At 41.7% G+C, this 70,919-nt stretch overlaps 2 protein-coding genes and 1 pseudogene across 14 annotated transcripts; 2 read left to right on the top strand and 1 right to left on the bottom strand.

Annotated features, from left to right (window-relative positions):
- The first annotated feature begins 17,232 nt into the window (after positions 1–17,232).
- SRSF10 (serine and arginine rich splicing factor 10) lies at positions 17,233–32,427 on the top strand. Of its 11 annotated transcripts, none has more exons than XR_004348532.1 (7): positions 17,295–17,506; positions 18,951–19,122; positions 19,496–19,858; positions 22,586–22,692; positions 24,682–24,844; positions 25,057–25,110; positions 28,640–32,427. XR_004348532.1 is itself a non-coding variant. In XM_032623283.1 (7 exons), the coding sequence occupies exons 1-7, from the start codon at positions 17,442–17,444 to the stop codon at positions 28,698–28,700; spliced, it is 654 nt and encodes a 217-aa protein (XP_032479174.1). In that variant the 5' UTR covers positions 17,321–17,441; the 3' UTR covers positions 28,701–32,427. The 11 variants fall into 11 exon arrangements, 6 of the variants coding, with proteins under 6 accessions (XP_032479192.1, XP_032479166.1, XP_032479201.1 ...); XM_032623283.1 differs by lacking the exon at positions 19,496–19,858 and adding an exon at positions 25,243–25,344 and having other exon boundaries at positions 17,321–17,506; positions 18,951–19,055; positions 22,589–22,692; XR_004348531.1 differs by having other exon boundaries at positions 17,233–17,506; positions 19,496–22,692.
- Positions 32,278–36,596, bottom strand: PNRC2 (proline rich nuclear receptor coactivator 2). 3 transcript variants are annotated; one of them, XM_032623342.1, is made up of 4 exons: positions 36,432–36,596; positions 35,758–35,918; positions 34,658–34,863; positions 32,282–34,359 (listed from the first exon to the last, which is right to left on the bottom strand). In XM_032623342.1, exon 4 carries the CDS (start codon positions 34,339–34,341, stop codon positions 33,922–33,924), a length of 420 nt encoding a protein of 139 aa, XP_032479233.1. In that variant the 5' UTR covers positions 34,342–34,359; positions 34,658–34,863; positions 35,758–35,918; positions 36,432–36,596; the 3' UTR covers positions 32,282–33,921. The 3 variants fall into 3 exon arrangements, 2 of the variants coding, with proteins under 2 accessions (XP_032479233.1, XP_032479241.1); XR_004348540.1 differs by lacking the exon at positions 36,432–36,596 and having other exon boundaries at positions 32,278–34,359; positions 35,758–35,935; XM_032623350.1 differs by lacking the exon at positions 35,758–35,918.
- Positions 36,597–45,502: 8,906 nt separating this feature from the next.
- LOC116764296 lies at positions 45,503–45,989 on the top strand (annotated as a pseudogene).
- Positions 45,990–70,919: the final 24,930 nt, after the last annotated feature.

Below are 70,919 nucleotides of genomic sequence, written 5' to 3'. Positions count from 1 at the left end.
TCCAAAAAATTTTCAGTGACTGAGAGGAGATGAAGGAAGTGGGGAGAGAGCAGGGCAGAGATGGGTATACTGCCCTGCTCTCAGGTTATACAGTAGTTGTAGGACCAAGGACCTTCATACTAGAAATAGTTCAGAAGTAGCCCTGGAAAGGAAGGAGGGCTGCTAACCTACCTTCTGACCCCAGGTGTTCGAGATGTGGGCAATGCATAGTATCCTTTTGAGAGAGCTGCAGAGAAATCTCTCGGAGGAGCTCTGGGTTTCTATTAGCCAAGAGGTAGAGGGAAATTTCCATGAAGAGCTCACAGTCCTTGGTAGGGTTTGCTTAGCATAGGATGAGGCTCCAGGGGGTGCAGTGGGAGGCTTTAGGGGAGCAAAGCAGTAGGAAGACGCAACGCAGAGCAGAATGCCGACGAGGGTGTGAAAGAAGATATATAATGGGGAGGCTTATATTTCGAGCATTAAACCAAGGATCAGAGGGCTGTGGGGAAGGTCAGGTTCAGCTGGCCACATATTTGCAAAGAATCATCCTTACCAGTCTTCTGATGGGCAGGAGAAATTCAGAGCATTCTGGAAGAAGTCAGTCTTGTCCTAAGTTGGTTGGGTTTTGAAGACAGTCTCATCTCACTCTCATCTCACTGACCCATGAGAGTTCTATTTAGTCCCCAGGACTCTATCAGCAGTTGAACGCAGCAGAGGGAGTGGACATGATTCAGGTCTCCAGGAATGTGTCAGGGGTGGCCTGTACTGATTTGCTTCAAACAGAATCAGACAGCACGACAGGGTAAGCCTGCAAGTTCCTGGGCAAAAACCGTTTACTCAGCTCTGTAACTCCAGAATGTAACAGATGCCCGCCTCACATACCAGAAAGAGGCTCGCTAAATGCTTGTTGATTGAATGATTGTGGGTTTATACGCTTTGTGATGGAATTCAGCACAGCCATCTAGTAATATGGAGTATTATAGAGACATTTAAGTTCAAGATTAGATTTGAGTAAAGATTGAATCAGTAGGGCTCCCCCACAAAATCCTTGAAATATAGCAAAATGGAGACTATTTTTTTGTGTGTAGTGAAAAAGCCTAACATAAGATTTTCCATCTTAACCATTTTAAAGTGTACAGTTCAGTCGTATTAAGTATATTCACATTGTTGTGAAACAGATCTCCAGAACTTTTTCAGCTTGTAAATCTGAAGCTCTATACTCATTAAACAACCCCCCTTTTCCCCCCGCTCACCAGCCCCTGGTACCCACCATTCCACTTTCTGTCTCTATGAATTGGACTACTTTACATACCTCATATAAGTGGAATCATACAGTATTTACCTTTTCGTGATTGGCTTATTTTGTTCAGCATAACATTCTCAAGTTTCATCCATGTTGTAGCGTGTGACAGGATTTCTTTTCTTTTTAAGGCTAAATAATATTCCATTGTATGCATATACTATATTTTGTTTATTCATTTGTTGATAGACATTTGGGTTGCTCCTACCTCTTGGCAGTTGTGAATAATGCTACTCTATATGTGGTTGAACAAATAACTCTTTGAGACCCTCCTTTCAATTCTCTAGGGTATATATTCAGAAATAGAATTGCTGGATCACATGGTAGTAATATTTTTTGTTCTTTGAGGATCTTCCATACTGTTTTCCATAGTGGTCGCACCATTGCACAATCTTGAAAACAGTACACAAGGGTTCCAATTTTACCACATCCTCACCAACCCTTCTTATTTTTTTTTATAGCCTTTCTAATGGGTGTGAGGTGATATGTCATTGTGGTTTTGGTTTACGTTTCTCTGATGATTAGTGATGTTGAGCATCTTCTCACATGCTTGTTGGCCACTTGTATTCATCTTTGGAGAAATGTTTATTCAAGTCTTTTGTCTATTTTTCGGTTGGGGTATTTGGGGTTTTTTTTATTTGTTTGTTTTAGGAATTCTTTATTTATTCTAGATATTAACCCCTTATCAGACATATGATTTGCAAATAATTTCTCCCATTCCATAGGTTGCCTTTTCTCTCTGTTGATTGTGTCCTTTCATGCACAAAAGTTTTTAAGTTTGATGTGGTCAAAATGTAGAAGATTTTTTAACCACGATGAAGTAGCTAAGAGATAATGGACTAATACTTCTAATGTTGGCAAGAAAATCTTACTTACATGATTAGGAAGATATTCAAGGTAAACTGACATTTGCACTAAAACATCTCTTTATTTGAAGTGTTGGCTTTGGAACTGAGCCTGGAATTACTCTAGGCTGTATTCCTCAAGGGGCTCAGTGTAACACTGGACCTGCTTAATACAATAAAACTGATGTTATAAAACTTGGTGCAATAAGACGACAACAACAAAAACCAAAAAAACTAAAAAATAAAATGAAACATGGCGCAGAAATTATCACTAAGGAAAGGTATTAAGAAAAACCAGTAATATTAGTGGTTTAAAAGTTGCCACCTGGATTATGCAGCCATTACTTTTTTTTTTTTGGCTGCACCACGCAGCATGCAGGATCTTAGCTCCCCCACTGGGGATCAAACCATTGCCACCTGCGGCGGAAGCGTGGCGTCTTAACCACTGGACCGCCAGGGAAGTCCCACAAATGTTAATAAAACCCTTAAAGGACACGATAGAATGCTTTGAAAGTAATATTAAGAAAAAAAAGTTAGATATAAAATTGTAGAATTCATTTTCATAATTTTAACAAAACACATGCAAGACCATAAAGCTGAAAATTCTGACGGAACATTGCCAAGACAAATTAAAGAAGGCCTAATTAAACACAGAGGTGTACACACCATGTTTATAAATTGTAACATTCAATGTTGCTGAGATACTTTAGTTATCTTAAAACCACTAATGCCCATCAGCAGTAATTCATTATTTTAAATGGTGGTTTACGTTTTATATTGCTAACATCTGAAAAGTATAAGCATTTTACTGGGATGCTCTATATTGTCGGATTTGATGGATTTCAGGGTGGGCTCAACAAAAAAGTAGTTTCTGAACCTGCCAAGGAGATGACCAGTGCTGGGATTGTGGGTTTTTTACCGGGGACAATCCTATTTTTTACTGAGTGACTGTCCTACAAGTGAGCAAATCCTTTTTGACTCCTCTTCAGCTATAATAATCTGGGATTAGCCTCAGCTTCAGAGGTAGAAGCAACATGTGGCATCACCTCTCAAGATGGTATGAATAAAATAGTCCTTAGGGCAAGAAATCTTAAATTTCCCCATCAATAAAAAGAAAGTATTCCCGGCTCCTGGGTGATGGAGCTGTATTCAGATAAGGTTAAGGCTTTAGATCACTGGAAAATTAACTCTTCACCTGAAAGTCATTAGCCATTCTCGTGCCCTAGGGCACTCCAATATGAAGAGTCAAGTTGAAGAGAGAGAATCAGCCAGCAAGGGAGATTGAAAAAGAGTGTCTACTAGGATGGGGCGGGGAACCCTGTGTGGTGCCGTAGAAAGCAAGTGAAGAAAGTATACTAGGTACTGTATGAATCAGGATCCAATCAAAGGAAAGCAAACCAGTTCTAGGTATTTCAGACAGGAGAATTTAATAAAGGAACTGGCTACAAGAGTATTAGAAAAGATGGAGGAGCAGAAGAGGAGAGGGGCGATTACTCGAAGATTCTTAACTTCAGGAAACCATCACCACTCTGGGCTAGAAGTGCAAAAATGTTACCTGAAGCCCGGGGCACAGTATCCCTAAGGTTCCTGTTGGTTGTTGGAGCCCAGTTATCTGAGCAGGAGCCCGGGAGCCTGCACTTACAGGTTGTTGCTCCTGTATCCACAGGCACCACCCAGATCCACTGCTGCCATTGTCACTAGAGCCAATGCTGTCACCACCGCCAACGCCGTACTGCTCAGTGGTACTGCTGTCACTGATGCCACAGACACCACAAGAAACCAGAGGCAGAAAGGGAGGCAATTCTCTCTTCCTTTCATCTTCCAGTGCCTTTCGTTGACAAAACCTAAACAGAAACCGGCTAGCTCGGGAGTCTGGAAAGTAGCATTTGTCTCTCTCTGATACATAGCAGAGCACAGAAAGGCAGGTAAGGGCCAAGAGCAACAGGCAAATGACCAGCATAATCTACCCTTTTGGTCATTCAGCATCCCTTCTTATTCTTCTACCTGTATTTAGGTCAAAGACTCAAAGACTAAATTGAAGTTACTTACCAATGCTGCCTACATCTTAGAAACCTTTCATAGCTCTCCACTACCTTCAGAGTAAAGTCAAAACCCCATAGCTTGGAGGTTAAAACCTACCAAGCTAGACCAAGCTTCCTTTCGTAACTTCTCACTATTCCAACTAGATTGATCCATATTTCATTTCCCAAACACATCTGGTATATTTCTCCCTCTAAGCCTTGGAGCTTGTCATTTCTCCCACCTAAAATGCATTCCCCTTCTCATCTTTTCTACCTCCTCTGCTCCAAACCTACCCAATGGTCACAGCATGGCTCAGGTTCAATTCCTCCACACAGTCCCCTCCCAAATGCATCAGCCCTCAGCACTCTTCCACTCTCTGAATTCCTCAAGTCTATGCCACTGATAGAGACCAACTAGCCTTCCTGGCAACCCCATGGCACCTAGTGGCATATTGCCTCCAACCTATCCATTTACTGGCTGATTTCTGGCGGTGGAGGATAGGGAAAATGAATTGGCAATACATAGCCGACTATTAATTGGAAGCCCAAGGCACTTACTGCCCGATATCAGCTTCCTGCTGTCTCCCATAGGCCCCACTAAGGCTCTGCCTGTTTAATTCTGAATTATAATTTGGAGCAGTTCATCAATTCTCCATAGCAACCTTCAGAGGAGCTCAGCGGGCCTCCAGAGACATTGTTCTCAGATTACTACCAAGCTAGCAACCTGGTTGAGGGTATTACTAAACCACACAGCTTGCCAGCTAATATCAAGTCAAAGCAGAAGCAAACAAAATGTTTTCAAGGGTGTTGCTCAACAGGAATCATGTGACCTGAGAAAACTTGCAAAGACTCAGAGCTAAACAAATTTCTGCTTAGCTATCCTGAGTCTGCTCCTGACAAAGATTAAAAGAAGCAAAGCAGCTATAAATCCTCCTTCTCTATGGAAGTTTAAGATGTGGTTCAGGGCTTCTCTGGTGGCGCAGGGGTTAAGAATCCACCTGCCAATGCAGGAGGCACGGGTTCAAGCCCCGGTCTGGGAAGATCCCACATGCTGTGGAGCAACTAAGCCCATGCGCCACATCTACTGAGCCTGTGCTCTAGAGCCCGCGAGCCACAACTACTGAGCCCGTGAGCCACAACTACCAAAGCCCGCGCACCTAGAGCCCGTGCTCCGCAACAAGAGAAGCCACCGCAATGAGAAGCCCGTGCACCTCAATGAACAGTAGCCCCCGCTCGCCGCAACTAGAGAAAGCCTGTGCGCAGCAACGAAGACCCAACACAGCCAAAAATAAATAATTTTTTTTAAAAGATGTAGTTCAGAATACTAACTCCTACCAACAAAGAAAGTTGTTCATCAACGCGAACGGCAATCAGCAAAGAACCAAAGACGTGGTTCTTGTCCCGGTTCTGCCCTGCATGAGGCATGTCCCTTTCCCTCTCTGGAGCTCAGTTTCCTCATCTGAAAAATTAGGAATTTGAGGTAGATAATCCCCAAGGGCCCTTGCAACCAACAAATCCAAAGACATCTTTAATTGCTTTCTGGTCTCCTTTTACAAAACATCCAATTATTCATTGAAGACTATTAATCATCTATTATCTTGAAAGCCACCACATATGACTGTTCAGATTGTACACTGAACAAATCCAGAGGGCACCATCTACATTGGGTTTGTGTGAACTGTACCCCTGTGTTGAGTGGTAAACAACCTGAACATCCAAACATAGCAGCCTTGATTATGCTCTTCAATTTGGACAATATTTAAATTTTCACCTTTTATTTTCTTAATACCCGTTGTTTCCTGACCTTGGGTCCCTACCAGCAGAGATGAAACTACATTAATATCTGGTACTGAGTTAAGTACTCTCTTATTGATTAACTTTTAATCATGGACAAGAAATGAGAATAATAACATTAATACACTATTGACCCCATATGTGCAAGATACTTTACATATATTAACATTTAATCCTTATGAAATCCTATCAGGGATAAATATTTCATCCTTATCTTTGGATGGGAAAGTCGAGGCTCAGGGGGACTAAGTAAACTACCCCAGGGTTCCTAGCCAGAGCTAGAAAGTGGCTGAGAAGAGGATTCAAAGTCACGTCTGACTCCAAAGCTCATCCTCTTTCCACTCCACCACCCATGACACCTTCTGTACGCTCCATACTCTGCCAACAAGCTTGACATTTTTCTGATATCAGTGAACACGTACAAGTAATTGGAACATTCAGTTAACCAGAAACAGCAGTAACGTTGCATAATCACACTAGAGAGAAGTCAACACTCACCCATTTCCATCCTGACGTTGCTGCTAACTAGAGATGTGCTTACCTCTCTGTGGGCCTGTGCTCTCATTTCAAATAGGAGTGATGTCTTGGGACCTTTTTAGGTAAGTTAAGTACCAGCAATTCCTATAGCAATGAGCATTTAATTATTTGCATTCTCTGAGTTTTTGTTAGTCTTTTTGGCTCCAGCTAAACAGTTGGGCCACTCTTGTGACCACTTTAGCCACCAAGGAGAGTTCTTTGTGGTCCTTGCTTCTTTATGCCTCCCTCGGGGCACTCCTGTACTTCTTCCCCCTCAGCCTCAAGATCCCAGGTCTGAGAACTTATTCCATGTAGACTTGTAGGCTTTGAGACACTAGCCTATTATCAACAGCCCTTGTTTCCTTCCCTCTCGTGTCTCCAGCTCTTTCAGGATTTCCCAGTGAATCGAGCATTGCATTCCTAAAGAGGGCTGATGTCAGAGTTGTGGTCAAATAGGAGGTGAAATGGAAGGACAGATGCTGGCTGCTCCTTCACAGACCCTGTCTTTCAACTCAGCATCAATCAGCAGAACTAGAGGATGTCCTAATGAGCAGCCATAACGTTTTCAGATCCAGACCAGGTTTTCCTTCTCAATATGAATAGTCAATCATCACGCCTATGATTATGAGGGTAGGGGGAAAAGGAGAGCTAAATAAAATTAAAACGTGAATTATTTCCCAAGTGCAGCTGTTTTCTGCTCCATAACACCTGGATACAAGATAGAATATTTTCTTTATTTGTCTACGTCACACTATATCTGGCTCTGAACGCTTATCTATGTGTATGGGAAAAAAATATAATCTTCATTATATGTAGAGGCCCACAACCTTCCCCTTCTCCCAGAATTGTACTTGGGTATCAGGGCACTTAGGCAATGCCGAAATTTGTGGGAAAGTTCTCTGATCCTCGGTGTGTCGAGGTTGACACTAAGAGGCTCATTACCCAAAACTATATGGCCCATTAAAAGATGACAGTTCAGGGCTTCCTTGGTGGCGCAGTGGTTGAGGGTCCGCCTGCCGATGCAGGGGACACGGGTTCGTGCCCCGGTCTGGGAAGATCCCACATGCCGCGGAGCGGCTGGGCCCGTGAGCCATGGCCGCTGGGCCTGCGCGTCTGGAGCCTGTGCTCCGCAACAGGAGAGGCCACAACAGTGAGAGGCCCGCGTACCACAAAAAAAAAAAAAAAAAAAAAGATGACAGTTCATAGCCCAGTTCATAGTGAGTGGGGACTTCACTCACTCCCAAGATTCCCATGATGCTGAGGGTTTAAACCCCAGGTTCCACGCATCACTTCCAACAGAGGAGCAGCCCCTCTTGGAATGCTGCATGGTGGCTGGGCCCTGGTCTCTGCCACTCTTGTGACCACCACTGCCACCAGGGAGAGTTCTCTGTGGTCCCTGCTCCTGTGTGACTCCAGCCTGCTGTCTAACTCTGGAAAAGGGGCGTGTGATTGGTGAAGCTTAGATCACAGGTCCATACCTTTGCTACAAGGGAGGCTGGGAAAACAAGCATCTATACTGTGAGGCAGGCTCTGCCTCTTACCAAGACATGGAAAGCAAGGGATTCCCCAAACAAGTCATGGGCAGGAACAAAGAAGGACAATGTCTGTACTGCTTTAACCTGTGGATCTTGGCAAAACCCCTTGTCTTCTCTTGGGCTCAGCTTCCTCAACTGAAAATAGAGATAATGACACTGACTTCACAGCATAAAAGCCCAGGAGACAAAGGCGTGCCTGGGCGACCCAGCCTCCCTGTCTTCGGGGTGTGGCAGGATGGGGCAAAGGGAGACGAAATCCCAGGAGAGGGATGAGATGTAGGGAGCATGCCTGGAGGTGATATGTTCTGACCATCAAGGCAAGGACCTGAGCTGAAATGCCCTCTAAAAGTGGGAATCATCTAGAAGTCATTCCTCTCCAACAGGTAACACTGAGCCAAGAGCATTCTAGAAGGAGTCAGACTTCAGGAAAGGAAAAGGAGAAAGAAGAAGGTGCTTTAAAATGGGACACTGTGTGCACATGGAGCCAGGAGAGGGAGGAAAGTCAAAACGTAGGGCAGTGCTAGAACAGAGGTCATCTTGCCCTAAATCAGGATTGGGTAACTGAGGCAGCTTCTCACAGAGGGCTCCAAGTCTTCTGATCTTCCCACATGCCTGCGGGCTGCCTGTTAACCAAGTCACATAGTTTCCAGTACAGCAGCAGTGAGGCTAAACAATTAAATCTCTGCCTCTTTGCTTTTCATGCGGAAGGTCTCTCCATGTGAAAAAATCTAATGTGATTTTTTTCCCCCATAGCTGTGTGCCTCCTCTGATGTTCCAGACAGGAAAACAAATAACAACTGATTATGAAATATGGTTCCAAAAAGAATGTTGAAGACTTGTTTACTGGTGTTTTTAATCTCTACAGTAGTTTGAGCTCAAAAATAATAATAAAAACACTATGACTATATACAGTGAAAGATATATACATATTTTTAGAACACCCTGCACAATTCTATAGTTACTCTATATTTATACACCATATATATGTGTGTGCATACATATAGAGAGAATTTGTCTATATATGTATACACATATAATCACTGAATTGTACACTTTAAATTTTACTAAAAGTTTTACTAAAAATGATTGAATTGTACACTTACAGTGGGCATGTTTTATGGTATGTAAATTATACCTCAATAAAGCTGTCTTTAAAAACCACCCTACACAAGATTTGAAAACAAACTACAAACTAGCAGAATATATTTGCCATGAAAATAACTGTAACAGAGGTATCCTTACTATGTAAAGAACTCTTCAACATCCTGAGAAAAATGTTTACATCTGAATTGAAAAATGGGCTAAGGGAGAAACAGACATGAAAAAAAAAATCTTTATTTCACCAACAATCAAATAAACGTACTTTTAAGAAGTAAAAGTTTTAATCTATAAAATTCTAAAAAATTGCAACTTCCTTTTTAAGATGATGTCCAGAATTGGTGAGAGTAGCTGACCCAGGCTGGGAAAACTCCTAGATCTCCTAGATATCATCTCCCTTCCTAACCCAGAGGGAATTAAGTCCTCCTTCTTTGTTTCAGTGTCACCCTAAACTTCCATCTCTTATCCCTTATTGTTACTGGCTACTTACAGGACTGTATCACCCAGTTAAATTTCAACCCCCTGAGAACTGCGGCTTATTCTTCAGTGTACTCCCAGTTCTAGCAGAGAATATAAACTCTACATGTTTATTCTATGTTTATTGAATGAATAAGAAGAGTGAAATTGGTACAGATTTCCAAAGGGCATATTGATCATGTCTATCAAGTCCTTAATTTCTTTAATATTCTTTGACTCAGTGATTCAAAACTGAGAAGTCTGTCCTAACCAAAATGTACAAAGATATTTATCTCAGGGTTAGTTTTAAATGTGGGAACAATGCAAATGTCAAACATTCAGTGATAGATTAAAATTTTTTTCATTTTTATGTCCTTTTTCACTGTGGTGAAATGCACATAACATACTATTTACTATTTTAACCATTTTAAAATGTGAAATTCAGTGATATTTAATACATTCACAGTGTTGTGCAACCATCACTGCTACCTTGTTCCAGCACATTTTCTTCACCCCAAAAGGGAGCTTCATACCCATTGAGCAGGCTCTCCCCATTCCCCCTTCCCCCAGAAGGGGGAACCACAATCTGCTTTCTGTCTCTATAGATTTACCTATTCTGGATATCTCTTATAAATGACAGTACTCTATGTGGTCTTTTGTGTCTGGCTTGTTTCATTTAGCATAATGTTTTCAAGATTCAACCATATGGTAGTAATTCATTCCTTTTTATGGATGAATAATATACCATTGTATGAATATACCATATTTTATTTATCCATTAATCAGCTAATGAACATTTGGGTTGTTTCCACCTTTGGCTGTTGTGAATAGTACTGCTATAAACATTCATGTCCAAATTTTTGTTCAAACACTGTTTTCAGTTCTTTAGAGTATATACACCAGGAGTGGAATTGCTGGGTATTTCTATGTTTATGTTCTATAGTAATTCTATGTTAAATTTATTGAGGAAGGGCCAAACTGTTTTCCACAGTGGCTGCACCATTTTACATTCCCACCAACAATGCACAAGGGTTCCATAGATTCACATTTTATTATGTGCTTTTGCGATGTGAGACGGTTCTGGCATGAATAAAACAGACAAGTCCCTGCTTTTAAGAAGCTGACATTCAGGGACTTCCCTGGTGGTCCAGTGGTTAAGACTCCATGCTCCCAATGCAGGGGACGTGGGTTCAATCCCTGGTGGGGGAACTAGATCCCACATGCATGCCGCAACTAAAGATCCTGCATGCCGCAACTAAGACACGGTGCAGCCAAAATAAATAAATAATAAAAGAAATAGGTAAATATAAATAAAAAGAAACATTCAGCAGAGGGAGTCAGGTAATAAACAAGTAAATAAACATAAACCTTCTTTTGATTTTTTTTCAACTATTTGAAAACGTTAAGACCCATTCTTAGTACGTGGGCCGTGCAAAAACAAGCTGCAAGCCAGACTTGGCCCGAGGGCTGTAGTTTTCTGACGCCTGATGTACATTCCCACTTACCAAGACTGACCTACCTAGCTGCTGCCAACCTGCCACCAACCTGCCACCAACCTGCCAGGTACAAAGATCAATGCTGAGCCCGGGATACGATGCCTCACGACTGCCAACCAACCCCTTCAGCAGGAAGAGATAGGGTTACTGTGATACCACAGGGGTTGAGAGGAATGCGTGTAGAACCCAGGTGATCCTGGGACTTCCCTGGTGGTCCAGTGGTTAAGACTCCGAGCTCCCAATGCAGGGGGCATGGGTTCAATCCCTGGTTGGGCAACTAAGATCCTGTATGCCGCGTGGCACAGCCAAGAAAAAAGAACCCAGGTGATCTAGTCAGGTCTCTCTTCATATCACTTACTTGACAATTGTACTGCAAATGGACAAGTGCTGCAACCCTGACCTGAGAAGGACATGGTGACAAGGGGCTTAGACCACTACGGGTGAGCCATCAAGATTTGCAGAAGTGACATGAGCGTGAGGATAGCGGAGGCGGGACAAGATGGGTGTCAGCTGTGGTCCAAGAGCAGCTGCAGCTACGGAGCTGTAGTTCATCCCACGAGCCTCCCTCTTGCAATTTTTCCCCTTAGTAGGAAAGACCCATGGGACCCATGAAGGAGATGCTCCCCAGTAATGTCAGAATAAGGGGATCTGCATGAAGCAAGGCATGGACTTTAGCCATCATGTAAGTGTAACTGAGCAGGACCCTATGCGGCCTTCCTGGGACAGACCCCTCCCCCATATCCTCTGCTGTAGCTCCTCTCTGAAGTACCCAGGTAATAGTATCTCATGCATATTTCCTGAGTTTTTCATATGCTAAAAACCACCACCAAATGCAAGAAATTAACTACCTGATGATCATGTGCATGTAGGCCTATCTAAGGATCAATCACCATCAACCAATCAGAGAACAGTGCATGAGCTGATGACGTACCCTGTGACCACCCCCTCCCTCACCTGGCCTTTAAAAATGATTTGCTGAAGCCCTTCGGGGAGTTCAGGTTTTGAGGGACACAAGCCACACATTCTCCTTTCATGGCTCAGCAATAAACCTTTCTCTACTCCAAAGTCCAACGTTTTGGTTTGTTTGGCCTCACTGTGTGTCAGGCACATGAACTCGGAACGTGAGTTCAGTAACAGAAGTGTGCCCGCTTAGGTCTCCCTTTCAAAAGTGACCTTCCCCCACCACGTGTGTTGTTAGCTAATAGCCTCAGCCACAGCGCCTTCAGGATCCAGTCCGAGAGCAGAAGACCAACGTCCCAGCTTAATCAGTTAGGCAGGTGAAGTTCCCTCTTACACAGCCTCTTTCAGACGTCTTATTCAGGTCTTGCATTGATTGGATGAAGGCTGCCCACGTTAGGGAGGACAACCTGCTTTACTCAGTCTACCTGTTCAAACGTTAATCTCATCCCAAAACATCTCCACAGACACACACAGAATGATGTTTGACCGAATGTCTGGCACCCCAAAGCTTAGTCAAGTTAACTATGTTTGTCTATTTGTGTGTTCTGCTTCAAACAGTCTCTGACTATAGGCTCAGTGACACTCATAAAAGATATAGATACCTGTAAGCAAGTTTTTTTACTCGGCCTATTGTTATTCTCTGGGACTGGATAGTAATTGATGGGCATCTTGGATGATATAAAACTAATCTGATTAAAATTAAGATAAGTCAATTATGAACCATGTAAAAGTGACCTAAAACTCAATTTTACAAATACTGTGTACCTCACTAGCTTAAGAGCTCCTTGAAAACACAGGAACTGTCTTAAATTACCTTTTATTCCCTCAACCTTATATACTGTCAGAAAGCCTTATAATGTCTCAAAGGTTCAGTCTCTTCATCTGTAGAATGGGGATTAAATGATTAAATGAGATAGTGCAGATAAAATGATAAATACAGTATCTGGCATGTAGTTAGTTCTTATTCAGTGTTAGCTTTTATCATCATCATCATCACTGTTTCTACATAAATCAATTATGCTACAACCATGTAATGAAATGTACCCTTTTAATGTATCCACAACATCTTTCCTTTCCCTCTTCTTCCTTACAAACAGAATTCTAATTTTGTTGAGAATAAGAGTGGTTAGCCTCCCTTGATGATAGGGTTGGCTACAAGACTCTGTTCTGGCTAATTAAAGTATAAGTGGGTATTGTTGTCTCCAACTTAATAAGTTCCTTGAGTGTGGGGGGTGGGTGGTGATTCAGCTAGCATATGCCTTTTGAACTTTGTCCTACTCTTTCTTTTTTTCTTTTTTGGACTGTAGACATAGTGCCTGCAGCTCCAGCAGCCATCTTGTGACCATGAGGCAATTTGAGTCTAGAAGCCAGCACTAGGGATAACAGAGAAGAAAGAATGAAGGAGGAGCCTGGATATCCTGAAGCTGCCATACCAGTCCTGGACTCCCTATTCCTGACTTCTCATTATACAAAAAATAAATAAATAAGTAAGTAAATAAAATAAATAAATAAATAAAATAAATAAGAAACTCTAATTTGTTTTGACCACTCTGTATGCCTGTTTCCTCATCTATAAAATGGAAAGAATAATAGTAACCTAGCTCATAGGTTTGGAGTGAGAATTAAATGGGTTAATATATGTGACTGAAAATAACTGAAAACTATGAGCAGAATGACCTCTGAAAGTTGTAACATTCTGCTACTTCTTGAGCCATTTCCCTTGCTCTTTTGTGAGAAAAATGCCTGGCATTTAAGTGCTCAGTAATAAGTGTAAGCTAACATGATCAACATTATTATTTCAAGTTTTTGTTACAGGCAATTGAACCCAATTCATAACTGATACAGCAGTGATTAAAAACTATACCTATTGGGCTTCCCTGGTGACGCAGTGGTTGAGAGTCCGCCTGCCAATGCAGGGGACACGGGTTCGTGCCCTGGTCCGCGAAGATCCCACATGCCGCGGAGCGGCTGGGCCCGTGAGCCATGGCCGCTGAGCCTGCGCGTCCGGAGCCTGTGCTCCGCAACGGGAGAGGCCCCAACAGTGAGAGGCCCGCGTACTGCAAAAAACAAACAAACAAACAAAAACTATACCTATTAAAACTATCTATTGGCCAGGGAAGATAATTCTTTTTTTTAAATTTATTATTTATTTTATTTATTTAGTTTTGGCTGCATTGGGTCTTCGTAGCTGCACGCAGGCTTTCTCTAGTTGCGGTGAGCAGGGGCTACTCTTCCTTGCAGTGCACGGGCTTCCCCTTGCAGTGGCTTCTCTTGCTGCCAAGCAGGGGCTCTAGGCACGCAGGCTCAGTAGTTGTGGCACACGGGCTTAGTTGCTCCATGGCATGTGGGATCTTCCCAGACCAGGTCTCGAACCTGTGTCCCCTGCATTGGCAGGCAGATTCTTAACCACTGTGCCACCAGGGAAGCCCCAGAAGATAATTCTTTATAAAATGTTTAGTGAGGAAGAAAACACATTATAAAACTGTATATATAGTATGACCCCAATTTAAACAATTATAGAAATGCTCAGAAATTCAGAAAAGTCTTAGAAGTAATTAGTTCTGAGTTGTATGATCACAGATAATGTTTGTTGTCTTTATAGTTCATTTCCAAAATGTTAACAATAAACACAGGACATTTATAACTGGGAAAAATGTTATTTTAAGACATTAAAAAGTAGGCTAAGATATAACAAGTGATTTTTACCTTAAGCATATTCAAGGTAGCAATCCACGTTCTAGAATAGATCATCTAAGGAATAAGATAAACAAGTCTGTGCAGTAGTGGTGAATTCACCCACAGAGCAGAACTAGTGGGAGCCTGAGGTTAAAAGAAGAGTCTGTACATAGGTAAATTGATAATGTGTTTATGTATGTGCCCCAAAGTTTCTGACCCACAAGTAAGGAATGTCTAAAAGGGAACACTGAGTCCTCAGTCTGGGGAACTTGGCTTGCTGCCTACTCATTAGAGTGAGAAGGCATCTAGGAAACACCAGGCATGTCTTATTAAACACATTTAAAGAGCATGCTTCTAATTGATGGTTTGTTCATGGAGAGAGAGGCAGTGCCGAGCACCATCCATGGCAATTGTCTGAATCAAACAGTTTTAGCAATAAAATTAAGCTTGATGTACTGACTCAAGGTTTTGGTTTTGTCTATGGAGACAGGCTCATACTTCCATGGCTTTAACACACAGAATTTGTCCTTGTGAGTCTCCCTCTAGCTAGCAGCACGGCCCTCTCAGGTGTGATGTTTGTACTATTGTCCACAAATCAGGAAAGAGCTGTTTTAGGATCAAGGAAATTCATAGATATATATTTTACACTCGGGTCTTGTGCAATTCTGAGAACAGTACGCAAGGAAAGTGGTTTTCTGACACAAATCCCAATAAAACATAATTTCTTCAAGAAGAGGTGCAGTGCCAACAGACCATTTTCAGAGATTAACATTTGGCTTTCAAAAAAATTACCAACCTTGGTATCGTGCTCAGAATGAAATACGGTGCTCTTAACCACACATGGCAGAACTTTTGTGAGGAAGTGTTTTACTTCCAAAATTCCTTGGTGTATCTCCCTCCCCACCTGCCTCATGTGCTCCCACTACCACCTGCAGCAGATTTAGAGTTTGGTAAACTGCCCAGCTCAAGCCCCAACTGAGCCGTGCTTACTTTCTCTACTTTTCCCAGTATCATCTTTTTCAAGACTGGGATACTAAAGCACAAAAGATAAAGGGGCACTTGGTATGTGAGGCAGAAAGTGATTCCAGTGAGTAAATATTTGTACCTCACTTGCTCTTATCATTTCTCAAGGCATTATGAGTAATAATAATAATTGCTAACATTCTGGGCAGGCTTCAATGGCCGTGCCACCTGTGTAGTTGCACGGGACCCCACTCTCGGAACAACCCTGCACTTGGCTTAGTGCTCTGCTATTGTCATCTTAATTTTTGAACGTTTTCATTTTGCACTGAGCCCCACAAATTATGTAGCCAGTCCGATTAACATTTATAGGGCACTCGCTATGCATCAGACTCTGCTCTAAACATTTATCCATATTAAAGTTGGGTGGAGTACCACCAAACTGTATTCATTTCCTCATTACTGAGGGTAATTTACAGGAGTCTGTTTTCTAGCCACTAAAAAGTGCTTAAATTAATTTGAGAGGGGGGAGTAAGGAAACACTTGTTCAGCAACTCTTTGTTTTAAAAGTTGTTTTTTTTTTTAAACTGTCACATTACTGTCTCTTTCATATCACAGATCTGCAATTACTTGTTGACCAGCTTGTTTCCTACGGAAACATAAGCTCCATGTTTTTCACCACTGAATTTACAGCATCTAACGTAATGTCTGACACATAATAGGTAATCAATAAATGTTTTAATAAACCAAGTGTCCAAAGCATCTTGGAAAATATAAACGTAGAAAAACAATGTCTCTCCTAAAGAGCACAACAGATTATCAAATCACTTAATTCCTATGGATGCGGATTGATGCAAAAATAATGCTTTTTTGTTGTTTTGTAAAATAAAAGTTAATTTAAACAGTTCTTGAGTCCCTGCTATCTGCTTGGCAATGTGCTACATGCCAGAAGCATTCTAATAGATGGAGAAACACTGCAATACATGAACAATGCACACTCAGGAAGCCCTTAGCAACAAAGACAGTGTACATGACAATGGAGACTAAGATATGAGGTTTGCGTCCCATTTTGGTAGGGAACAGCCTTTAATGGGGAGAAAACCCCGTGGATGGGTGAAGGAAACAACCAAGAAGGGTGTACGCGAGGGGCGACCTGGGCAAAGGCGCTCAGGGAGTGAGTCCACCGCGTGCAGAAAGCACTGGGGAGGCAGGCCTATCTCTGCAAGGACACACACCTCCTTCCCTTTCACACTAACACGAGAGGCCGTAAATTCTTCTCTTGCCGATGTGAGATCTGATAAAAGCCAGGTTATAACATAGACCAGACAGGGGAAAGCCTGTCCCTCCGGATTATAATATTTAAAACAGTATAGTTTGTAAAAACTGTACAGTGTGGTGTACAGGTTAAAACATCTGCTTCCTGACTTGCGGGGGGGCGGTCAGGAGGGGAGAACGCGGTGCACGGGAGAAAAGAGCGGCAAAATAAAGCACTTAAGAAAGAAAGAGCCGGCTACCGGAAGAAGGGGAGGCAGCTCAAGAAGCCAATGAATGAGATCTGGGCTGCAGCACGTACTCCCGCCGCCCGCATGCGCAGGCGCACGCCGCGTGATCTCGCGGGAAAGAACCATTGCAGGTCCCGGCGTTGCACTCAGGTAGGAGGTGGGGGGAGGCGGGAGTGAACTCTCGCGAGAAGAGGCGGTTGCTGTAGCGGAGCTCTCTGGCTGTGTGTCTCGAGGATCTGGCGCCGGAGCTGCGGACGGTTTGCTGAGTCCGTTGGTGTCCTTGCTGAGACCCTCGCCGCCGTCATGTCCCGGTACCTGCGTCCCCCCAACACGTCTCTCTTCGTAAGAAACGTGGCGGACGATACCAGGTATGTACAGGGGGGCACTCCGGGCCCAAGAGGGGAGGCCGCGGGCGCTCTGAGAGGACCGGTGTGGCGGCGGCGGCGCGCTGGGCCTGCGCCGGGGGAGGGGAAGGGGTGAAGATGGCGGGTCCCGCGTCGGCTTTCTGGCCCGAACTAGGCCGCGCAGCCGGCATAACCGCCGCGTGGGAGCGAGGGCGGCGCCGCTGGTCCTCCCGGGCAGCCGCGGGAGAGCGGGCCGCGTGGCGGCGTTTCGGTCCCCTCCTCCTCCGCAGATGGGGGCCCCTTCCTTCCCGCTTCCTCTCCGGGCGTTCAGCCTCTGCCTCCACCGAACATCAGCTCCCCCCATTGATTTGAAGTTCACGTTCTTTGGGGTGCACGCCCCCTTGGCCCAGAATTTTTTTTTTTTCTAGTTAAAAAACTGCTCTGCAGTAAAATAACGGATCGGGGGAGGGGAGTGTGGCTACCATTTGCTACCCTTTTTGTTGTGTTTTATTTGCGATTTTTTTTTTTTTTTGGTGTTGTAGATGTTTGGATAAAGGGAATGTTGAGGTTAAAGATATAAAATTCTTCCACTTAAATGGTACGAACTAGTTCTTCCCATTTCCGGGAAATACTGGCCACCCTTTGAAAACGGAGGTTTAGGAAGCCTCTACCATTAGGACGTTGATAGCTAAATTGGATTAACCTGGACCGCCCCTTTGTTCTCGCCAATTCCCTTAATTGCTTGGAGTTGCCGTCAGACTTTTTTGAAGAGATCTTATCACAAGATGAGATTTACTGTTTAACAAATAATCACTCTACACACACAGAAATCAAAAAAAATTTAGGTAGCCTCGTATGATTTATATTTTTCTGTCTTTAAGTAGGGCAAGTAAGCAATAGTAATTACTCTAGCGTCTAGGAAACATTCCCCTTTATGTCATATTGACATTTATTGAGGAATTATATATATTTGTGACTTTTATTTTTCAAACCGTATCTACCATTAAGTGTGTAACCCTGTCGCTAAAATTTGGAGGTAAAATAAGTGCTTTGTATTTTTCAGAATACTAGAGTTGCTTTGGTACTGTTTTAAAAAAAACATAGCAGTAGTTAAGTACAACTTAATGCTACTATACTATTTATGAAAAATGAAGGCTGTGGATAAAAGCAATAGAGATAAGTTGTAGTCAAGTTTCCTTAAATGTCTGTTTTCCTGTTGTTAAGGTTTTATTATAAACTGCGTTATTATCTTTCAGAATCTTGCATTCTGGCTTTTCTTTTTCAAAAATACGTATATTCTTACCCTTGGCTCTTGATGTTGAGATTTAGAAAGCTTGTTTGTTTCAGGTCACCCAGGAACATAGCACAGTCTCTTTCATTAATTGAGATATTACAGAAACCTATTTCTTACAAAGAAACTTTTAAAGGAGTGGACTTAAAAATTTGGCATCTTTTTATGATGTTTTAGGTCTGAAGATTTACGACGCGAATTCGGTCGTTATGGTCCTATAGTTGATGTGTATGTTCCACTTGATTTCTACACTCGCCGTCCAAGAGGATTTGCATATGTTCAATATCCTTTCTTCAGATGGCTGATTAGTGAGGGGTGTTGAAGTTTGAAATTCAAGTTTTTGTAAGAGGTAACATCTAAAAAGTAGTTGTTTTTTTTTGTCTTCTAATAAATGTTTTGTCTTCAATTTTTTCTAAGTTAATTCTGACTCACACATTGCTCTTACTATTTCTTAAAGTTGATCCAAAAACAGTAAAATATTTAAATTCCCATTCATGCTGCTGAAACTCAAATCAGTGATTATGTGATTTAAATCTGAATACACTCTGGTTGCTACCACCTTTAATGTAACTCAAAAGTTAATATGTTCTTGTGCTTAGCAATTAAAGTTTGGTATTCTTGTTTGTTAACTTGAATCACTTGATCAAAAACAAATTGTATAACAATGAGGTAAACTTCTTTAATATTGTCCCCTAATTTGCTGTCCTCTGTTGTTACCTCAGAGAATGTAAAGCTGTACAGTTATGGCGACCCCAAAGAGAAAGCATGAAAGAACCTTTAGAGTAGAGTTCAACACTTAAGGCAAGTAGACAAGCCAAAGACCTCTTAAGGATCAGGCTTGAAGAGAAGGGAGAGTTTGGGAAAAGAAAATATAAAGAAAAGCTGGAAGAAGGACAAGCCTAATGGGAGACAAAGCCTCGCTTTATCTACAAAAGGGGGAAAAGGTTGTTTTTCAAAGTTAAAGATAAAGCCATCTGTCATATTTGGCCAAGCATCTCATGACAAGTCCTTCTGACAAGCACTTAAAGAGTTAAAGGTCAAGATGAAGTTGAATGATGGCCAAGATTAAAGGAGTCATACCTGATGTATCCTACAGAATAACTATTTTCCTTTTTTTTTTTTTCCTCCTCATGTTTTGTAAGCAGTTAATTTTCAAAATTATTCTGGTTTGGTCTAGTGACAAAACCTGTAACTTGATTTACATGGGCCTTTGATGTTGTGATGTGGTCTTGTATAAATGCACTCTCTCTTAGCTTGTGAAGTTAAAGTGTACCAGGATGTAATGTTGTGAAGCTTAAACTCAGCATATTTCTGTTTTGGACCAAGTGGTCTGGTGCCATAGCGTAGCAGGCAGTGCTCTTTGGAGTAGCATGAAGTTCTGGAGTCAGGCTGACTCCATAGAGCCATGCTTAGAAGGCACACAGGTGCGTGCACTGGGGACTACTTAGAAACGGCTCTGGTGGTTTTCTAAGGTCAGATCCACTAGAGATGCTGTCTGTTTATAGATTTTTTTAAAAGGGCTGCTAGGGACACGCACATACTCCTAACATCTGAAACTTAGCTCTGTGAAACCTGCTGGCCCTGACTGCTTTAGCACATGTGATCAGTTGGCCCAGAATGGGTTGCAGAAGGCCTTATCTTTGGTATGGGTACGTAATCAGGATCTATGGGAAATTGTTCCTTGGCCCAGAGTTTCAGGTGACATTACTTCCTTCAGTGAGATCATCTCCTTGTGGCAACAAAGGTTTGGGCTGTGGACTTCAGGCTAGGAAAAATTCTTATTGCTTAAATTCAGTGGATCTCTTGAAACTTAGCAGAGTTCTAATGAGACTTAGGCGAAATGCCAAAAGCTGCTACTCCTGCAGGCCCAGTGATCAAGGACAGTTGTGGGAATTGGTTGCAAAGCTCTGTTAGAGGATAAGAGGTATATCTGGCTTGGTTAAAAAAAAAAAGTAACGGTACATTCTGGCTTACAATGTGTTGGCCTGATTTTACCTGGTTTGGGGGTGGCCTGGGAACCAGGATCAGCAGTTTGAAGAGTATATGATACTTGAGCCAGGAAAGAGTTGACCAAAGGAGTCTCAAGGTGAATTATAGCTATTTTTATACACAAAGTCTGTCTGTGGTCTTCAAGTAGTTAAAAAGAAATAGGTATCAGGATTTTGCAAAGACCCTGAGTACAGATTTCTCCGTAACTGGCATCAGAATGATATTTGACTGTCCCTGCTGTGGTCCTCTTTTCTATCTGACCCCATTCCCAGCTAGCTTTCTCTTAACAGGCCTGGTAGAACCTTGCCATGGTTCATCCAACCCCGGATTCTGTTTTTGAGGGTAGCCCCAGAGGATTATAGGCTCTCATAAATAATTTTTATACTTCTTGGTCTGAATCCTTTAAGAAGTTATTCTGTCTCTCAAAGTATCAAAGTAGTATACCCTTTAAATGAACTTGTTCTTTTCAGTTATTTTAGAGCCCAACTGCATTAACCTGGAGGGGTGGTTGATTATAGTGTTCAAGGTTCTAAACTCCCCGTCAACCTTTGTCTTTTCATGATGAAAACTTCGTGATTTAGGACTTAAGAAAAGCTCTCGTTCACTACACATAATAGCCTCAGAGAGAGAGAACTGGGACCCTGTTGTCTTTTAAGTCCTTCCAGAACAAAAAATAGGAAATCTAGTGAGGCCGACCTTTTAGTCTCTGGAGTAAAAGAATATTAATATCAGTCTTGGAGAGAGTATATTGCTTCAGGGATTTTTTTAATCAGCACTCAAGATCTGCACTCCTCTCAAATTTAAGAAATAGAAATGGACAAGTTAGAATAGTGAATTTTAGTACAGAATGAAAATCCACAGCCAAACCCAGCCTAGCTCCCCTTCAGAAGCTTTTATATCAGACAGTGCTCTGAATATGTGCTTGGCTTCTATTAGAATGGTGGTTTTAGGAAAGGAACTAAATTTGGTCAGAATAACTTTGGGGAGAACAGGGCAACAGCCTCTCAGATCAAAAATGGGTACCAGCGGTTCCTGCTTTAGGCTTATAAATACTATCTTGAAATTTCTCAAATTGAAAACCAGTCCCAAACGCACTTCTCTACGGGAAGCGTTATGTTCGGTGTCATGGTTAGGGCTTTCCAGTCCAGGAATCTTTAGAAATGGTCTGTTATTTCTTGGCAGCATGCTTTTATGGTCTGTGCATGGATATAATATGTCTTAAGTATTGCTTGGCACTCTCTTGATATCTACAAGTGGCTGGTGTACCAGTCTTCCCAGTAAGGTGTAATAAGGAAGACAGCTAAGTGAAATAATAATGTTAGATATGTCTGAGAAAAATAGGAAGATTGATGCTTTCGTTTCTTGTAAGGTATATTCCACTTGCTTACACAAGAACTATTGGCATTTTCTTTTTTCATTTGAAACAAAAATAGAAAAACAGTTTTGGTTTTATTTTAAGAAATTTTTGTTTTAGCATACAAAATAAAATTGACATTTGTTTTTCTTTTTTGTCTTGTTTTGTAAAATTCTTAAAACTCAGGAAAATCTTCTGATGGGATTACTTGGTAGTTCAGCTGTAACAGGCCTTATTTCAGTAATAACTTCATAATATGTATTCATAAGTGTTTTCAAACTCATGCCTTACGGAGTCACAAGTGCTTTAATACTCCAAAGTGTTTATAGCTGAATCAACCAACCAGTTAATGGGGTCTGGTTGATTTTCTAGAATAATATCGAGAGATTGTGAATTGTTCCAGACTTACCAACTGAACTTTCATTCATTATCAAAGTTTGCAAAACTTCCCAAGCCCCTTAACATTTAGCACATTTGAGGATGTTCGTGATGCAGAAGATGCTTTACATAATTTGGACAGAAAATGGATTTGTGGACGCCAAATTGAAATACAGTTTGCACAGGGGGATCGAAAGAGTAAGTACCTTTATGCCTATATGTAAAATGCATCATTTCTTTTTTTTCCTGTATATATATATATTTTTTTTTACTTGGATTATAATTGCTTTACAAAGGTGTGTTGGTTTCTGCTGTATAACAGAGTGAATCAGCTATGTGTATGCATCTATCCCCTCCCTCTTGGGCCTCCCCCCCCACCACCACCACCACCCCCATCCTACCCGTCTAGGTCATCACAGAGCATTGAGCTGAGCTACCTGTGCTATACCACAGGTTCCCACTAGAGATGTGGATGGACCTAGAGTCTGTCATACAGAGTAAAAGTAAGTCAGAAAGAGAAACACATATATGTGGAACCTAGAAAAATCGTACGGATGAACCTGTTTGCAGGGCAGGAATAGAGATGCAAACGTAGAGAATGGACCTGTGGACACAAGAGGGGAAAGGCTGGAGGGTGGGATGAATTGGGAGGTTAGGTTTGACATAAATACAGAATTTTTTAATTTTTTAATTTTATTTTTTTAGCCGATTTATTTATTTTTGGCTGCTTTGGGTCTTTGTTGCTGCGCGTGGGCTTTCTCTAGTTGCGGTGAGCAGGGGCTACTCTTTGTTGCAGTGCGTGGGTTTCTCAGTGCAGTGGCTTCTCTCTTGCAGAGCACGGGCTCTGGGCACACCGGCTTCAGTAGTTGTGGCACGTGGAAATACATCATATTTATACAAATTGTTCTGAGGGTGCTTCTTGGAAGTATTGTGCAATATGTTTCTCTGTTCAAAACTCAGAAAGGTAGTTTTTTGGGAAGATAGAGTATCTTGAATACTCTGCAGAATTTCAGGGTACACAGACGACTTAGAATGCAGCGATCAGAATGCCTGAGATATGTTTGGACTCTTTAAGAAGGTAGATCAGTACTATCAGCTGTGGCATGTTTAATATACTAAGAGTGGAATTGAAAAGGATAAATTTTGGAAAGTTTTGGTTCTCTTGAGCCATTTCCCTTCTGCATAAAGATCATCAAGGTGTAATTGGGTAATTATGTAGGTGCCTGGCTGTAGAAATGAACAGATAGACTGGGAAAGACTATATGGATTAAATTTAGGAAAGATTTTCTATTAGTACTTGGTTTTTATTAATATGCAGGCATACACCAGGTGTTGGCTGCATGCTAATGAGGCATAAGTACAGGCTTTGGGGTCAGATACACCTGGGTTTGAATTCTGGCTCAACTGTTATGTTTCCTTAGGCAAGATATTAAAAGATAGAGATTAAAATAACTGCTGGAAAAAAAAAAGCTGCTAAAGAGAGAGGGAGTACTTAGGTAGACACAAGCTGTTGGTGATTCTCTAGTTCTTGGGTTGAATGATAGGTTCCTGGGTAGTCAGTGTTATTTATATTCATACATATATGCATAAAGTATCTGCTTCATAGGATTGAATGAGATAACATAAGGATTGAGGACTGTCCGGGGTGTGGGTGTGTCTAAGGCATTCGACAAGTGTTAGTTTCCTTCTGCTTTTCTTTGTCACGGTTTCTCAGAACTGTATAACTATATATTATTGCGTTTTGACACTATATCTCATTCATAGGCCACCATTAAGTATTTTGTCATTGTTAATTTTGTTCCTACTGAATGGAAACCATGGTAGGATAATTCCAAATTAGCATATGGTTCAAAAGTCATTTGTATTTTAATTTGGAATTTTAAAAATACTTTCATGGTATATTTTCCTAATGTCCAAGTAGTTGACATATTTTTGGACAACAAACTAGATGTGAGAGGTCTTTGAGAAAACAAAATAGTTGGGGAGATATTTGAGGGTATCATTTTTAACATAAAACAGTCTTCTGATAGACTTGCTTGAAAGTAAATACCTTTCCCAAGATTAACATTCACAAGTAGCCACAGATTTGGAAACATGAAGGAGATGCAGGAATTTTTCCTATAATTTGGAGGCTTAAATACTACGTTTTTAATGTTTGTAAATATTTCTGTTCTATGTATTTCATAGCTCCAAATCAGATGAAAGCCAAGGAAGGGAGGAATGTGTATAGTTCTTCACGCTATGACGACTATGACAGATATAGACGTTCTAGAAGCCGAAGTTATGAAAGAAGGAGATCAAGAAGTCGTTCCTTTGATTACAACTATAGAAGATCTTATAGCCCTAGAAAGTAAGTGATGTGTACCACAGAAAAGATTTAGTTTGTTGGCCTTTAATTTTTTAAAATCTTTTTGTATACTTTAAATTATGTATATTGTATGCTTCATTGAGACTAAAAATATCTTTAGTGCTTTATTTTAAAAGTTTTATTGTTCATTTTTTAAATTAGAAACCTGTAAATAGACATGTGTCACTGTTTGCTTTTTCTGATGTACTTTTTAGCAGTAGACCGACTGGAAGACCACGGCGTAGCAGAAGCCATTCCGACAATGATAGGTAAATAACTTTGCTTTGAAAAAGACTATACATTTATCAATTTCAGAGTGAACTTTTGCTCTAAAAATAACAAATTTGATTAATATAGAATCTAATTTTTACTCTAATTGTATCTCTCCTCTGTTTTGAAAGATTCAAACACCGAAATCGATCTTTTTCAAGATCTAAATCCAATTCAAGATCACGGTCCAAGTCCCAGCCCAAGAAAGAAATGAAGGCTAAATCACGTTCTAGGTCTGCATCTCACACCAAAACTAGAGGCACCTCTAAAACAGATTCCAAAACACATTATAAGTCTGGCTCAAGATATGAAAAGGAATCAAGGAAAAAAGAACCACCTAGATCCAAATCTCAGTCAAGATCACAGTCTAGGTCTAGGTCAAAATCTAGATCAAGGTCTTGGACTAGTCCTAAGTCCAGTGGCCACTGATAGTATAAACCATGATATTTTTAGGCATGTATCATTCATTTACTCATAGTTTGGTTTACTTAAATTATCAGGAATACAATGTTGCAATGATGCTTAAAAAAACACTTGTCAGTTTTCCCTGTACCAGGCAATGGTTATGATTAAAATGATATGCTGTTGAGAAGCCACTCTTAAGAGTCCAGTTTGTTTAATGTTATGGGCAGCTACCAATTTGTGGTGTCTCTGTATATTTTTGTAAAGATTCTCATTTTTTAATGCTTGAGGTATTGGTGAAAAGATGTTGGTTGACCATAATTTGCAACATTGTCTTATTAAAAATAAACTTTCATATCCATATTTGGTAGAACTGTTAACCTAGAAATGTAGCTTGCTAATCAGGTAGAATGATACAAAAGTGAAGTTGTAGCCACCGTACAACACTGACCCGACTAGACACATTTAGGTTCAGGGTGGACCTTTTTGTCTTGTCAAGGTGTCGAGACCCACGATGATAATTTATGGCACAGTGTGGAATAGTTCTTTTGTTAACCCCACTGTCTCGGGGAATGACGCCAACTGGGTTAAGTAGCATTTTCAGGGAGATGGCGTTTTTGATTGAAACACGGAGCCTTCACTTCTCTGGTTTCTGTGAAGATTTGGAACCATACAAACATCGGAAAAACCCACCTTAAAATTTGGGCAGGTTGATGATGGCAGAAATAATTTTAAGGGGAAAAGAATGCTCTTACGCAGTTACTCTAAACTTTAAGGAGCATTGTTGACCATAATATTGCTTAGTTTTCTCACTGCTGTTAAAAGCAAGTAAAGTGTTTTCAAAGTAGGTTTTGTTTGTGTGTGCGCATTAGTGTAAAAGGACTGAATTTTGATACTTAAAGCACTTGGTGTGTGCATTTGTATCAAAATTTGCCCATATCTTTATGAAGGAGGCTTGTTCTTCACGCCTCAGTTTATTTAATGTGAGGCAAGTAAAAAGACAACACTCCCATTCTACGTGATTGTGTGGTGCCATGAGATTTTAAATAATTCTGGAAAAAACTAATTTTAAGGAAGTCACATCTCTTGAGGTTTTGACTGATTATCCGTGTAGTACCTGATGAAAATAATACCCTAACTCCTTATAATTTCTAACATCTCTCTGCGAGACCATTTGGGGGCAATAAAAAGTGACTTGATGTGTCCAATCTCATTTCAGAATAAAAGCTGGCATCCTTAAAATTTTTAGATTGCTTGCTTACAGGCATAATAAGTAAGAAATATTTTAGGGAAACCATTCCTTTTAGAGGATTACTTTTTTCAATTTTGGTTTTAGTAATCTAGGCCTTGCCTGTAAAGAACAAAAGGTGGTTTTTAAATACTGTTTGTGGAATGTGTTTAAAGGATTGATTCTAGCACCTTTGTATATTTGATAGTATTTCTAACTTTCATTTCTTTACTGTTTGCAGTTAATGTTCATGTTCTGCTATGCAATCATTTATATGCACGTTTCTTTAATTTTTTTAGATTTTCCTGGATGTATAGTTTAAACAACAAAAAGTCTATTTAAAACTGTAGCAGTAGTTTGCAGTTCTAGCAAAGAGGAAAGTTGTGGGGTTAAACTTTGTATTTTCTTTCTTATAGAAGCTTCTAAAAAGGTATTTTTATATGTTCTTTTTAACAAATATTGTGTACAACCTTTAAAACATCAATGTTTGGATCAAAACAAGACCCAGCTTATTTTCTGCTTGCTGTAAATTAAGCAAACATGCTATAATAAAAACAAAATGAAGGAAATAATGATTAACTGGAATTATTATAGTTTTGAATGAGATTATACAATAACAGCGGATTTAGGAATATTTTAAATCAGTGTTGCACTAGGCACAGGTTTTACTTTGGAAATGATAGAACCTGCCAGAAAGGTACATCTTTTACGTAGTACTTTAAAAATCCTTATGTGATGTCAGAGTTGTTTCATTATTGCTTATTAAACCCTTTGGGTTGAATAACTTTGAGGTTATTGGTAGTGTTAAGTTACGCATTAAAATGAAATTTGAGTTAGCTAATTTTAAGTTTATATTTTCATTATTAGATGGACCAATAATTCTACTCTTCCCCATCCTAAACAAGATGGATTGGGCCTTATGTTTATGGCGTGATTTAAAATATTTTTGCATTGAATGTTCGTGAGCACTTAATATTAAGTGATAATCAGCGTGGGGAACTGGTTTAGGTGTTTTGTGGTTTGAGTTCAAGCTGCTTTATAATGACAAGTATAGCTGATATTTATTGAGTATTTATGATGTGCCAGACACTGTTCTAAAAGCTTTATGTGTTAACTCATTTACTCATCACGAGACCCTATGAGAAAGATACTTTTATTTTCTCGTGTAACAGATGATAAGGAAATGGAGGCACAAAGAAAAAGCAGTAAAAGGCAGATCCAGGATTTGAGCTCAGCCGGATCCTTAGATGGGTTTTTTTTTTTTTTAAATGGACTGGGGAAATAGCCTGTTTAATTTTTCTGTCTGTATAGAATTAGAAGTAGTGGTTTTGTTTTTATTTTTTACTTGTGTCACTTATTTTTAGACTCATGCTATTTTCTTGAACCTTATATGTTATTTCTAAAGTGACATACCTAAATAACATAGCTTCTAAGGGACTATTTTATAGTTGAACCCATGATAGATAGGATCCTACTGATACTTAAGGATCCTTATACAGGGCTTTAATTGTTGTGTTACATAGTTCCATAATTATTGAGTATCTACTGTGTGTCTGGCACGGCTCAGTATTGGAGTAGAACATATCAAGACTCAAGTGAGAGCTGACACTTCACCTCTCTTTTTGCTTAAGATCTCTGCATTTTTTTTTTTTTTTTTTTTTGAAGCCAAGTAAGCAAGAAGAATAATGACAGATAATGCTTCAGTGAGAAAGGAAAGGTGCTACATAGAGTATGAGCTGTTAAGTTACAACCCAGGGAAAAGACCTGGGAACTATTATACTATTCTCTTGAAAATTTGGCCCTGTAAGCTGCTACATCCAGTTCAACTAACAAAATCCTGTATACCACAGAGAAGAATAAAGAAAACCAAACTGACAAACATCCTTCTTTTATTTAAGACCAAACTGCAGCTGGAATACCCAGTACAGTTCTGCTTACTACACTTCAAGAAAGATCTGAGAAAGCGGAAAAAGAACCAAAGAAGGGCAGTTCAAGCGACCAAAGGGTGGGTGGAAGGTGCTGCAGTATGAATACTGTACGAATATTTTGACTCTGGTCTGAAAAGATAAAAGAATGTTATCGAAACTACATGGAATAATTGAAGTCCCTTCAAGTTTGAAAGTAAGCCTTTTAGGACAAATAAAAGGAAATTCAACTTTGTACTTGTGGAAACTAATCCCTAAATCTGAATAGGTTTATATTGATTCATGGGTAACAGGTCCATGTTAAATTGGAAACTAGGATGTTTGAATATCAAGGAAGACAGCCATAGTCTCTTACAGTGCCTCTATTGGTCTGTCTCAAACTGAATTGGGTGAGAAAAGGTATGGTCCAATATAAACTTGCATATCTCTTAAAGTCAGTTCTGTTTTTGCTATTGGCAAATCTTGCCTTTGTTTATTCCAGTGCCAGTGTTTTCTGCTTAATGGTTTGCTTTGTTGGCATCTGAGTTTCCTTACTTGTATGCCACATGCGGTTTACATCTTCCTTAAACACTCTCCCACATAAATTCCAATTATACTTGACATCCAGCTAAGAGGGTCCATCTCTTCTCACCTCTTTCCTAGTCAGTATATTCAGCAAACATTTACTGAGCCCTTACTGTGGGCAAAAATTGTACTGGGTAATTGGGGAGAAAAATAGATAAAATTCACTTATTCAATAAATGTCTACTGAGCACAATCTAGTGAATCATTACAGTGTGGCCTCACTGTTTTGTTTGAGGTGTATTATTCATAACTATTTTACACCATTTATATCCTGTGTAATTATAAAACCCAATATACTATCAAATATAAGTAATTTTGTGGTTATTTGCCATTTAAAAGTCCAGTATTTGTTTTCATCCCATTAATACAAATAATGAAAAAATGATGTTTTAATCTGTAATAAACTGATTTATTGTGCAGTGACTGTAATATACTAGAGTTATATATAATTGTTAACTCTGCCTCCTCAAACACGTTACGTTAGGAAACAATCCCCAAAAATATTTAACTTTGCATCAGATGTAAAGGAGACTCTGGGTGCTATAATTAGATTTTGAGGCAGATAGCTGTTATTCCCAACTGATTTAGTATGTTCTGTAATTGAGAAAATGTTCACCAAATATACTTTCTAGCGATTTACATGTACATTTTATAGGGGACATGTTCTGTGTATAGTGAATAAATAACTTTTATAGTATCACAAAATGTTTTGGATTCCTTAGTTCCTTATTAGGATATGAAGTTTATCTATACATTGATTTCATCACTTGCATATTTGGTTTTTGTCTTTATTTCTGCCACATTTAAAACTTTGTGTAAAGTTACTCATCTAAAAATACAGAAGTGTTTAAGCCTTTAATTTATAAAGATTTTGAAAATATAGCAGAATATACATAAGGGAGATATGAAACGGAGGTATTTTTACCCGTTTTAATTTTTCAAACTTGCCCGAGATCACACAGCAAGTAAGTGGCAGATACTAGATAAATGTCCAAGGTTTTTTATTTGGTTCATCTTTTTTTTTCTTTTTTTACAAATGGGGAAATTTTATAACAATACAATTAATATAATGGAATCTAGAGTTCACTTAGAGGGAAGATTTAATAGATTTATGAAAATTATTTAATTACAGAAAGTATTTGTAACTTTCTTGGATGGAAAAGGGGTTAAATGTAATCTAAGATCTCAACAGCTGTTGACTCACTTTCCAGCCTGGCTTTTCCAAATTTCAGTCTCGTGTTGCATTTTGACCATATTCCTGTTTACAAAATCCTGAGATAATTTTGAAGTGGGGAGGCTGTGACAGGAATAAAATAAGTGTTCAACTAGGCGGTCTATCAGAGCTTTTAGGAGTCCCAGGAGTGAATTGTCCTCACTGATGAAAGAAGTCAGCAACCTTTTCATCTTCAACTACTGACATCTATAAGACATAGCTAGCTGCTATGGAAAAGGATCTTTTTTGGGGGGTTTTCCCTTTGTCCCTTCCTCCAGCAGTGTCAGTTATGTTTATTGTGTTGCTTCTATGTATTCCTAACAGTTGTTTCACCCTTATGTTAAAGATGGGGGATTCCTTTTTTATTTGGAGTACAAAGCAAGGCATGTAAATTCATTTTGTTGATAATTGACAGAGTAGTTTGTAAAGAAGTAAAAGGCCTCTGTGTCGTTTGTTGTAGAGCACATCTCTGAATGCTAGATAATGAAATAAACTGGTCTAGGATCCAAAAAATCTTGGATTTTTTTTTTTTTTTTTTTTTAGGTTTAGTTCTGCCTGACAGATTTGTGGCTCAGTAGGCTTTCCTCATTTGTGTAAGAGGTTTGAGATGTACTCTTATCCCACTTGGTTTACGAAGTAATTGCCTATGAGACAATTAAACACTAGAAAACTAGTGTTTTCCTTCAAGTTATTTTCCACCTTGTGCTTCTGGGATGAAGAGAATTTACCAGAACTGAAGTGTAAAGATAGGTTATGGGCTCAAGATTCCATTGTACTATATATGCTGCCATCAAAAAGGTATGACAAGTTTAAATTGTAACACTGACAAGGCTCATGCTATGGCTGACTGCAGCCCTACAGGGTAGATGAGCTCTTAACTTTTTGGTTCTTACAAGTACGATTTGAGAAATTCATGTCAACCATACTTCCTGTACGCTAACCATAACTTTATTAGTACCTTTCTAAGGTATGAGATATAATACGATTATTAACTTAAGTTAACCGTAGCTATTAAAAATATTTGTAGTTAAAGCCCAATGTGCTCTTAATTCTCTGAACACTTTTACCACTGGAGTCGGTCCCAAACCAGAAATCTAGTATATACTGTATTTACATGTATACATCAAAACCTAACATAAAGATGCTTGGGATGAAAATTGTTGAATCGAGCGGGATTCCAGTGCAGTACTGCAAAGAACTGGGCAATTCTTGCCACTGTTAATAGAAATTACACTGGGAATAAACAGGAAAAAAAGACTCATTATTTCTGCCAAATCAATTTCTTCCGACAGTTTGCATGACAAAATACAACCTGGCTCTGGGATTCACTGCTTGCTTAGTGTAGAAATTAAAAGATTTTTCTTGAACTAGTTTGAGTTATCCTATCATTTGGAATGTATTTTAGAAAGCCAGTTTAGTTCTTGTGTCTTTTTTCTCCTCCAAGGTCCCCTTGTGAAAATTGTTTATAGAAAAAAAATTTGCACAATTTCTCAAATTGACAAGAACTCTTCTGTTTACCGAAGTCATCTTAAAATGTAGAAGAGGGAGACAGGCGATTAAACCTGCTTTACTCAATTTGGTATGAGATGAATTCAGAAGCTTTATGTAAATTTCCAAAGTAATATTCTGTGGCCTTTTACTGTTAGCCCTGCTGGGAGGAGGAAGCCACAGTTGCTTTTTTAACGGTATAGCTGCTAATCCAAATGTCTGTATCAGTTAGCAAATTGGTTGCCTCTTAAAACCAACGGTCCTACTGTTATTTCAGTAGGATTAATTATGTGCATTCTAAGAATATTACATGGTAACAATTTTTTATACAATAAAAACAAGACACGGGAAAAAGCAATTTTATTTTTTAATTTCATGCTTCAAATTCCTGTATGTACATTAAGTACTATTATATAAACTTGTCTTTTATCATTATTTGATATGGGCAATATTATCTCACCTGAATTTGGAGAAACACAACTTACCCATTCTGCTTAAAAGTATCAAAAAAGCTGCCAAATGAGAAAAGAGGGCACCTACACTCATATTCTAAATAGACCCCCTCCACACACACTTTCCTTTTAATTTACTATTGAGTTGGCTGTTATAATTAGCGCTTATCTTTAAGGTAAGCAAAACATGTTATCATGGTATTAGGCAAGAAATTGCACCTTTTGCAATGAGTGGTCCCCTGGGTTGCACCTGTTGACCAAAAAAAAAAAAAAACACTGGCATTGTACACATATACTCATAGGTTACACAAATTGTTGAAAGCCAAAATTAATCTTTTAAGGTAAGAGGAACCCCTTAATAGTTGATCTTTGGGCTTAAGAAATTAAAATAATCCCATACTGCATTTCACATCTCTCAAAAATAGGAAGTGTTTTAGCAGCTTAAAACCTTTTCAGTTATATAAAACTTCTTACACTAGGATTTACTTTGAAATATAGTTTACAGCAAGATCAATTATAGTATACGTACAGTGGCACTTTAGCACAAGGGCAAACTTTAAAAACAAGGTTTTTTTGGACCTTTAAAATTAGGCCATAGTATAAAAAGAGTCCATGTCTTACATTCAGCAAATTCATACTAAAATATTCTATTTTTGTAGGATAAACGCCAACAAAACTTTACATATGCTACAAGTTTATTACATATATTTACATGGCTCTTTCCTAGGTACGTAAAACTTTCACATTATATAGCTCCCAACTTTAAACAAGCTTTGCAGGGACGATTTGAAGCCAGATCACTGTCAGAATAGCTTGTGCAGTGCCATAATACTAAAATGTATTCTGAAAGCTACTCTGTGAACACCGAATACTATTTCTATATAAAATGGTTTCGGTGCATTTGTTGGCAGACACCTATCCACTGCATGTCAGTTACAGGGACAATGGGGTATACTGTTTCATTCTAAATAGCCCCTAGTGCCTTTTCCACATTCACCACCATACAGTTCACTAAAATACAACTATACTCTAAAAAAAATTCACATTTTCTTTTGGCAGTGCATCAGATTGTTGGCATATTACTGGTTTAGGACATTAAACTTTCAAATATTCAGCTAGTTTTCAACCCCTGTATGTCTTAACTGGATGCTTATAATCACATTTGCCAGATCTCAACAAGTCACTCTGCTGATCCATGAATGATAATCTGAAATTACTATCTTCCCGCAACAGGCAATGGAAAAAGCTGATTCCTTTACCATTCCCCAAATCTAAACTTGACTGGTTTCACTTGAATGGTTACTCAATTGAGAACACTTACGATTGATATGAAGTACAATTATCAATAATTTAGTTATTTTAAGTTGCACTGATTCTACCATCACAGTGCACATAACACACGAAACAGTTAAGTCATTATATTTTCTACATTAATTAGCAGTTTTACAGATTAAATTCCCTAGTGAATTTGGTCTGAGACAATTGCCAATTATCCTTAAATATGCCTAAATTTAAACACATTAATACTTTATCTCATTTTACACCTGTACTTTAAGTAAGGTTTTAAGTTGAAATGTCATTATTTCTTTATCAGAAGGGTTAAAGGAAACAGGAACCCAGTGGCTTGGTGGTTTAGGAAGAACACTTGGTGATGGCGGCTCACTAAATTTGGCTCCAGCATAGTTCTGATTAGTTTGAGACTTAAAAAGTAAGGTGGGACTTGATAAGCTAGAGTTCCAGTTTTGATTATTTGGAAAATTTTTGTTCTTCCCCCCACTTTGCATGGCCTGCCATGCAGCTGCTGATGAATTATAAGTATGTCCTCTTTCCTTTTTCTTATGAACAATCTTCATCTGGGAATTCTGATCCTTGGTCTTCTGTCTACTAAGCTGTTGTTGGTTCTTACTAACATTTCTAGACTGAGGGGCTGGAATGTTATACCTCTCTCCACCACCCATCTTCAGCTTCTTTGTCACCTGTAAGTGAATGTAAACAGAATATTGAGTAGAATTCCACTTCAAATAGTTCAAAACTTTAAGAAACTTCAGTAGCTCCAATTTGTAACTCCAGAAATCTTGGGCAAGACCCAAATATATGCTATTCGTCTGCTTCAACTTCACTATACTGTTCACACTTCATTACATGCACTTTATTATACCTTCCTAAGAACAGCGAGCTTATCCACAATTCTGAATAATCCTCTATTTAAAAATAAAAACAGTTTAGGATGAGTCCATCATAAAATGCCCCATTACAACGGGAAGGTTTTGATACCTTTCAGTCTGCTTTTCAGATTGCAGGATTTCCACCACCTGTCCTCTTCCTTGCTGCCACGCCCAGGATAATAGATGTTGCTTTCTGATAGATCCTTTCCTTTGTCTCAATACAGAAGTTTTCATGGGCCGATCTGCTGAGTTCAGCCTAGGAGCTGAGGCCAACATCTGAGTCTCCTCAGCACACAAGTTTGAGAGAAGTCTTAGCTAGAAAAGCAAATATTTCATTATTTCAATTCAAAAACACAGGCGAAAGTGATCCTTTATATTTACTACATAAATAGTGACTACTTCCTGAGCTAAAAGGCAGAAAATAAAGTCTCTAAAGATGGCTTTGACCTTGTAACTGTCATCATTTAAAAACCCTCGAGATCCAGGAAACCCTGAGGAATCTGGGGAGGGGTGTCCGCCAAATCCCGCAACAAGTTGCATCTCTTTCCTAGGAACCTTTCAGATTCTCACACGGATTTTGTGACCAAAATATTAAACCACGGAAGCATTAACTTTTACAGCCATGCCAAGAAATGGGCTTAAAATCTTTCCTAAAGACCATGTTTTGAAAGTCCCACCAGAATTTCCCAGTCTTTGGACACATCACATATCTGTTCTCACAAAACCTCCTCTCCCAACGTGTCTACGTCATGCAGCTCTTCCTTTGGATATGAACTCTTGACTCCTCCCCGTCTTAAAATAAGTTTCACAAGCCGTAACAAACGAAGTCAGTTCTTAAATACAAAAAAATGCCTCCCTATCGTGAACATTAAACATTCGAGATTTCATTTGATATTCCAAGAAACCAAGTTACCGAACAAATAAGAAGCCCTCTTCTTTTCGAAAAGGTGAGCGGCCCTTCCAGACTATGTTAACAGCCCTAAAGAAATTAGTTCCCGGATCGTGAGTCATTCCCAACGCGAGCCCGGAAAGTTCGGTTCTGCCGACGGCGCTGGGCTTCCGAGCGGCTCAGCGTTCCCCGAGCCCGGCCCGGGAACCCGCTCCTCCGGGCCGCTAGCGCCCGCCCGGCCTCGGATCTCGCCTCCTTCCCCCAACAATGGGGAGCGCGGCCGCCAACATGGCCGCACCCGCCGCGCCGCCGCCACTCACCGACTTCGAACCCGGGACTACGGCGGCGGCGGCTCCTGCTCGGCGTCGAAGCCCCCTCCCCTTCCAGGGAGCGACGAGGCACGGAACGAGCGAAGCCCACGAGCACCGACGAGAGAGCTGCAGGCCACCTCAGCGTCCCGACCGACCTTCCCCTTCTGCCTCTACCAACAAAATGGAGGCGGCGGTGAGCGCTAGAGCGGGGCAGGGGGGCGCGGCGGCCAATCAAAACAGGCCTTTGCGCGGCCCGGCCAATGATACGTGGGCCGCCGCCTGTTGCTGAGGCCCGACGGGGCCGGGGGAGGGGAGGTGGTTGCGGCCGAGGGTTTGAAATCCTCCCCGAGAAGAGCATGTCGGGAACAACCGCCGCGGCACCGGCTGCCGTTCCTCCGCCGGCTACCGGGTGACACCGGCCTCTCCCGGAGGTGCCCGCCCGGCCTCGCCCGGCACTTACAGAACACGGCCAACGCCACCCCCTCGTGGCGACTCCGGGGCCCGAGCCTGGCGCGCCGGGGAAGGGGCGTCAGCCGCGCGACCGGGCAGCGGCTTTCACCCGGGCTGCCCGGCTCGCGGGGCCCGCGGCCCTTGGAACCCGATGGTTCCCCGCCGTGGGGAGTCAGCAAAGGGGCTTTGAATTCCCGAGTTAAGTTCACCGAGTCGTGTACGCGATCTCTTACTGATGGAAGGTACTCCAGCAAGTTGATTTCTGAAGCTGGCCCCTGGCCACTTAGTCCTGACACTCCTGTCACTCTGTTCCCCGGCCACGGGAACTTCTTTGCAGCTCGCCAGCTTGCGGTTCCTCTGCGGTTCCCTCTTGTCCTCCCTGCCCGCAACCTCGAAATTCTTGAGTAGTTGCCTCCCTTGTGAAGGCGTTTACGACACAGGTGCGGATCAAGTTAATCAGTTCCTCTTTTGTGTCCCACTGGCCCTGAACTTCAGTCACACGGTGTGGCGGCTACGTTTCTGCGCCCCCCCCCCCCCACACACACACCTTTTTCTCCGAGCGCAGAGCACACTGTAAGCGCACAAGAAAAATCTGTTGCGAGAATGGGGCTCCCTTATTCCCCTTTCTGCCCAGTTTGTAAGTGAAAGCGGGGAGAAAAGGTAGAGTTCAGTTGATTATGCGATCAAGGTTCAGGGAAGAGGAAAAGGGCAACTTCTTTGGAGTAAATGGATAGCAACCCAGAGTTTGTGTTTTAAAGAACACCAATTTCTATGAACATGTACGTATTTTTCTTACAGGATTTATGTGTACTTTTTATAAGTCCCACATAATTCGTTTTTTAATCTTCCGTTTTTGTGCTACCATCATCTCCCACCCCTATGTTCTTGTAGCCATGGACCTTAATTAAGTTTCTTAAGAAAACCAATTTAAAAGAGGAGTTTGTTAATCAAATTAGTTTGGTGAAATGTGTAGAGTAGAAAAGATATTTTTGAGCATGGGTCTTTCAGCTGCTAATCATTATAGTCAAGTAAGATGTACATAGTAAGCAACCTTACTGAAAGTGTAATCTATTTCCTAAAAATTCAAGAGGCTAGACATCCAGCCGGATTACAGCCAGGCTGTATTTAATGGATTCAAGACCTTGACTTAAGAAAAGACCCTTACAATATATTTTTTAATATAGTGATTTGTAAAATGAACAGTCTGGTTTCAGTCCGAGCACTTCTCTTTTCTAATTCTTTTTTATTATCATCATCCAAATATCTTTCAAATTCATCCCTCCTATACTCCTATCTCACCCTCCTTTCTACCCTCATGGATCTGATTGTGTTACTTTAAAACAACAACAACGACAAACACTGCATTGGCCCCAAATTGTATTACAAAATTAAATCACCCTCCGGATCTTACCTGTATAAACATACGGGTAATGTATTGGATGCTTGCAAACACACACACGGTGTACTGTATTGGATACTTACTCTGCCTCCCTCTGTCCTGTGCTAAATTGTTTTGCTTACATCATTTCATTTAATTTTCACAAATTGTGGAGTAGGTGCTATTTTGATCTCCACTGTACAGATCCAAACTCTGAGGCTCAGTTTAAAGCCAAAAGCCACACACTAAGGCTCCAGAGCCCACCCTGTGTTCCCTGCAGCATCCGTGTCACCTCTGTGTCCTCCCCAGGGCCCAAAATGTGCTTTGCCCAGAGCAGACACTGACTGGCTGCTGACTGGGGTGCTGGGGAAGCTTGGGCAGGGTGAAGCCTCCATCTTGCCATCTGGCTGAGCCAGCTTCTCTGCCAGAAGGTTAGAGTCAGGCTGCCCGCCAAAGACTGCCGTTAAAGCCTTTACCATGTCCCAGACTCCCAGGAGCCTCCCAATATAGCTCCAGCCTCATCCTTCATTAATATTTACCAAGTGCCCACAACAGCTCAGAACTGGAGAGCAGGAGTTAAAAATCACATCCTTTTCAGGACATCTGATACAGCCTCTGCCTGTCCCAGGCTGGGCTTTAAAGTCGGTTCCACCAACATGATCCAATTAGTGATTCTCAGATCAAATAGGAAAATGTTGATATAAACAAACAGCTCTCAGGATGTCGATCAGCCACCAATACTGGGCACCAAATGCATAATAAATACGTGGGTGTTTAATACCAAGCATTTATTTAACAAAGATTTACCTGGTGCCTTCTTTGAGGCAGGCACTCCGCCAAGCCCTGGGAATACAACAGTGAATGAGGCTCCATCGCAGCCCTAAAAATCTCAGAAAGCTTTTCCCTTTACCACTTTTCCGAGAGGGAAGCTGGTGTCTGAGGAGATTCATTTCCTCAGTTCTTCCCCAGAGAGTCAAGGACAGGCAGTGCCAATTGTATGCAAACACAAAAATCAACCTGCTAACACTGCGAAGGAGTGCAGGTTCCAGACCTTGGGTCCAGACCCTGTAGAATGGAAGGTAAAAGGAGAGGATTTCCACACTCGCTGAAATCCTTTCCCCCGAGAATCTGTTTTGGATTATGTATCTGTGGGAGCTAAAAATCAACATTACCTACCTAATCTGTAAGTAGAAGTGAGGCAAAAGACATTTCTGAAAGTCCAGCTTTGGAGAGCTGGCAGGCTGATGCTTATTCAATTTAGATCCCACGAGGGGGAGAGCAAGTGAGACAAACACCCGAGTTTGCCAACTATTTGGAACAAGTCTCTAGTTGAACTGACTGGCTTTCGGGCTGGATCACTTACCCCGCCAGGATGTCTATCTCAAAACAAGCCGGTTTGCTTCTGTTTCTTCCTCAAGCTCATCTATGAATTCAGAGGACAGCTTTGAATGCTTGCAGGTCTGTCAGCTGATGGCTTATTTCATTTAGGGCAAGCAAGTTCTTGGCATCTGCCAAGAGTAAAGTGGACGGACAACCTGCCTGATGTTTTGATGTGCGTTAGGACTCTTATCTTGTTGCCAAACTGGTATCAAAACGCGCGCACAGTGGTTTTGTTTCCTGGGGAAGCAGCTGCACGCTCCCCGGTTGCTCACACATTCAGAGCGGTTGCAAATCAGTCCTCAGCCATTACAGCCATTTCGGTCTAATTACTACATGGGGCACAGGAAGTCAGTGTGAAACTCCCACACTTCCTCTGACTCTGACCCGGCGATTCTCAATCTTCAGTATCTTTAAAGGGTTCTGCTGCCTGGACCCCCAGCCCAGGATCAGAATCTTTGAGGATGGGTGCTTGGGTGTTCCAGTTCCAGCTGAAGGCTGGCAGAATATGCCACTCCTGAATATGCCACTTTGGCATAATGATTATTTTGAGCTAAAGGCACTTGGAAAACAGCAGGTGCAGGAAGGGTGCTCTGACCCTCCTCCCCTTTTCTTCCTGAAAGCAGGAGAAAACGCCCTTGTGAAAGATGCCCTTCCTGGGCTTCCCTGGTGGTGCAGTGGTTAAGAATCCACCTGCCAATGCAGGGGACACAGGTTCAGTCCCTGGTCTGGGAAGATCCCACATGCCGTGAAGCAACTAAGCCCGTGGGCCACAACTACTGAGCCTGAGCTCTAGAGCCTGCGAGCCACAACTACTGGAGCCCACGCGCCTAGAGCCCGTGCTCCACAGCAAGAGAAGCCACTGCAATGAGAAGCCCGCGCACTGCAACGAAGAGTAGCCCCCGCTCACCGCAACTAGAGAAAGCCCACCTGCAGCAACAAAGACCCAACACAGCCAGAAAAAAAAAAAAAAAAAAGATACCCTTCCTATACCAAGAGGAAAGAAATGTTCTTATCACCAGAGACGGGTGGCGGGAGCTGGGGAGGGTGTCAAGGCCAAGAGAATTCTGTGCAAACAGACCTTGTCAGAGTAAGTCTGGAACCAAGCAGACCCCTGTGGGCCACCCCCCACCCTTCCCCAAGTATTGATACAAAGGCCCATTCACATCTCCTGCCTCTTGTTTATAGAAAAGCTGAAGTCTCCCAGGCCTCCCTGAGTCACAAAAGAGCAGGCTCAAGCAGCTAATGATTAGGACAATAGAGTCACAGACTCAGTGTCTGATGCACCTTCCTGAGTTGTTTTACAGATACTGAAACTGCCACCAGAGGGAAAAAGCTAACTGCATGATGACCAGTTAGCTCCATCTTGAGCAGTACTGAAACTATGGCTAGCACAGCTCCAAGAACTGGCCTTAAGAGAATGGGATTAACACTACTGCTCGTAATAATCTATATCTTTGTGGGCATCAAAATAATTGTAGCTTGTTCTGCCCATATATATAAAGGGGCGAGACAACTGTCAGCAGGGAGATGCTACATACCCGTGTCGACATCTTCCACTCTAAGGATACAGTGTCCTATGTCAGCATGAAGAAGTTACAGAAGACGGACTTTCACCCATGATCCCATAGAGATGGAACCATGTTCTGACAAGCGGGGATTTGTGAGCAGCTTTTGGCAGAAAAAAAGCTCTTTGCAGGAAACAGCTCTCTGCAGGAGGCACCCCTTTATCTTGACACTAATCTTAAACCAGGCATCCCCATGCTCTACTCATCTCCGGCCCTAGTACCCCTTTTAAATCTTTTGATCACACAATAATTTGCCTAGCTTGTTGGTTCTTTCCCTAGATGAGTGAAGTAGAAATGAAGAATAAGTAATTAACAGATGACCGGATCTCTTTCCTAGCTTCCCCTTCAGTAATCTCTTGAACAAACCATGTGAACAAAATAGCATCTAAATAAAGATCATGCGTCCCCAAGGACTTATTTTACTTAAAATTCATTTGGCCTTTGGCTTATTTCTAAATAAAGAAAGAAAGATCAGGAGGAGTCGACAAGCCTGCACAGGGGGATATGGGGACGACTCTGGCCCCTGATCTCGATGGTTAACTAACGTTACTTCCCTGTTTCCTTTTAAAAACTTTCATGACCGAGCAGAAACTTCAGATGTGGTTTTGGAGGATGCTGAGTCCACCTTCTCCCCAGATTGCCGGCATTCAGTTTAAAGGCAACTTTCCTTTCTATCAACACTGATAGAGTACTGATTTTGCAGGCAGTGAAGAGTGGGACCAAATTCAGTAACAACTCTTACCTTCTTTTAGGCTCTCCATATATTTTAGTTACTTTTCCACAGTTGCCTGCCTTTGTTCAATCTAGTAGAAAAGCATTTAGGATTTACCACTTCTTGGGGTCTTCATTTCCCCATGAAGGCTCCGCATCACATAAAACATATTAAATAGACTTGAATGTTTCTACCTTGTTAGTCTGCTTTACATCAATTTAATTCTCAGGTCCAGCTGAAGAGCTTACGAAAGTGGAAGTAAAGTTTTGCCTACCGTGCATCTGATTCCAGTGTCTCACTCTGGTTGACAGCTCCTGCTCTAAGTTTTTGTAAGGGCAATCCCCTAGCATGAGGGATGTATGTGTGAAGGGGACCCCCTTTGTCCTCCATAATCCTCAAAGGTGGTGATCACACAAACAACTGGAAAAAGTGAGAAACTAGCTCCTGAACACCCAGAGGTACTTAGATTAACTTCGTAAAGTGTTTGTCTCACAAGTGGACTCCAGGCTCTACCAGCAAGCTCCCTGCTAGTCCATTGAGCCAAGCTGTCCATTCCTTGGTCCACTGCAGGGGCTGAGCTCCCAGTCCTTCAGGTCAGAAGCTGTGTGAACAGCGAGATGGGAAGCAATGTTTAGAAGAACAACCAAAACAGTTTCAGACGGGCAACTGGATTGATAATAAGAGGAAATCTGGGACACTCACTGAAAAAAAATAGTGGGAGATGAGAGCCATCTACTTATATTGGGTTAGCCAAAAAGTTCGCTCAGGTTTTTCCGTAACAACTTACGGAATATATAAGATCATGACAATACCTGTCTCCCAACTAGTCACGCCCAGGGCATGAGGAAGAGGCACACAATCCTCAGCTCAGAAGTCGTCGGAGTCGCTAAAGAGAATCGGATGAGATACGAGCCCCCTCAAACTCTCACACCATGTCTGCTCAGCTTGACAATCTCTGAATTCCTGCAGACATCTTGCCTTGTCACTTTCTACTTTGTGTTGCTTTGTACTGTAGCACCTACCACTTTTTTTTTTTTAATTTTTAAAATTTTTGTCTGTGTTGGATCTTCGTTGCTGCATGCGGGCTTTCTCTAGTTGCGGCGAGCGGGGGCTACTCTTCGTTGCGGTGCGTGGGCTTCTCATTGTGGTCGCTTCTCGTTGCAGAGCATGGGCTCTAGGCGCGTGGGCTTCAGTAGTTGTGGCACATGGGCTCAGTAGTTGTGGCTCACGGGCTCTAGAGCACAGGCTCAGTAGTTGTAGCACACGGGCTTAGTTGCTCTGTGGCATGTGGGATCTTCCTGGACCAGGGATGGAACCCGTGTCCCCTGCATTGGCAGGCAGATTCTCAACCACTGTGCCACCAGGGAAGCCCCACGTAGCACTTTTAACACATTCCAAATCTACACTATCAGAGTGCTTTCACAAGCATTATTACAATCTTGGCATTAGCTCTACAGGAGAGGTGTTATTACCATTCTACAGATGAAGAAACTAAGGCTCAGAGAGACTTTTTCAAGTCAGCAACAAAGATCATCTCTCTTAAACATTTTTATTGGAGTTTATCTTGTTACATAAGTAACGTGTGTTAACTGTAGAAAAGGTGGATAAACAAAAGAATAAAAATAAAATAAAACAAAACATCTTGCCTCCCAGATAAGCACAGAGATAAGGCTTTCAGAGGATGTCCTTCCAGCCTTTTTTCTATACTGAGAAGCAGTATGGAGTGGTAAGAGCACAGACTCCAAAGCCTGTCCAGAGTCAAATCTCAGCTCTGTGACTTACTGGCATATGACCTTGGCAGGATTTTTAACCTCTCTGTGCTTTAATTTCCTCATCTGTAAAATGGGGATAATACAATACCTAATAGTGTAGGGAATTAACTAAGTCAACATCTTTGAAGTACTTAGAACAATGCCTGGCACATAGAAAGTCCTTGTTATTGAGCTTTTTTTTTTTTCTTGTTATAAGAGTGGTAATAAATGTCATATGTTCTTTTGTTATCTGACTTTTTTTTCACTTCTTAAACTCAATATATTGTGAACGTGTTTCTGTGTATATATACATGCCTACATGGTTGTTAACAGTGTTTATGTTGTGATATCTGTCGTTAATTTCACCAACCCCCCCCTACTGTTGCTTGCAATCTTTTGCTATTACGTGCTGAGTTGAATATCCTTATAGATAAATCTTCACTTCCTTAAATAATTTTCTTTAAAATAAATTCCCTTTAAATAAATTCCTAGAGGTGAAATTACTAGAGTAAATATATAGGTAAGACTTTTAATGTATGCCCCCAACATCAGGGTAAAAGTGAAGTCTCAGGCTTCCAGCTTTGAGATACTATTCTCCCTCCTTGTTATTTTTATTTTTTATTTTTTTAAATTTTTGGCTGCATTGGGTCTCCGTTGCTGCATGCAGATTTTCTCTGGTTGCGGCGAGCGGGGGCTGCTCTTCGTTGTGGTGCATAGGCTTCGCATCGCGGCGGCTTCTCTTGTTGCGGAGCACGGGCTCTAGGCACAGGGCCTTCAGTAGTTGTGGCACATGGGCTCAGTAGTTGTGGCTAGCGGGTTCTAGAGCGCAGGCTCAGTAGTTATGGCGCATGGGCTTAGTTGCTCCACGGCATGTGGGATCTTCCCGGACCAGGGCTCGAACCCGTGTCCCCTGCATTGGCAGGCGGATTCTTAACCACTGTGCCACCAGGGAAGTCCTCCCTCCTTGTTATTTATGGCTGCTTCTGTGACATTGGGTCTGTAAGAGGAGTTAGTGAATTTACACAGAAGGGAAGTAGTCTAAAGGATCTGAAAAGGCTTTTTAAAGATGGCGTGTTATATGTGGCCCCTTTAAGAAATATGCCTGTGAGACAGTTCTTTCTTCAGGGAACATGATGCTAATAAGGTCTACTTACTCAGCACAGTTGACAGCCTCCATAGTCATCGATTTGGCAGTTAATGAGCTACAAACATCTGGAATTTTCCACTGACTCACGTGGCTGATGTTCTCTGGCTGATTGCATAGGTTTGGGAAGAGACTGAGCTTCAAGCTTCCATGGCCCAAGAGCTTGTGTTTTGCCACAGCACAAAAGACATAGCGACATAGCTTTAATAGACGATTAACACTTTGGCCTAGTTGACACCATGGTGTGACTACACAGGCACCAAGGAATCTCCACAGCTTCTAATGCATGGGGAAGTGAAATATCTTCCCCAAGGACAGTCTGATCTCTTGACTCCAGTTCACCATGGCTGAATTTTTATACCGTCTCCTTGCCTTTAATTGATAGATCTTTATTTTATTTTGTTATAAGTGTTACCTTGTGCGATTCAAAGTTATGTCCTTTCGCATATTCCAAATGTACCCCCGTTAGATAATAAGGGGTAAGTATTGACCACTTTACAATGAGCAAGACAGTGTACTAAGTAATTTATATGCATTCTCTTATTTGATTCTCAACAGAATCCCCCTAAGGTAAGTAATATTATCATCGCCATTTAACAGATGAGAAAATTGAGATTCAGAGAGATAGGTTAAATGATTTTCTCAAAATCACATGCAGAGAACTCACACCTGGGTCAATGAGATACCAAAACCTCTGCTTTTAGCCTGCTACACTGACCTAGTCTTCAGGGTCTGTACTTCTAGAAAATGCTCTGAATACAGCTTGCTCTGGAATGGAAGGTAGCCACCCTTCTGAGTCCAGGCTATCATCAGCCTAGTAAACTTGCACATATATTCTTAATGCCAATTAGAAAGGAAGCAAAGAAAAACTAGACTATAAATATAGTGTCCCATACGTGGGGTTATTTTCAGAGGGATCCTGCCCACAGGGGTATTCCTGCAGTGAAAGCGTACTGCTAAGAGGCAGAAGCTGAGGGAGCTTCTGCAGGAGCCAGCCTAAGGAGGAGCACAGCCCGCTGCAAAGAAATTACAGCCAGGTGAACTCACGAACAGGAGTTCCTGAAGGACCCCCAAAAGTGCCCCCAAGAGCAAAAGAGGCAGCTTTTGACATTCATCATGCCAGGAAAACATGAAGCCATCTGACAAGAGCTCTGATCCAGAAGGAGCTTTCCTGCTCTCCTTTACACTTCTTCCTCTGTGACTGAAATCTCAGAGATGTCAAAAGCTATATAGTTAGCAAGTTGCAGAAGGAGAAATAAGGAAGAAGAGAGCGTCAACTCTCAACCAAGTTCAGAGTTCTGATTATAACTGGGACTGACCAGTTTGAATGACTGAGTTAAAACTGAGTTTAGGATCGCGCTGCCGGCGTGCAAGATGGCGGTGAAGAAAGACAAGAAGCCTAAGAAGTCAACCTGGAAGTTTAATTTGGACCTTACTCATCCAGTAGAAGATGGAACTTTTGATTCTAGAAATTTTGGTATCTTCCCTAGTGAATATCTTGGGTTTTCTTCCCTAGTGTGGCATTTTCTCTGTTTTAAAATAGGAACAGTTTCTACGGGAGAAGGTTAAAGTGTATGGAAAAACTGGAAATCTTGGGAACGTCGTTCACATTGAACGCTTCAAGAATAAAATCACAGTTGTTTCTGAGAAAGTTCTCTAAAAGGTGTTTGAAATACCTTACCAAGAAATACCTTCAAAAGAACAATCTTCGTGATTGGCTCCGTGTGGTTGCATCTGACAAGGAGACTTATGAACTTCGTTACTTCCAGATTAGTCAAGATGAAGATGGATCCGAGTCCGAGGACTAGATGAAGCCGTCCCTTTCAGGGCTTTGCTTGCTAACAAAACAAATGAAGTATACAAGAGAAACATCTTGAAGTGGACCTTTAGTTTATCCGTGAATTAAAAAATTACGCTGTATGTTAAGCATTCATCTCTTTGATTTAAGTGTATGCTGTTTATATGGTGCTGGCTTTCCTTTAATACTTTAAAAAATTTTTTTGTTGGAGTGTAGTTTATTTACACTGTTTTGTTGGTTTCGGGTATACAGCAAGGTGAATCAGTTATACACATGCACTCCTTTTCTTTTTTAAGATTCTTTTCCCATATAGGCCATTACAGAGTATTGAGTAGAGTTCCCTGTGCCATACAGCAGGTTCTTATTAGTTATCTGTTTTATGTATAGTAGGATGTACATGTCAGTCCCAATCTCCCAGTTAATCCCCCCCAACCCCCCGACCACCGCCCTTATCCCCTGGTAACCATAAGTTTGTTTTCTACATCTGTTACTCTACTTCTGTTTTGTAAATAAGTTCATTTGTACTCCCCTGTTGTTGTTTTTTTTAATACTTTCTGTAAGCAGTATTTAAATAGCCTATAGCTAGTGGAATTTCTTCCAGGATTTCTGAAGTGTACTACTTTTACAAATGTCCTTCAGTTAAAGTATATAGTGAAAAAATGAAGCACAATTTTGGGTATAACTTTATATAATAAAATATTTAAATTCTCTTGACAGTCTCAAAAAAAAATTGAGTTTAAAATTTAAAGTGACCACAGAATTCTATTACCCAAAAGAAAGGATGGTAATATAAAATAACAACTGGTGTAGCACAGACAACATCCAATCAGACATTTGACCAATCAAAATTAGACAGCCAGTAGGGCCATTGGCTAAATGTCAGTCCTGCCTACGAGTAACCAAAAAGGTCACTTCCCCATGAAAATGGGTGTTTTGACTGGAAAAGAACTATCAACCTGAACAGATTTAAAAGAATAAGTTTATGTACCTAATAACAGACAATCAAATGTATGAAGCAAAAATTGATAGAACTGAAGGGAGAAATAGATATTTCTACAACAATAGTTGGAGACTTCAATACGCCATTCTCATTAAAAGATAGAACAACCAGATGGAATATAAGTAAAGAAATAGAGGACTTGAACAACACAATAAACCAACCAGATCTAACACATATACAGGACACTCTACCCAAGAACAACAGCACACACATTCTTCTCAAATGCACATGGGACATTCTCCAGTATAAACCATATTTTAGGTCACAAATTAAGTCTAAATATATTTTAAAATATGGATATCATTTAAAGTATCTTCTCTGACCACAACAGGATGAAGTCAGAAGTCAATAACAGAAGGAAAACTGGAAAAATCACAAAATTGTGGAAATTAAACAACACACTCTTAAACAATCAGTGGCTCAAATATGTCACAAGGGAAATTAGAAACTACTTAAAACCAAATGAAAATGAGAGCACAACATCCCGAAACTTTTGCAATGCGGCAAAAACAGTGCTAAGGGAGAAATGTGTATGTATAAACACTAAAAACAAGAAATATCTCAAATCAACAATCAAGCTTTACTACTTAAGGAACTAGAAAAAGAACAAACTAAGCTCAAAGGTAGCAGAAGAAAGGCAATAATAAAGATTCAAACAGAGATAAATAAAATAGAGAAGAGAAAAACAACAGAGAAAATCAACAAAAGTTGGTTCTTTAAAAAGAAATTCAACAAAATTGACAAATTAGCGATATTGATTAAGAAAAAAAGAGAGGATTCAAATTACTCAAAATCCAGAATGAAAGTTGAGACATTACTACCAATTCTACCAAAATAAAAAGATTATGAGAGTACTATGAACAAATGTACTCCAACAAATTGGGTAACCTAGATGAGATGGAAGCACTTCTAGAAACATATAGCCTACCAAGACTGCGCCAAAAAGCAATGGAAAATCTGACTGGACCTATAATTAGTAAGGAGATTAAATCAGTAATCAAAAGCTGACAAAGAAAAAGCTCTGGCCTAATGGCTTCACTGGTGGATTCTACCAACATTTAAGAAGAACTAACACCAATCCTTCTCAAAATTTTCCCAAAAATTGAAGAGGAGGGAACATTTCCTAACTCATTTTATAACACTCTGCTACCAAAGCCAACAAAGACACGACAAGAAAAGAAAACTACAGGGCTTCCCTGGTGGCGCAGTGGTTGAGACTCCGCCTGCCGATGCAGGGGACACGGGTTTGTGCCCCGGTCTGGGAAGATCCCACATGCCGCGGAGCAGCTAGGCCCGTGAGCCATGGCCGCTGGGCTGGGCCTGCGTGTCCAGAGCCTGTGCTCCGTAACGGGAGAGGCCACAACAGTGAGAGGCCCGTGTACCACAAAGAAAAAAAAAGAAAAAGAAAACTACAGACCAATATCCCTTATGAATATTAATACAAAAACTCTCAACAAAATACTATCAAACTGAATTCAACATTGAATAGTAAAGGGATTATACACCATGACCAAATGGAATTCATTCCTGATATGCAAGAATGGTTCAACATACAGAAAATTGATCAATGTAATACACCACTTAAATAGAACGAAGGTAAAAACCACATGATCCTTTCAACTAATGCAGAAAAAGCATTTGACAAAATAAAACACTCAAAAAACTACCCCAACGTAATAAAAGTCATGTATGAAAAACCCACAGCAGACATCATGCTCGATGGGGAAAGAGTGAAAGCTTTTCCTCTAAGAACAGGAACAAGGCAAGGATGCTCAGTTTTGCCATTTCTATTAAACATAGTCCCGGAGTCCTATACAGTGCAATTAAGCAAGAAAAAGAAATAAAAGTCATCCATATTGGAAAAGAAGTAAAATTATCTGTTTGCAGATGATATGATTTTATATGTAGAAAACCCTAAAATTCCACCAAAATCAATTAGAACTAATAAACAAATTTGACAAAGTAGCATAATAAAAAGTCAACACCCCCAAATCAGTTGCATTTCTATAAACTAACAATGAACAATATGAAAAGGAAATTAAGAAAACAACTCCATTTATAATAGTATCAAAAAGAATAAAATACTTAGTAATTAATTTAACCAAGGAGGTGAAAGTCTTGTTCAATGAAAACTAAAATAAAAAAATTTTTAAATGCTAGAAGAAATTAAAGAAGACATAAATAAGTGGAAAGTCACCAATGTTCATGGATTGGAAGACTTAATATTGTTAAGATGTCAATACCACTCAGTGATCTATACACTCAATGCACTCCCTATCAGTAACCCAATGACATTTGTCTTCAGATAGAAAAATCCATCCTAAAATTCATATGGGTCCCAAGGGACCCTGAATAGCCAAAAGAAGCTTGAAAACAGAAGAAGAAAGTTGGAGTCTCACACTTTCTGATCTCAATACTTACTGCAAAGCTACAGTAATCAAAACAATGGGAAACTGGCATAAACATAGACATACAGATCCATGGAATAGAATAAAGAGCCTAGAAATAAACCCTCACATATATGGTCACGTGATTTCCAACAAGGGTGCCAAGACCATTCAGTGGAGAGAGGACAGTCTTTTCAACAAATGTGCTAGGAAAACTGAATATCCACAAGCAAAAGTATGAAGCTGGACTCTCATTTTTTTTTTTTTAAAGAATCCCACTCTTTCTTTTTTTTTTTTTTTAATATCCTCAAGGTATTTATTTATTTATTTATTTATTTTAGACTGAGTTGGGTCTTCTTTGCTGTGCGTGGGCTTTCTCTAGTTGCAGTAAGCGGGGCTACTCTTCGTTGCAGTGCATGGTCTTCTCATTGTGGTGGCTTCTCTTGTTGCATAGCCCCGGCTCTAGGTGCGCAGGCTTCAGCAGTTGTGGCTCAGGGGCTCTAGAGCACAGGCTCAGTAGTTGAGGCGCACAGGCTTAGTTGTTCCGCGGCATGTGGGATCTTCCCGGACCAGGGCTCGAACCTGTGTCCTCTTCACTGGCAGGCGGATTCTTAACCACTGTGTCACCAGGGAAGTCCCTGGACTCTCATTTTATCCCATATACAAAAAAATAACCCCAGGGCTTCCCTGGTGGTGCAGTGGTTGAGGGTCCGCCTGCCGATGCAGGGGACGCGGGTTCGTGCCCCGGTCCGGGAAGATCCCACATGCCGCGGAGCGGCTGGGCCCGTGAGCCCTGGCCGCTGAGCCTGCGCGTCCGGAGCCTGTGCTCCGCAACGGGAGAGGCTACAACAGTGAGAGGCCCGCGTACCGCAAAAAGAAAAAAAAAAAAACAAAACCCAAATGCATCAAAGACCTAAACATAAGAGCTAAAACTCTTAAGGAAACATGACACAAGATTTAGATTTGTCAGTGATGTGTTGGATTATGACACCAAAGACACAGACAACAAAAGAAAAGCTGAGCAAATTGGACTTCATGAAAACTAAAAACTTTTGTGCCTCAAAGGACACTATCAACAGAGTGAAATGGCAACCTATCGAATGGGAGGAAATATTTGCACATCATATATCTGATACGAGATTAATATCCAGAATATATAAAGAACTCTTAAAAATCAACAATGACAAAATGACCCAATTCAAAAATGGGCAAAGAAGTTGAATAGATATTTCTCCAGAGAAGATATACAGATTGCCAATAAGTATATGAAAAAGATGGTCTACATCACAGATCATTAGGGAATTGCAAGACAAAACCACAATGAGATACCTCTTCACAACCATTAGGATGGCTATTATAAAAACAAAAACAGAAAAGCAAAAAATAATAAGTGTTGGTGAGGATGCAAAGATATTGAAACCCTTGTGCATTGCTGGTAGGAATGCAAATTGGCATGGCCACTGTGGAAAAGAGTATGATGGCTCCTAAAATAATTAAAAATATAATTACCATACGGTTCATCAATTCCACTTCTGGGAACATACCCAAAAGAATTTAAAGTGGCGTCTCAGGAACTTCACTGGCGGTCCGGTGGTTAAGACTCCTCGCTTCCACTGCACCGGGTGCAGGTTCGATCCCTGGTCAGGGAGCTAAGATCCCACATGCCCGCGGCATGGCCAAAAAACAGATTATTTTTTACACCCCTGTTCACAGCAACATTATTCAAAATAGCTAAAACATGGAAGCAACTCACGTGTCTACTGATGTGTGAATGGGTAAGCAAAATGTGGCATATACATACGATAACACTATTCCACCTTGAAAGGGCAGGAAATTTTGACAGATGCCACAACATGGTTGAAACTTGAAGATATTATGCTAAGTGAAATAAGCTAATCACCAAAAGATAAATACTGTATGATTCCACTTATATGAAGTTCCTTGAGTAGTCAAACTCACAGAGACAGAAAGTATAATGGTGCTTACCAGGGGCTGGGAAGAGGGAGAATGGGGTATTATTGTTTAATGAGTAGAGTTTCACATGATCTTGTGAACTATACTTCAATAAAAACAAACAAACAGAAAGTGCACATAGAGTTTCAGCTTTGCAAGATGAAAATGTGCTGGAGATGCTGATGGTAGCGCAACAATATGAATGGACTTAATCACTGAACTACACACCTAAAAATGGTTAAGTTTGTAAATTTTAAGGTATGTGAATTTTACCACAGTAAAAAAAAAAAAAAAAAGAAGAAGAAGTAAAAAAGTAAAATAAAGATACTTCTTTCTAGCATGGATCTTCTTTTTCAACATACTATGAAACTGAGACCTATCCCTGACATATGGGGTCTGGGGCAAGGGTGCAGATGGAGACCTACATATCGTTTGTCTAATTATTTAAATGGGACAAACTAAAAATCATTTAAATAAAAGATGTCCTATCTTAGTACCTTGTCAAATTTACATTCATAACGACAAAATCAACCACAAACCTTCATGTCATTTGGATGCAATTGCCCTATGTTTCAAGATCACAGGGCAAGAGATGTGGAAAGCATTTCCCTGGGGCCTGAACAGTGTTAATCATTAAGAGTGGATGTTGAGGGTTGTCTTGTACCAGCACTGGATGCCGGAAGTGCCCGTGTGTTCTTGCCATGCAAAGCAACCCAGACAGTCCTGGAACTCCTATGACTGGCAAAATTAGGTTTATTTAGATAGTCCGGTTTTCATTCCTGTGTTCATTCATTTTGAGATAGGATGATAATCACCTGTTCATGTATTTCATTCTTAACAATTCTCTTTGTCATTTGATTTTGAGCTTTCATTTTTTTCTCTTATTCAATAAATAAGAAAGAAGCTCAGGGTCTTCCCATGATCGCGATAAGGAGTTAGCCGTCATTTCAGTGCTGGATGTGGGGAAGGATCCACTTCCAAAGTCACTCACCTGGCTGTCCACAGGCCTCAGGTTCTTCCTGGCTGTTGGCTGAAAACTTCGTTTCCTTGCCACGGGAGCTTCTCCGCAGGGCAGCACACCGTAAGGCAATATTTTCCTTCAGGGTGAGTTGAAGTGGGAGAGCAAGCAAGATGGAAGTCACAGTCCTTTTCAACCTAATCTCAGAAGTAACATCCCACCACTGTTTTCGTATTGTGGTAAAATATACATAACATAAAATTGACCAACTTAACCACTTTTAGGTGTACGGTTCAGTGGCATTAAGTGCATTCACACTGGTGTGAAACCATCACCACTACCCATCTACAGAACTTTTTCATCTTCCCGAACTGAAACTCTGTTCTCATTAAACACTAACTCCCCGTGTTCCCCTCCCCCCAGCCCCTGATAACCGCCATTCGGGTTTCTGTCTCTATGATTTTGACGACTCTCGGTACCTCGTTGAAGCGGAATCATATATTTTCCCTCTGTGTCCAGCTTATTTCAGTTAGCATAACATCATCAAGGTTCATCCATGTGGTAATATGTATTAGAATTTCCATTCTTTTTTAAGACAGTAATATTCCACTGGTAAGGATAAACCACATTTTCTCTATCCATTCACCTGTAGATGGACGTTTGGGTTATTTCTACCTTTTGGCTATTGTGAATAATGCTACTATGAGCATGGGTGTAACAGCTATCTGTTCAAGTCCCTGCTTTCAACTATTGTTTTATAGCCACAAGTGGAATTGATGAACCGTATGGTAATTATATTTAAAGAATTTTCAGGAACCACTATTCTGTTTTCCATAGCAGCTACACAGTTTTATACTCTCATCAGCACTACACAAGTGTGCCAATTTCTCCACACCGTTGCCAACACTCGTTATTTTCTGGGTTTTTTTGTTTTTGTTTTATGTTAACCATCCTAATGGTTGTGAAAGGGTATCTCATTGTGGTTTTGTCTTGCAACTCCCTAATGATCTGTGATGTAGACCATCTTTTTCATATACTTATTGGCAATCTGTATATCTTCTCTGGAGAAATATCTATTCAACTTCTTTGCCCATTTTTGAATTGGGTCATTTTGTCATTGTTGATTTTTAGGAGTTCTTTATATATTCTGGATATTAATCTCGTATCAGATATATGATGTGCAAATATTTTCTCCCATTCTATAGGTTGCCATTTCACTCTGTTGATAGTGTCCTTTGAGGCACAAAATTTTTAGTTTTCATGAAGTCCAGTTTGCTTATTTTTTCTTCTGTTGTCTGTGTCTTTGGTGTCATAATCCAACATGTCTTTGCCAAATCTGACATGGTGAAGCTCTTGTTGCATGTTTCCTTAAGAGTTTTAGCTCTTATGTTTAGGTCTTTGATGCATTTTGGGGTTATTTTATGTATATGGTATAAAATGAGAGTCCAACCTCATACTTTTGCTTGTGGATATTCAGTTTTCCTAGCACATTTGTTGAAAAGACTGTCCTCTCTCCACTGAATGGTCTTGGCACCCTTGTTGGAAATCATGTGACCATATACGTGAGGGTTTATTTCTAGGCTCTCTGTTCTATTCCATGGATCTGTATGTCTGTGTTTATGCCAGTTTCCCATTGTTTTGATTACTGTAGCTTTGTAGTAAGTATTGAAATCAGAAAGTGTGAGATATCCAACTTTGTTCTTCCATTTTCAGGATTGTTTTGGCTACTCAGGGTCCCTAACATCTCACCACTTTTGCTATATTCTGCTTATTGGAAGCTAGTCACTGAGTCCAGCCCACAGTCAAGAGGAGGAAAGGATGTAAATACAGTTGTCTCTCAGTATATGCAGGGGGTTGGTCCCAGGACCCCCTCAGATACCAAAATCTGTGGATGTTCAACTTCCTTGTATAAAATGGCATAGTAGTGGCTTATAACCGAGGCACACCCTCCCATACTTTAAATCACCTAATACAATGTAAATATTATGTAAATAGTTGTAAACACAATGTAAATGCTATGTAAATTGTTGCCTGCTTGTGGCAAATTTAAGTTTTCCTTTTTGAAACTTTCTGGAATTTTTTCCCCCTGCAATATTTTCAATCTGTGGTTGGCTGAATCCAGGGATGCAGAACCCATGGATACAGAGGGCTGACTGTACCAGGATGCAGGGGTTACTGGGAGCCATTTTAGGGACTGCCTACCAGAAGAGCTAACATTTACTGAGAGTTTAATATACTAAGCCACGTATATGTACATATACTCATTTAATCCTGACAATAACCGTGGAAATCTTTAACTATGATTAGACCTAGTTTGTACCGGAAGGCATTGAGGTTTAAACAGATTAAACTGTTTACCTATGGCCCCACAGCTACAAAATGATGGGGTTGAGATTCAAACCCAGCCTGTCTGATTCCAAAGCTGTTGTTTTTAGCTGTTGTACTATCCATGCACACTTGGCTGTTTCAATAGCTCAGGTGAACGTAAAGTGTTATCGGTTATAATTTAGAGCTTAAATTTACAATTGCCAAAAAGTCTCAGATGACTGTTCATGAGCAGAAGAATGAGCTCTTTCACCTGCATTTAGCACTCGTCAAATAAATCCTATTTTGGTTCAGTGTCAACTTGTTAAGGAAGTTCGCTACTCACTGTGGAAAATGAGTGACAAGCCCACTAACACAAACATGTTGAAGAATTTCTCTTCTTGCTACACTGGAAATGGTATAGGCTCTCCAGACTTCTTCTTTTCTTTTCTTTTAAAATTATTTTTTATTTATTTTTTTGGCTGCGTTGGGTCTTCGTTGCTGCACACGGGCTTTCTCTAGTTGTGGCGAGCAGGGGCCACTCTTCGTTGCCGTGCACGGGCCTATTGTGGTGGCTTCTCTTGTTGCAAAGCACAGGCTCTAGGCACGTGGGCTCAGTAGTTGTGGCTTGCGGGCTCTATAGCACAGGCTCAGCAGTTGTGGCACACGGGCTTAGTTGCTCCACGGCATGTGGGATCTTCCCAGACCAGGGCTCAAACCCGTGTCCCCTGCATTGGCAGGCGGATTCTTAACCACTGAGCCACCAGGGAAGCCCTCTTTTTTTTTTTTTTTTTAATATTTATTTATTTGGTTGCACCACATCTTAGTTGCAGAAGGCAGTCTCCTTAGTTGTGGCATGGGAACTCTTAGTTGCAGCATGCATGTGGGATCTAGTTCCCTGACCAGGGATCGAACCAGGCCCCCTGCATTGAGAGCGCAGAGTCTTATCCACTGCGCCACCAGGGAAGTCCCAGTTCTCACGACTTCTATAAGAAGAACCTCAGCTTGAGGGAAGCTTTTGGACCTAACTTCATGGGCAACTCATAACATCAAATCTCTCGAAGTTCCCCAGAGTTTCTGGATCAGGTCACACACAAGAGAACTTTGAAAAAACAGGTTTCCACAGAACCTCTGGGCCTGAGAGAGTTCTGCGTTCAAATAACTTCTCCCCCACCTCCTCCCCTGTCAGATTCTGCTGCTTGTGAACGGAAGGTCCTCTTCCTACCCTGAGGAATGTGTCTGGGAAAGTCTGCTGGAGCCATAAAGACTCTCTGCTTCTCTTTCTTCCCATTCTGTTGAGACCGCATCTGCAAACTCTCAGCGAGAAAATGATACGTTGAGTTTTAAAGCCCAGGATAGAAAGCGTGGTTTAGAAGCGTTTCAGGAACACTGAGATTTTTTTTTATGTGTTTTTGAAAGGTGTTCTTGTTTTCATTACACTGTAATGAGCAGATATAATTGCCTTAGCCCTTCAGCTTAAACAAGGAATCCACTCCATCCACACTTTTTTCCTGAGCTCCAATTCAGTCCTTGGAGCTGGGTTGGATCCTTTGCGGGTGCAGCGATGATTGAGACATGGATCTTGCCTTTAAGGCATTTTGACAACAGGAGTGAGAAATGAGAGCAACTGTGTACACTGTACAGCAGAGCAAGCCAAGTGTTCTGAGGGAGCTACAAAGAACTATAAATAAGTTTCTTCACGTTTTGCACACAGCACTACTTTCATTTAGAGAAGCCCTTTCACTTACTTTCACAAGCTGTCCTTGAGTTCCGCCCCACCCCACTGGGTCAATACAATGTTAAGAGCACAAGCTCTGGAGTTGGACAGCCTGGTTTTGAATCCCAGCCCTGCCACTCAAATGATGCACAGCCTTGGGCAAGTATCTTAATGTCTCTGGGTCAGGTTCCTCATTGGGAAAATGGAGATGATAATCTCTCTCTCACTGGGTGGTTGTGAGGATTAAGGGAAGTGGTGTGTTTAAAGGGCTCAAAGCCCAGGAGGTACAGAGCATTTAATAACATTAGCAGTTACAGCATTTCCCTTCCATAAATGAGGAGCCTGAGGTTTAGCTGACTTGGGCAAACTGACTTGCCCAGAATCATTCAGCTAGTAGCCAGTGGACCAGGGCTTGAACCCAAGAATTCTCACACCAAGTCCAATGCTCTTTCTGTTGTTCAGCAGCCTGAAAGCTATGGGAGCTCAGAACTTGACCCCAGGTCTGGGAAAAGGGGTTGGGGTGGGGGCAATGGAAATCCACGGAGGACGGCGTGGAATGGAGATTGTCCTTGAGTTCCCGTATCAGAAAACCTTCATCTAAAGATAAATTCGGTAAGACACATGCACCCCAATGTTCACATCAGCACTATTTACAACAGCCAAGACATGGAAGCAACCTAAATGTCCATCGAGAGTTGAATGGATAAAGAAGATGTGGTACATATAGGCAATGGAATACTACTCAGTCATTAAAAATAGTGAAATACTGCCATTTATGGCAACATGGATGGACCTAGAGATTATCATACTAAGTGAAGTAAGCCAGACAGAGAAAGACAAATATCATATGATATCACTTACATGTGGAATCTAAAAAAAAAAAAAAAAAAGATACAAATGAACTTATTTACAAAACAGAAATAGACCCACCGACATAGAAAACAAATTTATGGCTACCAAAGGGGAAAGGGGTGGAGGAGGGATCAATTAGGAGGTTGGAATTAACATATACACACCACTATAAATAAAACAGATAACCAACAAGGACCTACTCTGTAGCACAGGGAACTGTACTCAATATTTCATAATTGCCTATAAGGGAAAAGAATCTGTAAAAGAATATATGTATATCTATATCTATCATCTATCTATCTATATACATAACTGAATCACTTGGCTGTACACCTGAAACTAACACAACATTGTAAACCAACTATACTTCAATAAAATAAAAAATAAAGATTTCTTCCAACAACAACTCAGTTTGACAGTGTATCCTCCTAGATGTATTAGTGTAATTTCTTTCTTCACGTCGTACATTCAATTACTTTTCATGGCTCCCTCCTCTGTGTTTTCAAACACACAGTGCACACTTCTATTATAGCACTCATTGGAGAGTATTTGGGTTACCTGCGGTTCTAGTTACTATTGTTGCCTAATAAGTCACCCCAAAGCTTAATGGTTTAAAGCAACAGCAATGGTTTTATTATCTCTCCAATGTGGGTCCAGCATACCGGAAGGATCAGCCGGGCAGACTGACTTCGGTCTCTCATGTGGTTGCTGGTGGCAGATGGTGGATGAAGCCGACTGGGCATCTCTCTGTCTTCATGGTCTCTCTCAGCCTCTCCTTGTGGTCTCTTCACATGGGTGAGTTTGGGCTTCCACACAGCATGGCAACCGCAGGGCTGTCAGATCCTTTACATGGTAACTGAAGTCTTCAAGAGCGAGGGTTCCCAGCCTCGAAAGTCACATAGCATCACTTCTGGCATACTCTTTCAGTTAAAATAATCATGAAAGTCTTCCTAATTTCAAGAGGAGGTGACGTAAACCTCACCTCTCAATGGGAGAAGTCATACAGATGGGAGACTTTGTTCAGGTCGTCTCTGGATAATGCAGTCTGCCAGTCTTGCTTTTGTGTCCACCTTCCATGCTAGAACACTTGTGCATTCATTCACTCATGCAGTCATTTGTTCACTCATCAAACATTTGTTGAGTGCCTACTATGTGTCAAGCACTAAGCCGGTCCCTTTATATAGATTATTTCATCTAATCTTCATGTCAGCCCTTTGAAGCCAGTGCATTATCCTGTTTAACAAGTGAGGAAACTAAAGCTCAGAACGGTGCAGTGATTTGCCCGAAGCCACACAAATAATGGAGAAGCAGTGATTTTAACCCAGAGCTGCCCATTCCAGAGCCTATGCCCATTCCTCACACCAGGCTACGCTCCCAGCTTCAACATGACCTGGTCACCTGTAGGGCCTTTCGATCTGATCTGCACCTTGCTGAGTCTCCTTGCCCTCCATTCCCCCAGGGTAGGTCACTGGCTGGGAAAAGGAATGAGGAAGACACTGCCTGGGACCAGTGGGAAGAAACCCCAAGCCCTGGGCCAGCCATGGGCCTTGCATTTGTGGTTCCAGAGGTTCTGGCTGCACAGTGCATGACTGGGATTCATGCCCTTATTGATTCACCTATTCACACGTGGCAATTAAGGTTTATTTCAGTGCCAACTCCAGTGGACAGTGGCAGCCTGTAGTGCTGCATTGTGGAGGATTGTGTGTAGCACTGGCCTCAGCAGCTATAAGGGCCTCTATCGACTAGTCATGTCTACCATGGGCATGCAACTGGGAGTTGCAACTCAATTCTCGGCCTTGCATCCACCTTCCCAATATTATAAAGTTACATCTCTTTTTTTATGAGAGGATACTAGGATGCAAGCACCATGAGGGCAAGGACTTCATTTTGTTTATTGCTGTAACCCCAGCACCTAGAACAGGGCCCAATGGGAATTAGGATCTCTATAAACATTCATTGAATAAAAGAGACAGTTATGACATAGAAGTTAAATGGGTTGACTCCATGGATTTGAATTTCAGCTCTGCCCCTTGCTGGCTGGATAACATTGGGTAAGTCACTTTATTTAAGCTTTCTGAGGTTCAGCTACTTCATTCACTCATTTGTTCATTCAATAAATATTAATTGAACACCTAGTATGTACCAAACACCCTTCTAGGCATTGGAGATGTAGAAGTGACCAAAATAGACATAGATCCCTGCCCTCGTGGAGTTTATATTTTAGGGAAGAGAAACAGACAAATGAACAAATAAGTGAAATATAGAGATTTATAGAAGGGACCTTTGGATAAATACAAGTTTCTGGCTTTCAGACCATAATGTTGAACTGGATTAAAATGCAAAGAGAAAAAAGCAAATCAGAGTATCCAAGAACAATGAGAGAATATCAAAAGTTATAAGATATGCTTACTTGGACTACCAGAAGGATAAGAAAGAAAGAATGGACTAGAAGAAATATTTGAAATATTAATGGCTGGTAACTTTCCAAAATTAATAACAAACACTGAACCACAGATCCAAGAAGCACAGAAATCTTATCCAATGAGGTAAATACCCCCAAATGCACAGCTAGACATATCATATTCAAAATGCAGAAAACCAAAGACAAAGAGAAAATCTTGAAAGGTGTCGGGAAGTTGGGGATAGCGTGATAGAAAGAATACCTTATCTATAGAGGAACAAAGATAATAATTACACCAGACCTCTCATCCAAAACCAGGAAAGCAAGAAGAGGGTGGAGTGAGTAATTCAGTGTGTTGAGAGAAAAAAGCCCACGAACCTACAATTCCATCCAGCAAAATTACCCTTCGAAAGTAAATGGGAAATGAAGACTCTCAGACAAACAAGAACTGAGGGAATTAATTGCTAGCAGATTTTCTCTGCAGGAAATTTTGAAAGAAGTTATTCAAGAAGAAGTAAAATATAGGTCAGAAACTTGGTTGCACATAAAGAAGAGCAATGTAGAAGGAATAAATGAAGAACTCTTCAAGACCTGAGTAGGCATTCGACGTCGCTTTGAACGTTGGAATAAATGAATGAGTGAGTAATTGTAAATGTCAGCCTTTTAAATAAAGTGTTTGGTGATATTTCAAAAAATATATAGTGGGTGTCAGATGATAAGTGTTTGTTTGTTTTGGCCGTGTTGGGTCTTCGTTGCTGCACGCGGGCTTTCTCTAGTTGCGGCAAATGGGGGGCTACTCTTCGTTGCAGTGCGCGGGCTTCTCATTGCGGTGGCTTCCCTTGTTGCGGAGCATGGGCTCTAGGTGCTCGGGTTTCGGTAGTTGCAGCACACTGGCTCAGTGGTTGCGGCACACAAGCCCTAGGGTTTGCAGGCTTCGGTAGTTGTGACACACAGGCTCTGGAGTGCAGGCTCTGTAGTTGTGGCACACGGGCTCAGTTGCTCTGCAGCATGTGGGATCTTCCCAGACCAGGGATCGAACCCGTGTCCCCTGCATTGGCAGGCAGATTTTTAGCCACTGCGCCACCAGGGAAGTCCTTGATAAGTGCTTTGAAGAAACATAAATCGAAGCAGGAGGACAGGAAATCGTGAAGTAAAGGAGAAGATTTGCCTCCTGGCCTATAAGACCCTTTGAAGATTTTAATCCAGGGCACTAAGGATGGTAGACCTCAACTCAGCCAAATCACTTGGACCTCCTTCTAACTCCTTCCTAGGAAAGACTATGTTATATTTCCATATGTAATGTAATATGGATATATGATCTTTACTGATAAGACTTGTGAAGATTTTCTCACAAATGAAAAAGTGTTTGTTGAAAAGTTTAGTTCTATGCCTTGACTCCTTCCAGGCCTACCCAAATCCTTTCCCCTATAGATCTTCCCTGCTAGGTCACAAGTCCCACTTCTCAATCTGTTGGTTTTTTTTTTTTTTTAATTAATTTATTTATTGGCTGCATTGGGTCTTGGTTGCTGCACGCGGGCTTTCTCTAGTTGCGGTGAGCGGGGGCTACTCTTTGTTGCGGTGCACGGGCTTCTCATTGCGGTGGCTTCTCTTGTTGTGGAGCACAGGCTCTAGGCATGTGGGCTTCAGTAGTTGTGGCACGGGAGCCCAGGAGTTGTGGCTCGCCGGCTCTAGAGCAGAGGCTCAGTAGTTGTGGCGCACGGGCTTAGCTGCTCCGCGGCATGTGGGCTCTTCCCGGACCAGGGCTCGAACCCGTGTTCCCTGCATTGGCAGGTGGATTGTTAATCACTGCACCACCAGGCAAGTCCCCTCAATCTGTTTTTGTTTTTGTTTTCTTGAATGGTTATATCTGTCAATTAGCTGGTAGGTATTTATTTGTCTGCTTATGTGTCTAGAACTGTGCACGGTGAGGGTTCAATACCTGGAGGTTGTTTTTATTTTCCTTTCATTTATCCAATGGATGTTTACTAAGTACCTACTGAAAGTCAGAGCTGGGCGGTCCACCCCATCCTCTAATTTTACAGGAGAAGCATCTAAGGCTCAGACTTGTTCAAGATCACACAGCCAGGATGAAGCAGAGCTAGAACTTGAACCCCACAATCCAGTCCTGCCTCCACCGTTGCTTCCTCAACCATTCAGGTATTCCCCACAACCCCTTGCTTGTGGACTGTCTCCTATGTCCTCTCATGGGTCCTGAAAGCTATTGGAAAATTATTCATGACACTTGTTAAAGATGGTAAGAAAGGCTTTATTCAAGGGCTGGGGGTAGGGGAGCATTATGATGGGTGTAGAGACCACTGCAATGGTTTTTTGCAGCGGGAGAGAGATCGGACTCAGCTCTGAAAACAGTACGGGCACGTGGGGATTTCTAGCCAAGGGGCAGGGTGGGTGTGAGTGGATGGAAAATTACTAAGAGGCAACATCAGGAGTAAGAGGTGTGAGGGGTGGGACTCTGGCTAAACTGCCCTAACAGGATTCCTGCTGAAGGCCGGCCAGGGCGATCAGACATCACCTGGGGCTGGTGGAGGCTGAGGAACCCAATTAGATAAGGAGGGAGATCAGACATGGAGGATGGGGGATTCTAACTAAACCTACCTCGCAGAATTCTTGCTAAAATTGGACAGCGCAGAGACGAACGTGAAAGTCCAAAAGTTGAAGCCTGATTGAAAAGTTCAGGGGAGCCTGAGTAGAATTTGGTCGAGGAGAGAATCTTTATTGCTATTCAGTCTACGATTAAAAACCGTGAAATAGTTCAGTCAACTTTCTTTTCTCGGAAGGTTCAACATAAACCTATCGACAGCTTCTTGAGCCAACTCTGAGTCAGGAGTGTCCGGCCAGTTGGACACTTTGGAATCTGCCCAGAGTGGAAACCACCTTTGCTGACCCTAAGATTGCTTAATCACCGGGCCCAGCCAGTCAGGCATCAGGAAGGGCCTCCCTCTGACCCACTTCCCTTGACCCTGCATGGAGGCCTTGGATGCTGGCTCCTCTTTGTTTAAAGAATGGTCCTTCCTGCTCCTCCCCTGCCTTTGGGCTCATTTTGTCCTCAGCCTTAACTCTCTTTGCCCTGTCTGCATTTCTCTGAATTGGGAAGTGAAAAGAGGGTTCTCTGCCCTCCCCACTCCTCCAGGACATCGACCGCTACTCAAACCGCCCCCACCCCACTCAGGCTGCGTTCTCCTGTTCCCTGTTCCCTACGTCTTGCTGATCACATGTGCCTTTTGGACTCCTCCATAGACCCAAGCACAGTTCTAGACACAGAAGTAGGCAAATAAATACCTACCAGCTCTTTGACAGATGTAACCATTCAAGAAAAAAACAAAACCAAAAACAGATTGAGAAGTGGGATTTGTGACCTAGCAGGGAAGATCCATAGGGGAAAGGATTTGGTTAGGCCTGGAGGAAGGAGTCAAGATCAGACAGAGAAGCAGGAGGGAGAGGACACTACAGGCTGGGATGACAGCATAACCAAAGACGCAGAGGCAGTGATATGCAGGCGGGTCAGAATTCCAGACCCGGACAGGAGGCCCTCTAACAAGTGTTTGCAAATTTCAGTTTGTGGGTGATTAAAAATTATGTTTTTGGCTACAAATAACATTTTAAAGAATAAAACAGAGTAGATTTGAAGAGAATAAAGAGGACTATTACTGTTACATGAAATTGATGCTGTAATTTTATTCATAGCATGTAAATGTTATTATTACTATTTTTAGATAGTTGGTTATTTAAGTAATTAAATTGCTATTTAAGTACAATTTTCCTTTTTCACTAATGCCTGCCACAAAAGCTAATGGAAAACTTGGAATATCTCAAAGACTTAGATATCAAATCTCAAACTGTCCAACAAAGAAATAATGACGTTTTGACCAGCAAACTCCATCACAGAGCGTGTGAAGGAAATATTGATATGGTAATCACTTGGCTCTGTGTTTCAAGCAATTCGGAGAGGAAGAGCACACTATGCGTGTTCAACCTCACCTGACGCTGGCGTAGCCTCAGCTCCACACAGCTCATAATTCATATGCTCTTCGCCAGAGAAGGAAACAAAAGTCCTGAGAGAAGTGACGAAATCAATTTAAGATGGTCTTGCATGATTCACTTTTATTTCCCTTGGAAAGACCCACAAAACTAAAGGATATGGGGGAGGGGGAGGAAGGACAGCTGGGTCAATGTCGTATTGTGTCCTGGATGTTCATCTTTCTTTTTAAATTAATTTTTATCGGAGTACAGTTGATTTACAACATTGTGTTACTTTCTGCTGTGCGGCAAAGTGCATCAGTTACGCATACACATATATCCACTATTTTTTAGATTCTCTTCCCACGTAGGTCATTACAGAGTATTGTGAAGAGTTCCCTGTGCTGACAAAGTGAGAGAGTGGCATGGACATATACACACTACCAAATGTAAGATAGATAGCTAGTGGGAAGCAGCCGCATAGCGCAGGAGATCAGCTCGGTGCTTTGTGACCGCCTAGAGGGGTGGGATAGGGAAGGTTGGAGGGAGACGCAAGAGGGAGGAGATGTGGGGATATATGTATCGTATAGCTGATTCACTATGTTATAAAGCAGAAACTAACACACCATTGTAAAGCAACTATACTCCAATAAAGATGTTTTTAAAAAAAGCTCAGGGCTTCCCTGGTGGCGCAGTGGTTGAGAGTCCGCCTGCCGATGCAGGGGACACGGGTTCGTGCCCCGGTCTGGGAAGATCCCACATGCCGCGGAGCGGCTGGGCCCGTGAGCCATGGCCGCTGAGCCTGCGCGTCCGGAGCCTGTCCTCCGCAACGGGAGAGGCCACAACAGTGAGAGGCCCGCGTAACGCATAAAAAAAAAAAAAAAAAAAAAAAAGCTCAATAAATGAAAGTTATTCCATAAAAAAAAAAAAGGGTTCCCTGTGATGTTCACTAGGTCCTTATTAGTTATCTATTTTATATATAGTAGTGTGTATATGTCGATCCCAATCTCCCAATTTATCCCTTCCCCCACTTTCCCCCCTGGTAACCATACGTTTGTTTTCTACATCTGTGACTCCATTTCTGTTTTGTAAATAGGTTCATCTGTAACATTTGTTGTAGATGCCACATATAAACGACATCATATGATGTTTGTTTTCCTCTGTCTGACTTACTTCACTTAGTATGATAATCTCTAGGACCATCCATGTTGCTGCAAATGGCATTATTTCATTCTTTTTTATGGCCGAGTGTAAATGTTAGAAATGTACTGGGTCGTAATGTAAAATGAATTTTTCATGGATTACAGTAAAAAAATTTTTTTTTTAACTTTTACTAAACCAGCCTGTTCATTTCACAGATGAGGGGACTGGGGCTCATAGCGAGAGCTAGGGCAGCCCTGGGGACCGGACACAGATCTCTTGACCCCTGGTGCTCTACAAAGCATCCCACCCCCTGAGCTAAGGGAACAGATAGAACTCAGCTCTTAAGCACTATGGCTCCCATTATTTTTCCCTCCCCGGGGACACTCCCCATTTTCTCATTCAACACATACTTGTTGAGCACCCATCGTGGGTTGGGCATTTGTGCCAGGTACTGGGATAGTATGAAGTTTACGATGGGAGTGTAGGATTTACTGCCCGACGATGCTTTTCTCTTGAGTTAACTTTTAAATTTTTTGTTCTGATTGGGGACATTGAAGAAAAATTATCCTGACTATTGTTAAAATGATAAGGAAAACTTTGTTCAGGAATACTGCGATAGGAATATTGCAATAGGGAAGAGAGATGGGGCTCAACTCCAAATACAGCAAAGGCAGCTGGGGATTTAAAGCCAAGGTGCAGGGTGAGGGTGCCAGCGGGTTGAAAGTTACTAAGAAGAGATATTGAGGGTAGGGGGATTCTTGTTAAAGGCAGGCCAAGGACTGAGACATCAAAGTTGGGGGATGAGGGAACTTTCCTGGTGGTCCAGTGGTTAAAACTCCGCACTTCCGCTGCAGGTCCCTGGTCAGGGAACTAAGCTGCTGCATGCCACGCGGCCAAAAAACAAAACAAAGTTGGGGGATGAGGCATTTGAAAGATATCAATGGTGGGAGGGGAGGATGACTGAGTAGCCTTCTTTGCTAAGACTGGGCTGGGCAGGCCTAAGGCAGGACAGGGACCAACATCAAAGCCTAGTTGAAAAGGGGACTCCGAGGAACCTGTCTACAGTTTGGTCGGGGAGAGAGTCTTAGTGATGGCATCTATATCTGTCTCATTAATCTTGTGTTTACAGTTGTCCCTGATATTTATGTGGTGCTTTCCATTTTTTTGCATTTAGTTGCTAGGGAGTATTAGTACAAAGGAAAACTGAAGTTCAAGGAAATTAAGTAACTTGATCAAGGTCACACAGCTGTTCAGTGGCAGAACTGGGAATGGACGCCCAGGTCCATCTGCTTCAGAGCCCAGATGCTTAACCACCGCACTGCATTGTTTCTCATGGCCAGACCCAGTTGGAAAATCCAAATCCAGTACTCTGCTACTGAAGACGCCTGCCACAGGTCCTGATCGGGAGCCCAGAGGTTATCTGCCTGCACTTGCACTGCTGTCTGAGCCCAATGGTGAGAGACGAGGCTACTATTAAACTCTCTCAGGTCCCTGAGCCTAGCAGGCTCAGATCTGCCCTCAGCCCCTGCCAACGCTGTTATTTATAGAGCTGATTGTTTCCCTGCTGGCTGGGCTCTGCCCCCCAGGGCAAAGAGCTGATGGAAATACCCACATGCTTCGCCTGGGCACCAGAGCTCAAAGTTTGGCTCCAAATTCAGGTTCTGTTGATCCACCCTCTAATTCACCTTTTTAGCCGTCCTCTCTCCTCCGTCCCCAAGGCCCCCACAGGCATACTGAGGCCCTCAGCACCTCTGGCCTGGACTTGCGGCTAGCAGTGGCTCTCTGGTTCCCTGCAGAGGGATCGGAGGCAGGCGTTTTTGTCTTCTCCCTCACATATATTTTAAATTTCCCAAATGTCTGCAATGAGAATTGTTGCACCTTTAGGGGGGCCCCTTGGGTGAGTTTACTGTCTTAAGTAGCCCCCTCCAGTCTAGGGTACCCTCCTCGCGGGTAACTGATTCACTGATGTACTGAATTTCTTTTATCCCCCTTCTTCCTGCGCTCCCCTCTGCCCCTCCCTCTCCACCACAGGTAACCTCTATGCGGTACCTCTTTGGTCACCAAATAACCTTGACTTTAAATGTATCCTTGTAAAATATGTTGTATTGTTTTCTGTGTGTAGGTGTTTTCTAATCTACAAAAATAGTAGTATGCCACACGTCTTATTCTGCTTCTCTCTTTTTTTTAACTTGCACATATGTGGACATTGTCTGTGACTTCTGTTTAATTTCATAATCAGAAAAAAAGGCCCAACAGATAGCAAAGGTGGGGTCTGATGCATTTCAGAGGTAGCTGTGAGTGGATGCGGAGTCACACGTCCCCTTCTTTTGACATACAAAGGCAATACCTTGGAAAAGGGAAGAATAGGTACCCTTGGGGAGGGGATGTGCGTGCATTCATCTATGAGAAATTACCAGCTATCCCCACTGGGAGGGCCGGAGAGGGAGAGGATGGGACAACATGGAAATGCAGAGCCAGAAGGGTCCTTAGGCAGAGGTTGCAAACTGGAGGCCCGCAGGATAGATCCAGGCTGAAGATGTGTTTTTTGTTTAAACACATGTTTGATTAAAAAGTCAAGGAATTCCAGATTTGGGGTATCTCTTGAAAAGTCATATGGTTTGGCCACTTGAGCTCATTCCTTCAAGGAACAATCAGCAGAGCCGAGAGGCACAACCTCCTTTGTGTCAACCTCCTGAGACATGGCAAGGGCTCTCTCAGCTGAAGTATAGTTGATTTACAATGTTGTGTTAATTTCTGCTGTACGGCAAAGTGACTCAGTTGTGTGTGTGTGTGTGTGTGTGTGTGTGTGTGTGTGTGTGTGTGAAGATATATACATTCTTTTTTATATTCTTTTCCACTATGGCTTATCCCAGGACATTGAATATAGTTCCCTGTGCAGTAGGACACTGTTGTCCATCCATTCTATATGTAATAGTTTGCATCTACTAACCCCAAACTCCCAGTCCATCCCTCCCCACCCTCCCTCCCCCTTGGCAACCACAAGTCTGTTCTCTATGTCTGTGAGTCTGTTTCTGCTTTGTAGATAGGTTCCGTTGTGCCATATTTTAGATTCTATATATAAGTGATATCATTCGGTATTTGTCTTTTTCTTTCTGACTTACTTCACTTAGTATGATAATCTCTAGTTGCATCCACGTTGCTGCAAATGGCATTATTTTGTTCTTTTTTATGGCTGAGTAGTATTCCACTGTATCTATGTACCACATCTTCTTTATCCATTCCTCTGTTGATGGGCATTTAGGTTGTTTCCGTGTCTTGGCTATTGTCAATAGTGCCGCTATGAACATAGGGGTACATGTATCTTTTTTAATTATAGTTTTGTCTGGATATATGCCCAGGAGTGGGATTGCTGGATCATATGGTAACTCTATTTTTAGTGTTTGAGGAACCTCCTTACTGTTTTCCATAATGGCTGCTCCAACTTACATTCCCACCAACAGTGTAGGAGGGCTCCCTTTTCTCCACACCATCTCCAGCATTTGTTATTTGTAAACTTCTTAATGATGGCCATTCTGACAGGTGTGAGGTGGTACCTCATTGTAGTTTTGATTTGCATTTCTCTAATAATTAGCAATGATGAGCATCTTTCATGTGCCTATTGGCCATCTGTACGGCATCTCTGTACTTTAATAAGTTCTCCTGGAGAGTCTGATGAAGTTAAAGTTTGAGAAACGTTGACCGGGACCTGGTTCCTCATTCCTGGTTGAAGAAATTGAGACAAAAAAAGAGAAAGTGCTTTGACTGAGCAGCTGTAGATTCTCCCCAAACCAGAATGTAAACCTAAGGCTAGTCCAATTCCAGAGACTGCACTCAAACCACCCACCACACTGGAGAACCTAGTTCCACTTACTTTCAGCTTATATTCCCACTAAATGTACAAGAGTGTCTCATCACAGGCTTTCCATCATTGCTATTGGGTTTTTTTTTGGTTTTTTTGCCCAACTTGGTGAGTGAATAACCATGACTTAAGCATGCATTATGCAACCACCTAAAAGGGTGCTAGTAGTAAAAACTTGCAAAGATACACAAATCCTTTTCCGTGTAAGTATCACCACCAATATCTGCATTTAGTAGGTTAAGATAATTGTACGTCAGGGTTTTTTTAAGCAGAAAATAGCAACAGTTTTGTGAAAATATGTTATTCCACAAGCTTGCCAGAGCATTTTATTTTTATTTTCCCAGGTTAATTCAGGTGCCCTGTGTACTGGAAGCTGAGTCCTCTGAAAGAGTCAGATGGCCTGGAAGTTACCAAGGCGGTTTCCCTGAAGCCTGGTAGGAAAGGCACGACCCAGGAAGGTTCCTCCTTCAATCAGGCCCCAAATATGGCAGTGCTCTGGACCCAGCTATGGGCAGATGCATCCAGTAGATGGCAGTGTCTCACAGAACAAGGACCAGGGGAAGCTGTCCACTAGGAACTGAAGAAACCGACTCCTGGACCCTCCCCTGCAGGTGCACCTAGCCCTCCCTGGGGAAAAGCAGAACAGACTTCCTGTGTGGGCTCCCTCAGCCCTGCCCACGGTAGCCAGAGGACTTGGAGATCTGGACCGACTGAGCAAGACGGGCCCTTATCCATCACGTTGTCCAGTGCTGCCCAAGGTGTGTCCAAGGACCAACAGCATCACCTGGGAACTTGTTAGGAATTCAGATTCCCAGGCCACACCCCAGAATACTTTAGTCAGAAACTTGGGGCGGGGTGGGCCAGCAATCTGTGTTTTAACAAGCTCTTTGGGTGATTCTGATACACGCGCAAGTTATAGAAGCACCTATCATTTTAGAAGTGGGGAAATCGAGGCCAGACAAAGGAAGTAACAGCCAGGCAGTGGCAGAACCGCACTAGAACCCAGATTCCCAGTGTTCTTTCCACCTTAGCCTTTAAGTAGCTTCCTTCTTTTCTTCATTCATTCATTCATTTATTCCTCATTCATGCATTCAGCCTGCCATTCCACTCTCTGGGCTGCGACGGAGAGCAGGCTTTGGGGTCAACCTCCCCTTTCTTCTTCATGATGGGGTTTCCTCAAAACCAGGGGTCTGGGAGTCAGTGTCATGGAAGCATCTGCTGGATCTTTGCCAGCTCAACCTTGGTGTTCTCCAATTCCGGTCCAGACAGAAGTTTGATGTAGGTTGCAGGTGGCCCCCACACCCCAGCTACCTCCTGTCTCCTTTCTCCTCTTTCTTAGCATCCCAGGGTCTCTTCCCATCCTTACTGTCAATTACTTGCTCTTAGGAAAGGCACAAGAGGGCTCCCCAAAAGACTTGTCATCAAATGAAAGGCCTCCCAGAGTGGGGTTTGCTCAGAAGGAACCTGGACTGGTTCTAGAGCCATTTCTCCACCTCCGTGTTATTGACATTGTGAGCTGAATAATTCCTGTGTCCTGCGCACGGTAGGATGTTTGGCGGCATTCTTGGCTTCCACCCACTAGATGTGAGTAGGATCCCCTCCCGGTGTGACATCTTCAGATATTGCCAGAGGTCCCCTCTGGGTGGAGTTGCTAGATAAAATATAGAATGGCCAGCTAAATATCAATTTCAGATAAACAACAAATAATTTTTAGTATATGTATGTCTCAAATATTACCATCCTAGATTTTTACTCGCTGAATCTAGTAACTCCACCTCGGGGGCAAAATCTCCTTGAGAATTACTGGCCCAGATCTATCCCTTGGGGTCTGGTGTGTGTGTGTATGGGGGTGGGGGGCATTAGGTGAAAAGATCTGATGACATAATTAAAGGCCATTACCCTAGGGGGTGAGAACTTTATTGTACTCATCTTTGTATCCCTAAGGAGAAGTAGATTCTCATTAAATATTCTAGCTCGTAACAGGTGTGAGAATAGTTTGAACTGTATCAGGTATCGGACTGGGCATTGGCTACACACTCCCTGCCCTCAGGGAGCCCATGGTCCAGCAAACATAAACTGAAAATGGTGTATGATTTGACCCACTTAGCATTTTTAGAAGATTTGACTTTGTGGTCAACATTCTAAAATTGGAAGCCACTACATAAAAGTCAGGTTTTTCTAGTATCTGTTGAAAAATGTGGGACATCTTCCAAATGCTTGGAACATCTAGCAATCGGGACTGCACTCCCAAGTAGCAAGGCTTGCCTGGAGCTGAGAGATGTGTTCCCCGTTTCCCCTGCAGTCCCCACCACTCCTTATTGCCCCCTACCAGCATCCTTCACCCATTTATGTTATCTGCCTGGTGCCTGTAGGCATTTGGATTTCAAAGCTGTAGTCTGGTGGGGAAGAGCATTAGAATGGAATGTCCTTTTAGGTGATCTGTG

Source organism: Phocoena sinus, chromosome 1, assembly GCF_008692025.1.
Source record: "Phocoena sinus isolate mPhoSin1 chromosome 1, mPhoSin1.pri, whole genome shotgun sequence".
NCBI classification, from domain to species: Eukaryota; Metazoa; Chordata; class Mammalia; order Artiodactyla; family Phocoenidae; genus Phocoena; species Phocoena sinus.
The sequence above is the reverse complement of the archived record's forward strand: the minus strand, read 5'-3'. Positions and strand labels throughout refer to the sequence as shown.

Bases quoted from the DNA above. Each gene is read 5' to 3' on its own strand.
- SRSF10 (XM_032623268.1), top strand. From the start codon at position 17,442: ATGTCCCGGTACCTGCGTCCCCCCAACACGTCTCTCTTCGTAAGAAAC. The intron at 17,507-18,950 runs GTATGTACAGGG...ATGATGTTTTAG, and splicing joins AACGTGGCGGACGATACCAG to GTCTGAAGATTTACGACGCG. The intron at 24,845-25,056 runs GTAAGTGATGTG...TGTACTTTTTAG, and splicing joins AGATCTTATAGCCCTAGAAA to CAGTAGACCGACTGGAAGAC.
- PNRC2 (XM_032623342.1), bottom strand. From the start codon at position 34,341: ATGGGTGGTGGAGAGAGGTATAACATTCCAGCCCCTCAGTCTAGAAAT.